Source organism: Arachis hypogaea, chromosome 14, assembly GCF_003086295.3.
Source record: "Arachis hypogaea cultivar Tifrunner chromosome 14, arahy.Tifrunner.gnm2.J5K5, whole genome shotgun sequence".
Lineage (NCBI taxonomy): Eukaryota > Viridiplantae > Streptophyta > Magnoliopsida > Fabales > Fabaceae > Arachis > Arachis hypogaea.
The window spans coordinates 134,470,501-134,530,074 of NC_092049.1; the positions used below are offsets into that span (position 1 = coordinate 134,470,501).

Sequence of the window (59,574 nt, forward strand, 5' to 3'; positions counted from 1 at the left end):
ATATGGAGGTTTGGGGATTAGAGATCCTTATTGTGTAAATATTGCTCTTCTTGGGAAGCTAGTTTGGACTTTTTTCCAGCAGCCAAACAAGCTATGGGTCCAATTATTGGATGCCAAATACCGATCATCTCTATATGACTGTTTTAGTTATCCTAAGAACAAGGACTCTCCCATTTGGAGGTGTCTTTGCAAGGCTTGGAAAGTGTTGAAGGATGGGTTTGCTTGGTGTATTGGAGATTTGAACCAGAATTTTTGGTTTTCTAGCTGGAGGAGAGAAGGACGGTTATCTAATGAGATGGATTATGTCCACATTTCTGATTCGAATCTCCGGATACAGGATATTTGGTCGGTTGGTAGGTGGCATTTGGATACTCTTTATTCTCCTTTATCTCAAAATCTGAAAGATAATATTCTCTCTTACAATCCAGATGAACAAGCAGGTCCGGAAGTGGGTTGGTATTGGAGTGGGTCTGCTGCCAAAGTCTATGACTCACGCAATGGTTACTTGTGGTTGTGTAAGCAGCTGTTTGGTTGGGAGGAGAGGGAGAATTGGCTTTGGCTTTGGCGTCAGCTTGTTCCGGAAAAGCATAAGTTTTTGGCTTGGTTGTGTCTTAAGGAGGCTCTTCCTACTGCAAGTTTTCGCTTTAGAAGAGGGATGTCGTCATCGGATAGGTGTCCAAGATGTCTTTCTAGCCAGGAATCGGTTATACATTGTATTCGGGATTGTCCAAAAGCTCAGCTTGTTTGGCAAAGGTTGGATATTCCTTGTCATCCTTTAGATTTGAAGAACTGGTTCTTGTATCATAGCAGAGAGTACCCGTTCAAGTTTTTTTCGGGACTTTGGTGGATATGGCGAGCAAGGAATAACGACATCTTTAATCCCCACGAAACTTGGCCTCCGGAAAAAGTCATTTGTCTGGCATTAACTTCAGAAAAGGAGCTTAGAAATATTTTTGAATTACAACGTATGTCCATTCCCTCTACTCTAAATGGTTTTTGGAATCCCCCATCCATTGGTACTTTTAAGATTAATTGTGATGCTAGTTATTTTGGTTCGGGTGATAGTGTTGGTTTTGCTTGTGTTATTAGAGATTGTAATGGGAGCTGGCAAAGGGGGTGTTTAGGAATGATTGAGAGTAATAGTATTCTTCAAGGAGAATTGTTTGCTATTTGGAGAGGATATCTCTTAGCTTGGGATGTGGGTCAACGAGATGTTATTTGTGAGACAGATTGTGTGGAAGCATTTAATCTTGTTACTCAAGATGGTTTTGGGTTTATTGATCCACTGGTGCTCAAAATAAGAGATATCATGCATTGGAATTGGCGTGTTGACTTTCGTTTGATTATGAGAGATGCAAACACGGTGGCAGATACTATGGCAAAGATGGCGATGAAGTTACAACTTTCGCATGTGGAGCTTCTTTCACCTTGGGAGGAGTTTAAGAGTAGTCTTAAACGGGACTGTCCCTCTATTTAAGCAGTCCCTTGTTTTGTTTCTTTTGTTTTTCTTTGTTTAATTTATTTTAGTCACCAAAAAAAGGTAATTAATCAACCCTGGCCAAAAAAATTATTAATTGTTTCTAATGCTATGAAAATAAAAAGAAATAAATAAATAATTCTTTTAGTTCCAACATGAAGACAAAGCTAGTCTTTGAGTAACAGCTATCCATATCTACTTTTTTGTAAACAAAATCCATCAAATAATTATTTATATAAGAATATAAGAATATAAGATACAAGATCTTCTACATAGGCATGTTAAATTTAGTAAACTTTTAATTAAAAAGGGTGTGTTATTAGTTGATTTGACGAGTCACTAATCTGAAGTCTGAACAGCTAGATTAAGTTGTAGGAGGCGCTGGAAAAGCATGGATGCATACATGTACTTGAATTAACCAATGTCACATTTGTGTGAATGGAATAAAGACTAAGATTCTGTAACCATTAACTTGCGATGCAAAGTGAAGCCATATTGAAGAAAAGCTAGCAAAATATTTAAATGCTTATAATTGATTGAACATTTGAACTGCAATTATTCTTTAATTTATAACTTGCAAATTGTAAATGATTTAAATAGTATGTACGAGATTCTAATCAAACTTCATTTACCGCTAATGAATTAGAAAAAAAAACCTTACCTCTAAGGATAAAGTATTATTTTAAACTTTCAAGTTTTGATTAAATTCTAGTTTTATTGAGGTAATATTTAAATTGGTCTCTGAAATTATATTGATGTTTTATTTTACTTATTTGATCTTTAATTTTATATTCATGACTTATATTAGCCTATAATTTTGTTTCTATTACAGAATTATTAATGATATGTTGAGATTGATTGATGATTATCACATTAAACTCTCTAATGACTACGTGACAATTAAATTTTTTTATATTAATTTGCTTACTATAAAGCTCTTAAAATCTTTAAGTGAAATTTAGAATTTTAAAGGTTTTATAAAGAACAAATTGAGGTAAAAAATTTTAATTATCACATTATGTAGTTATTAAAGAGTTTAGTGTGACAATTGTCAATCTATCTCAACATGTTATTGACTATTCTATGGTAAAAATAAGAATAAGGACTAATGTGAGTTAGAAATGCCAAATTCAAAAGCCAAGTTGAGTAAATAAAAATTTTAAAAGCACAAGTATAACTTTAGAAGGCGAATATGAGTATTAACTCATTGGTGTCATACTTAACATTTTAATACATTTTATTTTTATTTCAATGTTTATTTTGTTTTATTTTATCTTTTTATCAAAATTAATTTTTTTCTAAAAATATTATTTATTATTATTATTATTATTATTATTATTATTATTATTATTATTATTTCTATTATTCTACTCACACTTTTATTTTCAACTCACTAAAACTATTATACTATGATTTTTGTCATTATTTAAAAGAAAATTACAAAGGAGGAAATGATATTTTTGAAAGAAAAAATTTAATTTTAACCAGAAAAATAAATAAAAATAAATAAGACGTTTGTAATAAAGATAGTAAATTTTACACATTAAAAATAAAATTAGAATTTTATCTAAATATTAAAGATAAAACGGCACATTATCCTGCTTTTAATGAGCTCATACCAACAACTACATATCTAATAACATAATCCAAGCCATTTCATAATGATGTATAATCATAATTCATACCAAGTAGCAAGTGCAATGTAAGAAGGTTAAGGTTAAGGCAGAACACCTTATTATTGAATAACAAAGGCAGAACTAGACCATAGCAAACACACAATCTCATGTCTCACATGAGAGATTTGTATACTCATATTGAAGTGAAGGGCATATTTTTATGATCACCTGAGTCAGAAAAGTGCTTAACGTTTTTCCTGCTTCTCACTTCTTTAAATTCTCTCAATGGCTTCAGTTCGAACTTTTTATTATCTATGATATAGACATTGCTTTTATTGAACATAATAATAATAATAATAGGTAAATATTTCAATGATGATGTCTTCACATAAAGATTACATTGTGAATCATTAGATGGTTCAGTCAAAGCTTTCTTCTTTTGCAGAAGAACTTAATTGGATCTCAGCTGAATTACGATTTCTCCTATTCTCTTCATGACTTTCTTCCCTCTGACCTCTTTCTCATGGAGGGCCTTATCAACACGCTCAGATTCTTCTTCTTCTTTATCCATGTGGCGCTTGTTGAGCCTCTTGTTTTTGGGCTTAGAGAGGTCAAGGATGTCGTGGGGTTGGAGAAGGGGACACTTCATCCATAGAGGTGTTGAAGTTTTGAATTTGATGGTGATGGAGGAAGTATGAGAATGAGAATTGTTGGGGCCTTTGGGGATTGGAATGGAATTGGGATGGTGGTGCTGATTCTGATTGTAAGAGTATGAATGCGTTGATGAGTTGAGAGATAGCAGAGGATGAAGTGAAAGGAAGAACATGATTCAGTAATTTAGAACATAATCTGCATGCCCCTCTTTGAGTTTGTCAACTGAAACCAAGATTCCAGCATTTTCGCAGTGTATATGACCCGACTGATTAGTCTCTGCTTTGTGATGACCTTTACAACTTCTCTGTGCTTCCAGTGCTGGTGTAGGCCTTCCAATACGCCATCAAAGATATTGAAATCTGCTTCCAGTTGAATATTTAAATCTGCATTGCCATTTTTTACATCCTCAAGCTTCGTTTGGATTTCCTCAAATTCTGCTAAACTTTCACTTGTACTTGTTTCTTGTTGTGCATAATCACTTAGATGAAACGACTTCCTCTGCTCTCATCCGTGCAACTTCTTCAACAAGTTGGCAACTTTTAAGTTCCAATTCTCTCTCTTCCACCAAAGATGCAACATTGCTAGGAAGGAAATCGTTTCCCCTGTAGAGAATTATGTAATACTTGTTAAGCAGCAACATAACTCCCCCGGTTAGAAGCTGCATTGCAGATATCAAAGTTATACACATTTGTTTCTGATACAAAACAATTAATATACAAGATGTAAAAGGATAGTCCACTGCCCCTTCCACCACTATCAAATACTAGGCATATATAGAAGCTAATCATGAAATTATTGTTTTTTTTAAGTTGGTGCAAGGGATGATTTTAGCTAAATTGAATTATTACAGCCCTTACCATTATATTGAGCAAGTTCACAAGAGAGAACAACCAAAGTGATCAGTTTTTCCCCAAAAGCAAGTCAGTATAGTCAATAAATAAGATCAAACTCAATGAAGCACAGATAGCCTTATATGCATAACATCAATGACACAAGCTCAACATATACCTATTTAGTCTATGATGTCTTGAAACTTGCATATATTGAACAATAGATTGTCTATCAAACCTGCCTTTAGTTCGTTGGCCATCGATTCATTGTCAGTATTTGGAACTCCAAACTTGATAGCAATTTTTGCAATAAGACTCTTCTCCCACAACTTTAGGATAGCAGCAGTTAAGCCTTGAAGTCTTCTGTTCCTTCCTTCATAGTTCATATTGTTAGGATTTGGTTGAATTAGTCCCACATTGCTTAGGATAGCAAATGGAGTGGGTAGCCTAGGCTATAAATATGAGGCTAAGTTCTCCATTTGTTTTTGCACCAGTCAGAAACACTTTAAGCTTGTATCTGATTTTTTTTTTTCTTTGTACTCTTTGATTAGAGAGTGTTGTGAGGTGTAGTTAGATATTTGCTTTGAGAGAGTGTGGGTGTACTGGGGTGCCGGTATTAGAGAGAAAGAAGTCTATGTGTTGTAACAATTTTCACATAGTGATATTCTCTGGTTGTCATTTGACAACGGCCGTGGTTTTTTCTCCGGTAATTGGAGTTTCCACGTTAAATTCTTGTGTTGTGATTGTATCTATTTTATTTCTCTGTCAAAGGTATTTTCTCAAGGGGGAATGGTGTCTTATTCCCAACAAGTGGTATCAGAGCCGATGGTTTAATCGGTCTGGTTTAAGGAGTATTCAAGGTGAAGCATCGAAAGTCTTCCCGGCAAAGGTGGTCCGGGCGGCGTGTCCCGCGGTGTTTTGCGGCGGTGTGATGGACGAATACTTGTGGTGGTGGAGGAGCTAGAAAGAGGGGGAGTTGATGCTTGATGTGGAGGCTCACACTTGAGGGGGAGATTGTTAGTGTTGCAAGTGTGAGGAGTGTTGAAGTTAGTCCCACATCAAAGAAAGCATGGAAGAGTGAGGAGTTTATAAGATGAGAGACCCATTAACTTGACACCTTAAGGTTTTGAGTTGGATGTGGTGTCTTCTCATCTTATGTTCTCTCACTTGATTCCTCCTCGAATTCTCCCCGGTTGTCGAGAGCTCTCCACGGTTGGCCCAACAAGTGGTATCAGAGCTTCGGTTCGGTGGGATTTATTCTTAGTATGCTCTGTGGTTACAGCCTAGTCTGACCTTCCACATCAGAAAAGAATCCTTGAGGTTGATCTTTGGTTGCTGTTGTTGTTGCTGGAAGAATCAATTTTGGCTTGTGGCAAATACAAGTCAAGGATGTGTTGATACAATCAGGTTTGCACAAGGCGTTGAAGGAGAAGATCTCTGGTATGAAGGATGATGTTCTCTAGAAGACAAGAAGTATCCTCATGGTATTGCCGCACTGCCATGGATAAGGATAAGTTGTGGCAATCGGGTCCACAATTGCACACGGGCATTGGTTGGCGTTGAGATGCAAGGTGTGTGGCGGAGTTAGGTCGATGGCTGAAGAACTTCCAGGAAAAGCCAATTTGGAAGTTGCACCATGAATTTTCAGCAAGGTTTCGATCTGTACCAAGGCGAAATGCTTGGAGTGGTCTAATTCCAAGTGAGTATACTTTCATGGTGGAGTATGATAGTTCTCTGAACTATGATTGTCGGTATAGACAATGGCAGCAAAGAATTGTCGGTGTTGACAATGGAAGCTGAAGATGTGTGACTATTTCAATCAAGGTGGAGATTGTTAGGATTTGGTTGAATTAGTCCCACATTGCTTAGGATAGCAAATGGAGTGGGTGGCCTAGGCTATAAATATGAGGCTAAGTTCTCCATTTGTTTTTGCACCAGTCAGAAACACTTTAAGCTTGTATCTGATTTTTCTTTTCCTCTGTACTCTTTAATTAGAGAGTGTTGTGAGGTGTAGTTAGATATTTGCTTTGAGAGAGTGTGGGTGTACTGGGGTGCCGGTATTAGAGAGAAAGAAGTCTATGTGTGTAACAATTTTCACATAGTGATATTCTCTGGTTGTCATTTGACAACTGCCGTGGTTTTTTCTCCGGTAATTGGAGTTTCCACGTTAAATTCTTGTGTTGTGATTGTATCTATTTTATTTCTCTGTCAAAGGTATTTTCTCAAGGGGGAATGGTGTCTTATTCCCAACACATTAAACACACAAAATGATTTAATTGACTTTATGCATAAAGGGATAACCATGAAAGTATTTTTGAATATAGCTTTAAATTTTTGTTCTGAGAGCTAATATTGGTTGACAGCCAACTAATTATGATTTTCATATACATGTATTGATTCGATTCATCAATCTTCAAGCAATTACTTCTTATTACAGAGACTGCTTTTCTATGTATGATTAGTTAATATAATAGCATCAACTACTAATGTATTTAGGTGGTCTATCAAAATTGACATCAATGTGGTGGCTTGATTAAGAACCTAAGTCATATGATAGAACATAGCTCCTCACACTGTTGAGTAATTTTCATGCACAGCAAAATAAATCATTGACCACAAACCACCAACATCCAGGAGCATACCAAGGACAAAAAGGACTGGCAAAGGCTTAGCAAGCTTCCTGAAGAATGTTAACTCATAATCAGTAATTTTTGCACTTGAATAAGGTGGACACAGCCTAAATGGAGGCTTAAATCCAGGAACCACTTCTGGAAATAGATCAGCATCTATTGGAAGTGGCTTGGGATACCACCAATCAACGAACCGAGGTCCTAAGCCATCCAATAACCTATCAGTCTCCCTCTCATACAATGATCCACTGCAATGCACTTCTTGAATGCAAGTTGATGTGGAAGCATTATTATTACCATTCTGGCTTGGCATGTCACTAGTATTGTTGGATTTAAATGACTCCACCATGTTCGTTTCATAAGGACTTTTAGTTTGTCCATGAATATAGAGAGGATAAACCTTTGGAGAACTTGTAGAAGTCAACTGATAATTGCATCCTCGGTATACAACATGAGTATCCTTCCTACTCCAGACAACCAAACCACCAGTCTTCATCTATCCACACAGAGCAAACACTAATGTAGCCATCAGATAACATGGATGCACAACAATGACAACATGAACCATACACAATACATAATGGAAATAATTATCCAAAAGTCAAAAAAGACTCATTCATACTAGAAGATTCATACAATTACTACACATATAAGAGATATTTCCTGCTTTCATATGGCAATGCTATAGCACATTCCCTTGAAATATCAAAAGTCAGTCATTACTTGTAGGTCAAACTTGCTCACATCAATTTCCGTTCTTGAACATCTATAAGTATACTAGGAAAATCCTTGGTTCAACTCTTCAACTCCCAAATTGGAAGTTCTACTAAACTAAACAATTGCCTAACCAAGAAAAGAAAAAATCTTCAGAAGCAGGGAGCTTAGCCAAGATTACCCATCTTTTCCATCATTATCAGTCAATCAAAGCAAAACATGTTACCACAATGTTTCCAACATCCAGCAATATGATCATTGCAATCAATTTGTCCATTGATCGGCTCCCATAATAAATAACAGCTGGCTAGCATCCACGCTAACCATCAAACCACAGGAGGAAAAGGGTGGTATTGTTGGGTGAAGGGAGCAACACGTCTAGTCTCCACAGTGTTCTACATAGAAATACTCCCATATGAGAAACTACCCTGTCAATCTGAACCTTATGTTTATTTTATTATTAAATCAAACGCTTAATAGACAAGGTATAGCAGTGTTTCCATAAAGTGCAATGGAACATGTGAAAACTTTCCAAAAGTATTATCCTAATATGTCTCTACTTACTAAAATAAGAAAGAAGAGAGAAATTTATGTTTAGTTCGCGTGATGGAGTTTCACTACTAGTTTAGAAAAAAAACAAGGGAGAAATTTATCATTGTTTGCCCCTAAGGAGAAGCATCTTCAGAAACCGCGTCTATCAATCTTTCACCAAGTTTGGGAACAGATCATTTGATTGGGGAAACTGCATTTGTTAGCAGATGGAACAAGCGGTGCAAAGAGACATGGAAGAAGCGGTGCAAGCTCACAAGAAGTCAAGTAAAACGGTAAAACACCATTCCTTGCTTTATTCTTCTTCTGAGTTTTTATCTTGTTGCCTGTCATCACCATGATCAAGGTTTTCAGTAGCGGTTACAGCTTGTGATTACTTTTTTCTTGGTATACACTCAGGGAAGGCGTTCAAGTGTTCTAGAAACATTGGTGCATTATGTTCTGTTTCTTGCTACTTTGGAACTGTTGTGGAATAATAATATGCTTTACTCTTTACTGGTTTAGTATTGCAAATACTATATGTATTAATTCCGAAATGTAGGTCACAACAATTTTTGATACTATATGTATTAATTCGAACCTCCGTTTATTTTTTTCTTCTTCTTTGTTTAGACAAGCACAGACGCTGAAAATGTTGATCCTCTTACAACAAACATCTCATCTGAGAAAGGATTTCTACATTTCCTATGGCCAGGGATGAAAGGAATGGATCCAAATCTCAGTGGCACTCTCTTGTTTGGGGCGGGTGTTGGCATCTTCTTGGTAGCCGGTTTGATGATTTTGGTGGTGGTGTATGGTGCATGGCTATACAATAACAAGAGATGACTGAAAGTGAGGGAAGAGTGATCAGTCCAAATGACATAACACAGACTCTGGAGAATATATAATGACTCATACAGCTTTGTGTTGTGTTTAAATAAGTGAAATTGGACTATGTAAACCTAACAACTTATTCTGTCTTGCTAAAGTTAGCCATGTGTGATACTTGATAAGATAATGGTTTATGGATGGACGTGTTTGATTATTCAATGTTTCACTATTCATTTATTTGGTACTCTCTTCATAGTAGTATCCATTCCTATTCCCTTACCATGGTATTTTCCTATTTCTCCATAAATTGCAATTGGAGAATTCAATCTTCACAAACCAGGGATGCAAAGTTATGATGTACTTATTGTTATTTATCTAGAGTCAAAATATAAGTGAATCACTGTGTCTTTTGCATAGGATGCTTGAGACTTTCACTACGCAAAATTGGGTTGTGGATTTTCGTTCTCTTCTTCTTCCTTTTCGATTGAGGCAGAATTTTTCCATGATTTGGGGAACGCAGGATCGTGAAGAAACGAGACCAAGCGCAACCACATTTGCAGGATTTCATGATGAACTTGGCAACCAAACTCAAAGGTAATTGCTTTCTTAACAAAAATAGCGACCCATTTTCCACTTTTGTCTTTTTCTTTTTTTTTTTCCCACTAAATCTTCAAAATGATCCCTCAGATTGAGTCCCAGCACCAATTTCACCCTGAGTTTCCAATTGCACCATTTTGGTCTTCGAGATTGAACTCCCGGACTCCATAAATAATTTACGTCAGACTCATTGGATTCATTATAAAAGACGATACAGCATTATGTTCTGTTTCTTGTTACTTTAGAACTGTTGTGGAATAATATGGTTTACTCTTTACTGGTTTCTACCACACTATATTACGATTAAATTGTCATTCTAATTAGGCCTTTCCATTTTTCTTGTTCCCAAAACTATATCACTTAGTCTTAAAATTCAGCACCTGAGATATTAAGTCTCCGGTGTACATTTCTTGCTACTTGCATCAAATAATTGAAAGTGGAGATATCACATTTGAGAAAACTAGCAACTTCGTATCACAGCACACGGATATCTATGCTTCTATTCTTCAAAAGGGGCAAATATTTCTATCTCCGATAAACTGAAATGCAGAGGATAAAATCATACGCTCTATGATATATATAAGATATTCCAAGCATTAAATAATCGAGCACAAAGTTTGGTACACAATCCAATTTATAAGAAGTTACCAACAGCAAAACATCATAGTACTGCACCGAGGTCAAAGCAGTACAACTTCAAATTACAAAGACAAGAGTAGAAACAGCAAACACAGCCACATATGCGACATTTATTTTACATTGGAGTTATAGCATGCTTTCTCAGTAAGAGCAAATCTCTCACTTAGTAACAGATATAGTGCATAACTGAGAAGGATGAAGATCATGAGAAATCTCGGGCTCAACTAAGCCGGACAACTTCTGTCCTTGCATTTGGTTGCTGCTTTTCCAGGAGCATACTGCATACCACCCTATGAAAAAAATTCCTACTATTGTAAGGTACAGTGCACTGATCGGATTATACAATTCGGCAATCATGAGGATACTCCAAGAGAATAACATTACAGAGTGCATGCAAGTGAATTTTGCACGAAGAAGAAGAATCGAAGCAACAGCCGAAACAAGCACCATGTAGCTTAACAATTCAAGCATGGGAATAAGTATGGATCCAAAGCCATATTTTTTTAGTGGTTCCTGGGCAAGGAACATGAAGGCCGCCAAATGTTTTCTGAATAGTGGCAGGTGACATAGCAGGACAGATATATGAAGAGCCATAATAGTTGAAATTGCAAATGATGCCACTCGTATTGTAATTTCCTTATTCTTGTGTCGTGGAAATAAAAGGCGCGAAAACACGGTTTCCTTGCTTGCATTTATAGTTTCTTTGATGACACCCAATAAATAAAAAATTTCTAACTTGTTGATTTCCTTCTTCACTTGGTTCAGAGAAGGTGAAAAATCTGGGTTCTTGCTGCACAGATTGCTCCTTCCTGTGAACGATGATTTATAAACCCGTCCATAGCCACCATCACCCTTGAGAATAAAAGAAAGTTAGGAGGAGAATCCAGAAAGACATTTAAACCAAACAAGATTCACAATGATGCCGAAGGCTTATATAACCTTTGTTAGCATATAGCCATGCATCTATATACTTGCATCTTATAAAGACTGTTAGGATGAATATTTTTATGTCATATCTAACTCGAGTTATTAGTAAATATGTATTTCACATCTAGTAAGAATCAGCCACATGACATGTTTGATTTATTTATTTATTTATTTATGATTTTATCTTATCAAGCTCAGGTTACTACAACTGCATCTAAATGCTACTCTAATATAAACTACACAAGGCCTTCACCATATTCTGCTAAAAGAAATTATTCTGAGGTTATTTGTGGAGCTAAGAGAGTCCTCTACTTACCTTTTGTTTTTTGTTTTTTTTTTTTCTTAACACTTGTATTATGTAAGAATAGGACAAGTGAGCTACCAAACATTTTCTGTCTATTATTATTATCATACTGTTAAGAACATGCTGCCTCTGGTTGTTTTATTTCCAAACTTCATTTCTTTCATAGATTTTCTGTTACAAAATCATTACTGATTAGGTGACTATGATGAACATGGTTAAGAATAGTAGCGAGGAACAAAACAAAATCTGAGACAACTTGGCACAGACATCCTCGTAATATAAGGACACAATGAAGAAAGAAAACTACGGAGGAGAAAAAGGAGGATATGACCCTCCTCCTGCAATTTCAGTGAAAAACCTCTAAGAGAGGACAGCATGATCATGGTACAGCAGTTACTAAAATAAAGCTAAAAATGAACACAAAAACAGTAACAAAAAACGCATAAAAGTTTAGCGCACCATCTTCAGAGGATAGGAAAAGGAAGATTTTGCGAAAGATAACAAAACTTGGTCTTCAGCAGTGGGATTCAGGATTGGTTGGGCCATTGAACCAAGCATGGAAGATATTAGGGATGAAGTTGAGAGAGGGAATTCCAGATCAACAAGGACGATGAATTCGTTCATTCATTGAAGAAAAAGTTAAAAAACGCGTTTGCCGGCTTGATCTTGTTTGATTCTGATTAAAAAACAGAGTAAATGAAGAAAAAACACATCGCCATCTGATAAGAATAAGAGAAAGTAGAACACAAACCATAGAAATAACCGCATTCGGGGTCTGATCCTTTTACCTCAATATAAAATCGGTCCTCTTCTGAGTTCTGAATCTTTCAGAGTGTACTCAGTTTTTTGGCTTTCTAAAAAGAATAATGGAGTCAAGATTGATGATAATGAAGTCAGGGCATAATAACGAGGGATCACGTGCCAGTGTAAGCACTAGCCTGTTCTTCTGCTCTTGCTTATTAGTTATTCTCATCGCCATCAAAGTTGTAATTAATTTGCTGGAAATTCGGAGTCGTAGGAAAAAAAATTGCAACCAAGTCTGTAGAGTAGATAGTTGTTTGTTGCACAACTGATTTCATCTGTTCCCTCCCTGGCTCAAATGTTTTCTTTCTTAAACTATATTTCTGTTTAGTTGCTGCAGATTCCCAAGGCAATGTCTCTGGTTCGGCTAAGAGTTACTTTCCGTGCCTCAATTGTTTTAAAAAAGATTTGTTTTTAATTTTTTTTTTTACTTTTTAGTGTATTTGATAAATTTTTAAAAAGTTATAATTTTTTTGTTTTAAAAAATATTTAAAATCAAATTAACTTTATATTTTTAAAAGAATTTAATTTTGATGCACTATGAATGTATAATAATTTTATACGTGGATCTAATTACGTAACATATGAATAGTCATTTAAAAAAATGGATATAATTATGTAATTATGTGTTATATTGTGTATCAAACTCAAATTCTTTTTTAAAATTTTCAAAAAAAAAAAACTTAGAAAAAAAGCTCACCCCAAACAAAACTTAACTAATGCCAATTAATTTTTGGGTTGTTTTTGGTCCTGCTGGTTCATGGAGTTGGAGGTTTATTTTGAGCAATTGGGCGGCTTCGGCCCAGCGTATATCTCTCGGCATTTGCATTTGGATTCTATGCGGATCGGATTGGACAGCTTGACTAATTTGACACACAAAAAGTTTTAGTTTCCAGATACTACGCTTTGCATCCTCTTCTAGTCTGATCACATTCTCATCGTTATTGGATGAGACACAGACCTCATTTCTAGTCATGCAAATACTATATGTATTAATTCGAATCTCCATTTATTTTTTTCTTCTTTGTTAGACAAGCACAGACGCTGAAAATGTTGATCCTCTTACAACAAATATATCATCTGAGAAAGAATTTCTACATGCTCTATGGTCAGGGATGAACGGAATGGATCCTAAACTCCGCAGCGCTTTCTTGTTTGGAGCTGCTGTGTTCCAAGTTCATCAGTTGGCAAACATGATGAGCTCTGCCACCTTAGATTTCCAAGCTAGAAACTTATTTTCCGACACCGATCTGGATTTTGGAAAAGAATTTTTTACATTATTTCCGGAGATGGTACGTATCACGGCCTTCATTTGGTGTATTTTTCTAGAGGTGATCCTGCTCTGGCGTGTGCATCCTGCAGCTCAGTGTGCTCTTATGCTCCTCATGATGTATGCGCCGCTATATTATTTCGCTGATCTAGCACGCAAGGTTTCTGGGATTGGCGTAAATTGCAAGACATTCAAGATGCCGGCCTTATGGTTTGCTGCGGTAGGGGGTGTTGGCATCTCTTTGGTAGCCGGTTTGATGATTTTGGGGGTGGTGTATGGTGCATGGCTATACACACACAAGAGAGGACTGACAGTGAGGGAAGTAGTGATCAGTCCAAATGCCATAACACATACTCTGGACAATATATGATGACTCATACATCTTTGTATTGTGTGTAAACCTAACAACTTATTCTGTCTTGCTATAAGTTACTCATGTGTGATACTTCTTGATAAGATAATGCTTTATTTTTTGGTTCAATAAGTTAATGGTTTGATTATTCAGTGTTCACTATTCATTTATTTGGTACTCTCTTCATAGTAGTACGTATTCAATGGATGGAAGAGCACAAGAAGCTGTGGAATTCTGTTACCTATGGACTATATAGTACTGATATTCAGTCTTTAAAGGTAGGGGTTAATGTCCCTTACCATGGTATTTTCCTATTTCTCCATAAATTGCAATTGGAGAATTCAATCTTCACAAACCAGGGATGCAAAGTTATGGTATACTTATTGTTATTTATCTAGAGTCAAAATATAAGTGAATGACACTGTTTTCCATAGGATGCTCGAGACTTTCACTGTACACAAAAACTTAGCTAAATGAAGAAACATATGGTACTTGGGCTTCCAAGTTGTATTTGTCACATGACTTTACTGTGTCGTGTTGTTTGTGAGTAATGATAGGTGAACATAAAAGATATGGTCATAATCTCAATGAGTCTGAAATTTATGACCTAATTCAAGCTGTAAGTACTAATTCTGAATCATCTTATTTCTTATCTCAACCGAACCTACATTTTCATGAATCATAATTTTAAGAAAAGTATAATAATAGATTGCTTAATATGGTTAAATTATACTTGAAATTTCTATAATTTCACTCAATTTTCAATTAGGATAATATAAAAGCCGTCAATCAAGTCCTTATAATTAAAAAATTTGTAATCAAATTTCATTCACCTATTGATATCTTTGTCATGTTTATTATTATTATTTTTTTATCTCTATCAAAATGAAAGAATAGACTACAATGAATTCGGTACAATGATGTAAAAAGGCAATGCTGATGTGGGTAGAATGGGAAAGAAAAGGTAGTAGTAGTTTTAGCAATGGATTTAGAGAATCGCTACCTGTATGTTAAGAAAATAGTGTATGAGTTTCTTCTTTTTTTGGTAACACAGAAAATAAGATAATACCAACAAAATAATACCAACATTAATAAACGCGTTACCTTTAGCTGCAAGTGTATGTTTAGTAATGGAGAATACAAGTGTATGTTTAGCAATGGAGAATCAAATGCATCACGTCACTTTATACATGTTGAACTTTAGTTAAGTTTGGCTGAATCTATTGAGTCATCATGTCTTTTTATTTTTAACAAATAAAGGATAATTACCCAAATGAAGCCAGCAAACAATTAATTTAGATACTCGCACCCTTCCTGTTGAGTCATCATCTCTTTTTTTTTTTTTTGTCACCAATTATGTTTTTTTCTCTAACAAAGGTGAAATGACTATAATTATGAATCAAAGTTTAGTTTAAACGTTTTTAATGAGAAGATAAAAGGACAAACACATTTAATGTCACTTAAATGTTAAATGATTCATAAGCGTTCACTGGGTCAGTATTAAGCAATTCACACTTCACAACTTCACATTCCCACTCGAACAAATTATTAAGCAGGCACAAGTTTGGGAAGAGACATGGAACAAGCGGTGCAAGCTCACAAGAACTCAAGTAAAACGGTAAAACACCATTCCTTGCTTTATTCTTCTTCTGAGTTTTTATCTTGTTGCTTATCATCACCATGATCAAGGTTTTCAGTAGCAGTTACAGCTTGTGATTACTTTTTTTCTTGGTATACACTCGGGGAAGGCGTTCAAGTGTTCTAGAAACATTGGTGCATTATGTTCTGTTTCTTGCTACTTTGGAACTGTTGTGGAATAATAATAATATGGTTTACTCTTTACTGGTTTCTACCACACTATATTACGACTAAATTGACAAAAATATCACTTAGTCTTAAAATTCAGAAATGTATTAATTCGAACCTCCGTTTATTTTTTTTCTTCTTTGTTTAGACAAGCACAGACGCTGAAAATGTTGATCCTGTTACAACAAACATCTCATCTGGGAAAGGATTTCTACATTCTCTATGGTCAGAGATGAAAGAAATGGTTCCTAATCTCCGTTTTGCTATCTTGTCTTGGGCTGCTCTGACCCAAGGTCTTCACTTGGGACCCGCGAAGAGAGCTGCCACATTGGGTTTCCAAGCTGGAAACATTTCAGACACCGATCGGAATTATGTACAAGCACTTTTCACATTATTTCCGGAGATGGTAGATATGGCCACCTTCATTGGGTGTTTTATTCTAGGGGTGATCCTGTTCTGGCGTGAGCGTCCTGGAGAACGATGTGTTCTTATGCCCATAATCATGTATTCGCTGCTATATTATTTCGCTGATCTAGCAAGCAAGACTTCTGGGATTGCGGTAAATTGCAAGACATTCAAGATGCCGGCCATATGGTTTGTTGCCGTAGGGGGTGTTTGCGTCTCCTTTGTAATCTGTTTGAATAGTTTGGTGGTGGTCTATGCTACATGGCTATACAAATACATTAACAGGAGAATTCAAATGGTAAGTTAGTCTTGCATCTTCCAATCTTCACAAACCAGGGATGCAAAGTTATGATGTACTTATTGTTATTTATCTAGACTCAAAATATAAGTGAATCACTGTGTCTTTTGCATAGGATGCTTGAGACTTTCACTACGCAAAAACATAGCTGAATGAAGAAACATATGGTACTTCGGCTTCCAATTTGTATTTGTCACATGACTTTACTGTCGTGTTGTTTGTGAGTAATGATAGGTGTTAAGTATTTAGAATGAGATTCGAATGTTCAAAAACAAGTTATTTTGGTTTAACATTGAATGTTAATTTTTATAATGAGCTGAATTTTAAAACGAACTCTTCAGCTTATCTACATCTCTAGTGAATCAAGAAATATCCACATAGATACCTACCAAACTAGTTGAAATAAACTCAATTTGATATAAAATCAGCTATAGTTAAACAGGAATAAAATAAACCTTCAGAATAAATGAATGGAACGAAAAACAATCTAACGGTTTCTGCACTATGTGGTAATTCTCCGGAACCGTAATGAAACCGGATTCTCCAAGACAGCAACATGAATGCCATTCCAAACATCTGATTTGGTCGGAAGCTGAGCAATTTTCTCCAAGATTTCCATATCTTCAGATGGTATGGAACCGAAGACAGTGTATGCATTTTTCCATTCATTATGATTAGCCAGGCTGATGAAGAATTCTGGACCTGAACCAACCCATGCTACAGATCCTCTTCTTATGGTCGGACAATACTCTTTTGGGATATCCTTGAATGTAGAACCAATCGATTCAAATGTTCCTTGGATTAGCGCAAAAGGGGGGCCAAATGAAGCCTATATCAACATTCAAATCGATAAACACTGAATATGTTTCCGGTATCCATAAACCTCAAAAATCATCAGAATGATAAAGCACAATTTGTACAATTGTTAACATAATGAAATTTACCTTCTTAATGTGGTTTCCCTCTGAATCCCAAAAGCTACCTCGGCTCTCTGAACGATAAATCTGGCATCCAATGCAGTGAGGCAATGCCAACAACTCAAGAATGTAGGAGGCAGATTGGGGAGCACAGTCGGGAAAAAGCTGTAGCATAGAGAGTTGATAAGAGTCAATTCACTAAATGGAAGACGTGTTCAGCATCCTGAACACAACCAAGGTGAAAGAGTGCAATGAATGTCAGATACATGATGACGTAAACATGTGTAGAATACTCACTTTTATACGTAGAATTCCGTAGTCAGTTTCCAGACCAACAATTCCCTAAAAGTACAAACATACAAGCAACAGATAAATATACAGCTGAAAGACATACATTTAAGACAGTAAGAGCACAAGATACAATATAGTGGAAACAGATTATCAGCATATTTTGTCATAAACATAAGGCGTGGATTATATATCAAAAAGATTTCTAACAGAAATGAGATGTATCATAATAATGTGAAGACTTTAAGATTATGAAAAAGAAACAATTTATACATACTCAGTTATGATAATTAAGTGACTCTTCTCTTCTAGTTCTAGATCACAGAAGAAAACAAATTAAATAAATGTACACTAGCTCCAGTAGGCTCAGAGTACTTATGCTAAGGAGGATTCCTTATCCCCCTTGGCTTTGTAGTCATTTTCACTTTGTTCAGTAAATTTCTTCTTATATAATTTTTTAAACCATGAAAATTTGATAAAGATAGATATCTCAGATTAGTATGCGCAGTACCAACTAATCACATCATATAGCAATCCTACCTCTCCCTTATCAAAGACTAAACCAGAAGTCCACATCACTTTATCTCCCAAGTCTCGTCGTTCAGGGTTTAATGCATCCTTCTGTCTTTTTAACCAACACTGAAACGAGAGTAGGTAACACAAACGTATTAGGAAAAGTGCATTAAAACTCTAAGCCTCAAATACAGGAATATCTCATCCTTAGACCTTAAAGAGTTGTTCATCTGAAGTAATAGTATGCTAAACCTACTAAAATTGTATGTCTTTATAATGAAGCCACTATGATGCCCAATCAAAATTCCAAAATATAAATCATAATCCCTTAATAAGACAGAAAAATAAAATAAAATCATACACATCTTTTTGGTCAACTGGAAGCTACATAACAGCAGCTACTCTATACACCTCATGAATACCAACCCAACCAGTTTCAAATGGGATGCAATTGAAAGAGTCCCAGGCTGGAACCTGGATCTTGATATGGTGCGTAATTCCATTAAGAAATGCTTAATTATGACAAAATAAACATTCTTGATATGATCTAGAAAACTGAAAAAAATATGAATTTTTATATGTAAGACAGTTAAAAAGAGACTATTAAGTATTTGCATCAACCAACCAACTTTGTCAAATGCTACATGATAATAGACAGACAGGTACATTATACTAGCTGTCAGTCAAAGGTTCTCAAAATCATCAGTTCCAGTTACCTAAACAAAATTAACTGACCAATCAAATAAGTGGATCAACCAATGTAGGCCACCAAGTATGATTCTACTAACATGATTGTGCTCATGCATGAGGTATAAAAAAAGGACACTAAACGTAAACCTGGATGCTAGATACATCATATTATTCCATTTTTTTTCCTTTTCATTAGCATATTATCAACATCTATGATAGGTACAGAATTCAATAGTACTAAGCTAACAAAAATGCAGAATTCATAGCAATACCTCACCAAATCTAGGTCCACATGCATCTCTATCACCACAAAACACCCATGAATTACACAAACAAGCTCCACCATCACCTCTACACATCCTCTTACAAGCCATGCAACATTCCTTAGAAGAATTTACCCTAAAATCACTACCCCATTTAACGGCATCACCCCATAGCTCCAAATGCTTAACCCCATCACAACATGGCCTTTCTTCTTCTTCTCCTCCTTCTTCATGGTTCAGCAAATCGTCAACCCCATCAACATGCTCCATTGAAGAAAGAGATGCAGTAGTGTTGTTGGGACTGAAAACCACAGTGAGAAACAGGTATACCGCCAAGCAGGAGATTGCACCCATCAGGAAGAGGGACAAAATGGTAAATTTACCGAAACCTGAGTCGTTTTGCCGACGACCCATTTCAGATTATGGTGCAAACTTTTCAACAACAGAGGAAATTGGGTTGTGGATTTTCGTTCTCTTCTTCTTCCTTTTGGATTGAGGCAGAATTTTTCTATGATTTGGGGAACGGAGGATCGTGAAGAAACGAGAACAAGAGCAACCACATTTGCAGGATTTCATGATGAACTTGGCAACTAAACTCCAAGCTGATTGCTTTCTTAACAAAAATAGCGACCCATTTTCCACTTTTGCCTTTTTTTTTTTCACTTTTTCCCCAAACAGATTAACTAATTCCCCAAAATAGACCCTCAGATTGAACCCCTGCACCAATTTCACCCTGAGTTTCCAATTGTACCATTTTGGTCTTTGAGATTGTACTCCGGACTCTATAAATAATTAACGTCAGACTCATTGGATTCATTATATAAAAGACGATACAGCATTATGTTCTGTTTCTTGTTACTTTAGAACTGTTGTGGAATAATATGGTTTACTCTTTACTGGTTTCTACCACACTATATTACGACTAAATTGTCATTCTAATTAGGCCTTTCCATTTTTCTTGTTCCCAAAACTATATCACTTACTCTTAAAATTCAGCACCTCAGATATTAAGTCTCCGGTGTACATTTCTTGCTACTTGCATCAAATAATTGAAAGTCGAGATATCACATTTGAGAAAACTTAGCAACTTCGTATCACAGCACACGGATATCTATGCTTCTATTCTTCATAAGGGGTAAATATTTCTATCTCCCATCAACTGAAATCAGAGGATAAACTTATACGCTCTATGACAAAGTTTGGTACACAATCCAACTTATAAGAAGTTACCAACAGCAAAACATCATAGTACTGCACCGAGGTCAAAGCAGTACAACTTCAAATTAAGAAGACAAGTGTAGAAACAGCAAACACAGCCACATATGCGACATTTATTTTACATTGGAGGTATAGCATGCTTTCTCAGTAAGAGCAAGTCTCTCACTTAGTAACACATATAGTGCATAATTCAAAGTGAGAAGGATGAAGATCATGAGAAATCTCGGGCTCAACTGAGCCAGACAACTTCTGTCCTTGCATTTGATTGCTGCTTTTTCAGGAGCATACTGCATACCACCCTATGAAAAAATTTCCTAGTATTGTAAGGTACAGTGCACTGATCGGATTATCCAATTCGGCAATCATGAGGATGCTCCAAGAGAAGAACATTACAGAGTGCATGCAAGGGAATTTTGCACGAAGAAGAAGAACTGAAGCAACAGCCGAAACAAGCACCATGTAGCTTAACAATTCAAGCATGGGAATAAGTATGGATCGGAAGCCATATTTTTTTAGTGGTTCCTGGGCAAGGAACATGAAATCTGGCAAATGTTTGCTGAATAGTGGCAGGTGACATAGCAGGAGAGATATATGAAGAGCCATAATAGTCGAAATTGCAAATGATGCCACTCGTATTGTAATTTCCTTATTCTTGTGTCGCGGAAATAAAAGGCGCGAAAACACAGTTTCCTTGCTTGCACATCGGGTTTCTTCGTTGACACCCAATAAATAAAAATATTTTAAGCCGTCGATTTCCAGTATCTTCACTTGGTTCAGAGAAGGTGAAAAATCTGGGTTCTTGCTGCACAGATTACTACTTGCAGTGTGCTGTAATAAAGACTTGTAGACTAATCCATAGCCGCCTTCACCCTTGAGAATAAAAGAAAGTTAGGAGGAGAATCCAGAAAGACATTAAAACCAAACAAGTTTCACGATCCTGCCGAAGGCCTATATATTGTTAGCATGTAGCCATGTAGATACATACTTGCTCTTATAAGGACTATTAGCATAAATATTTTTATGTCATGTCTAACTCGGGTTATTAGCAAATATGCATTTTGCTTCTAGTAAGAATCAGCCACATAACATGTTTGGTTTTTTTTTTTTTTTTTTTTTAATTTTATTTATGATTTTATCTTACAAGCTCAGCTTACTACAACTGCATCTAAATGCTACTCTAATATAAAATAGACAAGGCCTTCACCATATTCTGCTAAAAGAAATTATCTAAGGCTATTTGTGGAGCTAAAAGAGTCCTCTACTTACCTTTTTTTAACACTTGTATTATGTAAGATCAGGACAAGTGAGTTACCAAAGATTTCATCTGTACTATTATTATCATACTTTTCAGAACATGCTATCCTAGTTGTTTTGTTTCCAAACTTCATTTCTTCTTCGAAGATTGTTTAAATCATACGCACACATATATGATTAGGTTTATTCACATGAAGATGAAGATGGTTAGAATGGTAGCATTCAATTTGAGTGAGAGAGGATATCATAATCACCGTACATAAGTTACTAAAAAGCAAAAACTGACCAAGAAAAAGATACTAAAGCCTGGTTTTGTTTCATCATTTATGTTATTATTGATTAATCTTCTCTAGAAGATTCTCCTCCCATCAAGTTAGTTCCTCTATTAGCCTTTTCTTCTATTTTTTTTTAAATTTTATTAGTTCCTTTTGCGTTCTCTCAAGAATTTTAAGTGCAATGGAGTTTTTTTTAATTAAAAAATTTTACATTTTTCTCATATTTTAATTTGTTGATTTTATTTTTATTCCTTCTTTCCCTTAAAAAAGAAGTTTGTGGCATTTGTTGTGGAATGTGGAGGGGATTACCGAATCATTTTTGTGAAAAATAAATAGAATTATTTCAACAAGAGAAGGAGAGTTCTAACTTCTAATGGCGTTGGAATGGTCAAGGAGATCATCTTTCTAAATGTGGTCAAATCCAAAGTCTATGCCCCTCGACAAGGATTCTGACAAAACCGCACAAGAAGAAGATGGCTAGCTAGGATGAGGAAGGTGAAAAGGTTAAATCATGATCAATTAACATAGATTTTATATTAATTTTCAAACTTTTTGTTCTTGGTTTGTTTTCTGAATGGCCGAATTTGGCTTTGGCAGTTGTTGGTCAGAACCTCGCATTTTTTAGTTCAATTAAATGAAGCTAAAAGTTAGGCTTATATAAAACATTTATGGTCGTCTTCTTCCTTTTTTTTAATTTCTTTTTTGTTTAAGTTTGAATTAAATAAATATTAGAGAAATTCATATATATTCGATACCTAACTAGGGGTGTTCATGGATCGGATCGTATCCATAAATTCGCGGTAAATATCAGCATCCGATCCGAAAATTGCGGATACGATCCACATTCTTTACGGATCGGATCGCGGATATCTGTTTTGCATCTGCATATCCGATCCGCGGATCCGCACAATAATAATTAAAAAAAAATAAATATACATATATTTGGTATTATATTTACTTGTTTGCATGTTTTAGTTAGTAGTTATTATTCATATATTGTTTTATTTTATTTTTGTTATTTAGGAAAAGTTTGATTAGGAATAAATAGGTTTAAAAGTGTGAAAGAAATATTTTTATTGAATTTCTTTTATATAGAAATATGATTAAAAAGAAAAGGTTCAATTATACGGATATACCCGATGTCCGATCCGATCCGCAAATATGTGGATCGGATCTAATACTAAAAAACACGGATATTATATCAGATCCGATTCGACCATACCAAATCCGATCCGCGTACAGCACTATACCTGTCACCAAATAAAAATATATATTCGCTACCTTAATATTTTAAATTTTAGATTAAGAAAAGGTGGTTAATCTACTTTGTGAATTCTCACTTAATTTATTAATTTAAAACTCTTACAGTTTTTGAACTCTTAATAATAGCTTTATCCAATAAGTGATATTAAAACTAATAATTTTGTTTCCCGTTTTTGGATTCATGTAGCTAGGTTTATGACTCGCTTGGACCTTTCTTTACTGAAAGCTCTTCAATGGTTAGAAGAGTCAACCCGGAAATAAATAGAGCTATGCTTGGAAGAGACACTTCAATGCTCGAATCGGCAAGTGTATTTTGAATTTATCTGAAATGAAGTAAATCAATCATACCTGCAGGGGTAGTAAATCGACGTTTCTGATAATATTTGGATATAATTTTATAGATGTTGATTAATGCATGGGAGCTTATTGAATTCCTAAATTTCTTTGGGCATAAAATATTAAGACAAGTAAAAACATAATTTCTTTTTGTCAGGTAAGGAACGATAAGTCTGTTTATAATCCTGGAAATATGAATTTGGGAAGCACCTCAATAGAGAAAGGCCAGAGCTGGAAAACATTTCTTGATTATGCATGTTCGAGGATGAGTAATATATTTCCTTTCTTATCAGTTGGAACACATAAGGAGCAAGCAATTTAGTTTCCAACTTAGAGGAACATCACACACTCAGCTAAGTTTTGAGGAAGCATTTCCTCTGTTCCTTCCAGATATCTTAATCATCTTCATGTTCATCATCTGTGTTTTCATAGCTTTCATCCTGCTTTTGCTCGCTGATCTTGTGACTGGCTTGGTATCTGCGGCAGCATATTATTTCATAAAGGTTGCAATTGTAGTCCCCGGCGTTGAAAGTGTTATTGGCTAGTTTGAATTTCAAAGCTGTTTTTGGTTTTAAACCATACACTTCTTGAGAAGGAAGGGTTAGAAAGAAGGGTGTATCGGCAAAGAAATGGTTTCTGTACAGTCGGTGTGTTTAGAACAATAAGATTCCAAGTTTGTAATAGAACCATGCAAATGTTCTAGTGCTTTGAAAATTGCTAAATGATGGTTTATCCTTTCCAGTCTCAATAGGGCTAACGCATGATTCAAACCTGGAAGCATGTTCGTTTTGTTGTGCTTGCTTCAGTATTGATGGTTTATCCTTACATACAGTTGCAGAGGAGTGGTGTGATTGATAGTGTCAACAGTAAAGTTAGATTGTCCAATCATGTAATTGCATCTTCCTGGTCTGAAACAATGTAATAGCACATGCTCTGGAAAATGTATAACTCCGGGAGCTGCATCTTGCTGCTTATTAATCATTGGAGTCGGAATTGGCCCATTAATATCTTATATACAATCTTCCTAGCTGTGGCATGTTTGTGCCATTATTGGAATTTCAATAGTGAAGTTAAATTGAATTAAGCCAAATACTTTGGACGAAACAGTTGAATTTCACTATTTACATAAGTACAAGAGGGTAGGATTAGCTTTCTTTAAAAACCAAAACTTTATCAAACATGTCACGGCCCAAAATGAGCCATGACCGGTGCTCAGGAATATAATCCCCAAGCAAGTCTAACCGACTCAAATATAAGTTGAATAAGAAAATTACAAATATTTTAAATAAATTTACAATGTCTAAAATGAATAATTACGTATTTTTAACAAACAAAAAAAAATAAAATAAATATGGGTGGATCCTGCCTGTGACATATGGAGCAGATGACGTCTAAGAACTCAACAACGAATAGATACCCATTGCAGATCATTACTCTTGGATAGAAAAGCTCACATAATCAAATATTTATTCCTAAAAAATATTTTTAGAAAAACGGAGTGAGTTTTGCAACCCAGAGACTAGGCAGTACATCTATAATTCACATGAGACCATATAAACATAATTTTGGTTAGAAGATAATAATTTATATAAATAAGTGAATCAATAAGGGAGTTCTCATACAGAAATCAAATCAAAAGTCCACACTTGGGCAGCTCCACCTCTATGGGTAGCCCTTTCTTCGTGTGTCCTAACGGAATATCAGATCTAACGTGTGGCCTACACGTTAGGCTAGCAACACCCCTGCTAGCTGGAGTCTGAGTTAGATGCATCTAAGTTAACGTCATAACCGCCGTTAACTACGATTTTCTAATACGAGCCTCCCAAACCAATTCAAAACATATAATTTCAAATACAACAAACTTTGATCTTTCAATTATATAAGGTATCGAATCAAATCAAATCAAATCAGATAATACTTTTTCATCAGAAATATTTTCTCAACTCATAACTTCTTCAATCATAAATAATTTCAAATACATTTCACAATTTCAAAGTCAATAAGTACTAACAAATACTTCAATGTTTCAAAAGCATATTTTCAAGTAAAATCAAATGTTCTAAAATAATATAAAACTTCATCAAATATATATAGTCTCATGTAAAATTTCTAAGATATGAACTTCATAAAAATATTTTTTTCAATTATAATAAATTAATTATTCTAATCAAATCAAAGTTCTTCAACAATAATTTTGTAAATATAATTAAAAACTCAGAATAGCATAAACCAAAAAATATAATGGTTATAAATGTAAAGCCTACTCACAAATTGGTCCCAAGGGAGGAAACCGAACCAGAGTGCGAAGATAAAAGGTGAGGAAGGTTGAAGTAGAATGGAATGAAAGAGCACGAAATTCGGACCGAGGTAGTAGCAACAACTTCGATTTCTCACTGCAGCAACCTCAACAACAGCCCTAGTATCAATAACATAGATCAACCACAGTAACAATGGCAGCGAATCTAATAGCCTACAGTGGTTTAAAAACTGAGCAAAAACAGAAATAAACATCAAGCAGGATAGGACAGAGTCAATAATAGCACTTTATGGAAAGACAAGGCAGAACAAGATTAGTCTTACCAAAGAAAAAGAAAATAAGGGATGGAGCATCAGCAACTCCGGTGACCGCCCGACGTCAACGATGAAGGACACAATGGAACAGCGGTGGCGGCAGTTCCTCTCCTCTGACAGCGACTCCCACAGCAACACCACGAGCTCTGATGAACAGGGAGAGGCAGGGCTCAGCCCCCGGCGGAGCAGAGCAAGGGCAGAACGCGAAGCAGGCAGGCTCAACGGCGAGCTCCGGCGGTGGCAGTTGCTCGACGACGGCGTAAGAGCTCCTCCCTCCTCCACATACCTATTTCTCCTTGGTCGACCCTCACGCTTGCCGCCGGAGCGACGACAATGACGGCAACGGCGTGACTCGACGGCAAAGGTTCCAATTGGCTCCAGAGGCAGGACGGTGCATGACGGTAATGGCGGTATATCTCCATTCTTCTCCGTCGCAATCTCGTGTGCGGGCTCATCTCTCTCTCTCCCCTGTGACAATGACGCGACAGCAATGCGGCGGCATGACCAAGCCTTGCCGTGCGGTCTCTCTTCTCCCTCCTCTCTTCTCTTCTTCCGTCTCCCTCTCCCTCTGTTTATTTCTATCTCTTTTCTTTCCTTCTTTGTGGTTCCAGAGACTGAGAAGCGTTGGTGTTAGCGTGTGTGTGTGTTAGGAGAGGGTTAGGGTTTAGAAAAAGGGGTAAAGGGTAGTTTAGGTATTTTCATAAAAATTAGGGGGTATATGTAAAATGTTTCAAAAAAAAACTTGAGATGTTACAAAACAGGACCATAGTGTTCTAAAGAAATATCAAGACATACTCTATTTAATATGATATCAGCTCTAGTTTGGTGCCTGAACATTTCTGCATTATATTTATTTCTTAAGAATAAATGAATAGAAGTCACTGTTCCAAGTAGGTTCTTCATTTTTTCCTTCTGCCCATTTTCCTCTTTGGTGCCGAAGGATTGAGGTGCCGAATTTGACGAAGAGGATAACCAAAATCCAGATCCAGATTCATTGAATTCTATTGGGTACCATTCTTTGTAGTTCTTAGTTCTGAGCACCGAGATTGATGATTTGTACAGCCATTCAAAAGTGATCAAGTTAGTCAGTTCAGAACTCAATCAACAAAACACGAAATGGACTTGTAATTGAAACTGTCATACCCTTTTTATATCAGACGTGGCTTCCTAGGCCAACGATGAATTCAAAGAAATGAAGTTTCCATGTAAAAGTAAAACTATGGGCATGACATGAAGTGAAATTTGATGTGAGGGGGATCTCTGATTGAAGCACCGCACAAAGTAAATCCGAAAGTCAAATATCAAGACTAACTTTTCAACTTGTACTAAAATCTCCTTAACTTCCTCCTCGAAATACTCTCACTTCATAATCTTCTTGACGTCGCCATGTCCTAAAACTAACGTATTGCTCGCTGTACCTAGAGATTACGCGTTAATCAATAGAATCTCGAGTTTACTCAAAGGAATAAAAAACTTAGGAAGAGAAGAACAAGCATCTCAGATGATGTTCGCAAGAATTCAGAAGGATGTGTAAGATCGCAATTAAACATGGATGTTCAGAAACAACGAAGTGTGCTAGAAAGAGAGTCCAATCACGTCTTAACAATGAAATATGAATCCAGAAATTTCGATAGAAACAATAAAAGAAAGATAGAGTATTAGGTCGAAACAAATTCAAGTTGAATAGGAGTGCATAGCTCACAAGAGATGACCACTAAAGTCGATGGCAATGTTCACAAAGATTTAAGAGAATGATTAAGAACACAATCAGGTAGGATATCCATCTACAACATATACAACTAAGAGAAAATCATTTCACAATCTCGAAAAAAGATATGAGACGAACATTTCAAAAGAAATTATAAAAGCATAAATACTATCACGTCAAACAAATTCAAGTTGAAACAAAAAGATGAAAGGTCCATGAATTGAAGATTAATAGGGGTCATATGCAAATATTTTCCCTCAAAAACCCTAGAGGACACTTAGGTGTACCATCAAGCAAGGATATGCATAAACAAAAAGACAAAATCAACAACAGAGAAAGCAAAGCAAAACACAAATTAAAAATATAACAACACATTCTAGAATAGGCAACTTAACCGTCATAAAAAATCGAAAACGGTAACTATCCCAAAAATTAGTATGCTTCTTTTTCCCTTTTTTTTTTTATAGAAACCTTCAAATAAGTACCTTTGAGATTATTATCATGACTTTGGACATTAAATAATTATGTCAATACAAATTTGATATCTCCTAACTCAAAATAGTAAATAGATTATGTAAAATATGACAAGAAATGCAATTGATCTCCTCGTTGTCCTTTAAGACAAAATTTACATATACATTTAGGTATTTAACTTATTATGGTCACTGTTGGTAAAATACAATAATGTGATTTCCTATAATCATGCAATTAGACTTAGTATTAAGTTACAAATAAATTCACATATCAAATAATGATAATAATAAAACTAAAATTTAAAGTATTGGCAATTAACACACTAAGGTCAGTTACCATAACTTTTTTTTTCTTTGCTTTGACATAACCCAAGCACATAGCAAAAGAATTTCAGAAAATTGGTATGGGATCATATTTCATGTAAAGATAAAACACCAAAAAGAGAATTCACCTTCATAAATAGTTCACTGAACTAAAGACAAACTCATATATATATATATATATATATATATATATATATATATATATATATATATATATATATATTGGATCTAAATATAAAAAAATATATCTCCGAAATTCTTGTCGTATCTTGAAAAATATATCATAAAAAAAAGAACCCCCTTTTTTTTATACAGTGTCTTTGACAAAATTACAACCCGACTAAGAAACACAAAAATAATCACTACATACAAATCAAGAAACTCATAAGTCCAATCAATCACAAAAGAAATTGACTTGTTACTTAGAAAATCCCAATGATCTCTATTAATATTAGTCATATAATCACATTTTGAGTTCAATCATAGTAAGAATTCACTCATCACTCTTCTCTTCATATACATTGTCCTGAGTTTCCATATATACAAATTGTAGGCTTGTAGCTTTTTAAAGAACATTTAGCTCATGCTGGATTTTATTATCTTGTTATCAGAATATAAAAAAATCAGTCAAAATGGCAAAATTAACATTAAGAATATTGTAATAAAATTGAGGTAAAAGTATCACTTAGATTATCAAAATCAAGGTACAAAACCTGGCAAGACAAATTGGGAAGGATGTAATTTCAATGTATTAGAAAGTATAGCAGATTTATTGGTGAATCTCTATTTTAAGTCAAAAGTTCTTGTCTTCTCTATGCCAAAAAAATTCACAAGAATAACATTTAAATATATACACAAAATACAAAAAGCAAAAAGCAACTGTATCACATGAATGACATGAGACATGATAAGTGTGGTTCGTCTCAATATTTTTGTTGTAAGAATTAATAACAAGAAAAGAAAAAAAGTTTTTTTTTCTTTTTTTTTTTTTGAATCGTAAATTTGGAACAAGAAAACAACCGAAAATCAGTAAACGAATTAGGAACTTGTGAGTAAAGGGTCTTCAGTGAAAATCCAAGCAAGCAAAGCATTGTAGGAGCACAAGGGTAAAACTTGCATTGATTAAAACAAAGGTCTATAAAGGAAGGAAGCTTGAACATTCAAAGCACTTTTCCATAAAATAAATAATGTTATAGTATTCAAAAATCAAACAAATAAAATGCATAAAAAGAGAGAACTAACTAACAAGTATAAGTTCAAAACTTTTGAAAGGTATTCAAAACAATGCTCAACTCGGGTGTTGAAAAACAACAAAAAATCTTAGATTTCAGAACATGATTGAAAAACAAATGAAAGAGGAAAGAAAGAACTTTTTCAGAATTCAATACAATATTCAGTACACAATAAACTAAACTGGTTTGAGTTATTTTTCACAGCAAGGTAAGAGTATTAATCCAAAGCAGCATCAACCAGTAGAAAAACGAAAAAGGAAAAGAAAAAATTTCTATGCACAAAATTCATGCCCCATAATTTGCATGCTATTTTGAGTTTTCTTACCATGAAAAATATGAAGCACTGTCAGTACAGAGCATAAGCAAAATGAGTCAAAGTTGAAATCCAAAAATTTTAGAATTAAAGGAATCATAAGATTGAAAAGGGAAGAACTTGAAGGTTCCCAGAAGAAATAGTGCCCTTGAAAGAAAAGCCACGTTCAACAAAGAAAACCATAGCAGAACAAATTATCAAATAAAAAGCTCAATCAAACTTTCAGATCGAAAAAGATCTTCAAATCAGCTAACACTTTATAAAAAAATTTGCCACACCTAAACAGAGAAAATTATAATTCCAATCTAGCAAACAAGAATAACACTCCATGCATATGTTTGTCACGTAGTTCTTCTACCTGAGCAACCGAATAACAGTTTTTTTTTTTAAATTTATTGATTCGAAAGAAAAAATCACGAGTGATTCAAAATTATGTTAACTTCAAAGATCATCAACATAAGAAGAACAAACTTGTTTTATCAAAATCCAGAAACAAGCGTCTCAATCAGTAGCTAAGTAAATCCATAATCCACAAATCTAAATACAATTCTATAACAGGAATAAGATAATAATTCACAGCAAAAACATATTGAATCTTCTAGATAATGGATGAAATCTTGAAATCAGAAACCATAGAAAACAACATGAATATGAAGAAGATTAAAGCAAATATTCACATAAACGAGGAATATTAGAACTTGCTACAAGGCAGGAATCGTGAACCAAAACCGAAACTAAAGTCATTGCAAAAGCAAGTTCAAGAAAAGCTACAAAATAATAACTCAAGGTTGGGTATAAAGAAGAGGAAAGAGGTGTCAAGAATCGACAGATGACTCGTGATGACAAGAACCAGAAGACAAGGATGACAAAAAGACAAGGATGACATTCCTATAGGCCTCTGATAGTGCCACAATTTGTACAAATAGGCGCGCTTTTATTTATACAATTGTGATCCTACCATAGGACACTTGCTCCATATTACACAGATTAAACCTAAGCTCTGATACCACTTTGTCACGGCCCAAAATGAGCCATGATCGGCGCTCAGGAATATAATCCCCAAGCAAGCCTAACCGACTCAAATATAAGTTGAATAAGAAAATTACAAATATTTTAAATAAATTTACAATGTCTAAAATGAATAATTACGTATTTTTAACAAACAAAAAAAAAATAAAATAAATATGGGTGGATCCTGCCTGTGACATATGGAGCAGATGACGTCTAAGAACTCAACAACGAATAGATACCCATTGCAGATCATTACTCTTGGATAGAAAAGCTCACATAATCAAATATTTATTCCTGAAAAATATTTTTAGAAAAACGGAGTGAGTTTTGCAACCCAGTGACTAGGCAGTACATCTATAATTCACATGAGACCATATAAACATAATTTTGGTTAGAAGATAATAATTTATATAAATAAGTGAATCAATAAGGGAGTTCTCATACAGAAATCAAATCAAAAGTCCACACTTGGGCAGCTCCATCTCTATGGGTAGCCCTTTCCTCGTGTGTCCTAACGGAATATCAGATCTAACGTGTGGCCTACACGTTAGGCTAGCAACACCCCTGCTAGCTGGAGTCTGAGTTAGATGCATCTAAGTTAACGTCATAACCGCCGTTAACTACGGTTTTCTAATACGAGCCTCCCAAACCAATTCAAAACATATAATTTCAAATACAACAAACTTTGATCTTTCAATTATATAAGGTATCGAATCAAATCAAATCAAATCAGATAATACTTTTTCATCAGAAATATTTTCTCAACTCATAACTTCTTCAATCATAAATAATTTCAAACACATTTCACAATTTCAAAGTCAATAAGTACAAACAAATACTTCAATGTTTCAAAAGTATATTTTCAAGTAAAATCAAATGTTCTAAAATAATATAAAACTTCATCAAATATATATAGTCTCATGTAAAATTTCTAAGATATGAACTTCATAAAAATATTTTTTTCAATTATAATAAATTAATTATTCTAATCAAATCAAAGTTCTTCAACAATAGTTTTGTAAATATAATTAAAAACTCAGAATAGCATAAACCAAAAAATATAACGGTTATAAATGTAAAGCCTACTCACAAATTGGTCCCAAGGGAGGAAACCAAACCAGAGTGCGAAGATAAAAGGTAAGGAAGGTTGAAGTAGAATGGAATGAAAGAGCACGAAATTCGGACCGAGGTAGTAGCAACAACTTCGATTTCTCACTGCAGCAACCTCAACAACAGCCCTAGTATCAATAACATAGATCAACCACAGTAACAATGGCAGCGAATCTAATAGCCTACAGTGGTTTAAAAACTGAGCAAAAACAGAAATAAACATCAAGCAGGATAGGACAGAGTCAATAATAGCGCTTTATGGCAAGACAAGGCAGAACAAGATTAGTCTTACCAAAGAAAAAGAAAATAAGGGATGGAGCATCAGCAACTCCGGTGACCGCCCGACGTTGACGATGAAGGACACAATGGAACAGCGGTGGCGACAGTTCCTCTCCTCTGACAGCGACTCCCACAGCAACACCACGAGCTCTGATGAACAGGGAGAGGAAGGGCTCAGCCCCCGGCGGAGCAGAGCAAGGGCAGAACGCGAAGCAGGCAGGCTCAACGGCGAGCTCCGGCGGTGGCAGTTGCTCGACGACGGCGTAACAGCTCCTCCCTCCTCCACATACCTATTTCTCCTTGGTCGACCCTCACGCTTGCCACCGGAGCGACGACAATGACGGCAACGGCGTGACTCGACGGCAAAGGTTCCAATTGGCTCCAGAGGCAGGACGGTGCATGACGGTAATGGCGGTATATCTCCATTCTTCTCCGTCGCAATCTCGTGTGCGGGCTCATCTCTCTCTCTCCCCTGTGACAATGACGCGACAGCAATGCGGCGGCATGACCAAGCCTTGCCGTGCGGTCTCTCTTCTCCCTCCTCTCTTCTCGTCTTCCGTCTCCCTCTCCCTCTGTTTATTTCTATCTCTTTTCTTTCCTTCTTTGTGGTTCCAGAGACTGAGAAGCGTTGGTGTTAGCGTGTGTGTGTGTTAGGAGAGGGTTAGGGTTTAGAAAAAGGGGTAAAGGGTAGTTTAGGTATTTTCATAAAAATTAGGGGGTATATGTAAAATGTTTCAAAAAAAAACTTGAGATGTTACAAAACAGGACCATAGTGTTCTAAAGAAATATCAAGACATACTCTATTTAATATGATATCAGCTCTAGTTTGGTGCCTGAACATTTCTGCATTATATTTATTTCTTAAGAATAAATGAATAGAAGTCACTGTTCCAAGTAGGTTCTTCATTTTTTCCTTCTGCCCATTTTCCTCTTTGGTGCCGAAGGATTGAGGTGCCGAATTTGACGAAGAGGATAACCAAAATCCAGATCCAGATTCATTGAATTCTATTGGGTACCATTCTTTGTAGTTCTTAGTTCTGAGCACCGAGATTGATGATTTGTACAGCCATTCAAAAGTGATCAAGTTAGTCAGTTCAGAACTCAATCAACAAAACACGAAACGAACTTGTAATTGAAACTGTCATACCCTTTTTATATCAGACGTGGCTTCCTAGGCCAACGATGAATTCAAAGAAATGAAGTTTCCATGTAAAAGTAAAACTATGGGCATGACATGAAGTGAAATTTGATGTGAGGGGGATCTCTGATTGAAGCACCGCACAAAATGGAGAAGAAATTAAACTGAACCAACCATCTCAGAAATTTAAGTGGTGATGATGACTTCATCATCTAGGTTTTTGATAGGGTGATAGATGTTCTAAACAAAAACAGTGAAATGGTATGTATATTGAATAGAGTAATTACGCCAGAAGTACAAGTTTAGAGTTCAAAAATAACTAAGAACAATCAGAAGGAAATCAAGCTCATCAGTGACTTGAGCTCTAAGAACAGAAACAAGATAGAGTTCTTCAGTGTAACAGTAATTGTGTCAAAATTGAAGGAAATAGGGAAATCAGAATCCACTGAATCTGATTGCAGCAGTAGGAAGAATCCATAACTTGAGAGATGGAAGTGGGAATCAGCACAGGAAAGGGAAGATAACATAATAGGAAAATAGAAGGGAAATTCTATGTAGCAGCTGAATGAGAGTGACCAAAGAAAGAGGGTTGAGAGAGAAGAAAGAAGAAAATACCACAATACGCCTAGTGCTTGAAATCCCTCAACAGCTTGCTATTTGATCGCTTTCTCACGCTTCTTCTGAGGCCCTGAATTTGAGGATCTGCTGCCATCTGTCCCGAGTTAGTTGCAACCTCTTTTGCTGACGTTGCAAGCCTCTCACTTCCTTCCTTGCATTTAGCTATACTCGTATCATTACTCTCCCCATCAAGACCAACCTTGTCCTCAAGGTTGAATTCTGGAAATAACTTGATGAATTGGACAGTATCCTCCCAAGAGTTATCTGTCAAACCATCCTGGCCCCATTGTACCAAGATTTGAGACACAACTTGATCACCCCTTTTAATTGAAAGAGTCTGCAGTATTTTGCAAGGTTCTAAAATCGGCCTTGCATCTGTAGTAGTTAACGGTAGAGGAAAATATGGTGAGGTTCCTTCACCCCGAAATGGTTTTAAGGCTGAGATATGAAACACATTATGAATACGTGCTTCCGGTGGCAACTCCAAACGGTATGCCACATTACTCAACTTCTTTGCTATAGGGAATGGTCCAAAATATCTTAATCCAATCTTTTGATGCTTTTTTAAAGCCACTGACTGCTGGCGATAGGGCTGCAGCTTAACCAGCACTAAATCTCCTTCACTAAATTCATAATGTCTTCTACTCTTGTCAGCAACCTGCTTCATATACTGTTGTGATCTTTCCAAATTAAACTTTAATGTATCCAGCAGTTGATCACGGTCCTCCAACAGCTCTTGTAGGGAGGAATCATCTTGAGCTGAAAACTCATAGCGAGCTAACGTAGGAGGTTCTCGGCCATACAATGCCTTAAATGGAGTCATTTTGATGCTGCTGTGCCAAGAAGTATTATACCAATATTCTGCCCATGGAAGAAGAGTAACCCAACGCTTTGGATTATCAGAACAAAAGCAACGTAGATACATCTCCAATGTCCTATTACAGACCCCATTCTGCTCATCCGTTTGTGGATGATAAGCGGAACTCATTGCTAATGTAGTTCCTTGACTTCGAAATAGATGCTGCCAGAATTTGCTGATGAAAACCCGGTCTCGATCAGAAACAATAGAACTTGGAAAACCATGAAGCTTAACCACATTGTTGATGAATATATCTGCCACTGATTTGCTATTGAAATCATGTTTTAAAGGGATAAAATGAGCGTATTTGGTTAGTCTATCAACTACCATCATAATTACTGAATTCCCTGCTGCCAGTGGTAATGCAGTGATAAAATCCATTGCAATATCCTCCCAAACCTGTGAGGGAATTGGTAATGGTTTGAGTAACCCCGCCGGGGCCTTGGTGTCCACCTTAGCTTGCTGACAAACACAACAGTTTAGAACATAACGCCTAATGTCTCGCTGCATGTTGGGCCAATAGAAGATTGCACAAATTCGCTCCACGGTCTTTGCTATGTCAGCATGACCTCCAATAACACTATCATGGTACTCATGCAAAATTTTAGGTATCAAAGAGCTATTTGTAGGTATCACCAATCTGTTCCTCCACAAAAGAAGGTCATTATGGACTGAGTAATTTAAATCTCCCAAAGTGTGATTACTACACTTTTCTATCAGTACTTGAAGATCAGGATTTTGAGCTAAATCCTCCTTCAACTGCCTCAGCCAATCAGCTCGTGGTGCAGACCAAGCCCCAAGGAAACTCCTCGAAAGGGCATCTGCAGCCACATTCTCCGCACCAGATTTGTAGTGAATCTCGAAGTCATATCCCAATAGCTTGTGCATCCATTTGTGTTGTTATGGAGTGTGTAGGTCCTGCTCAAGCAGCGCCTTAAGGCTCTGATGATCTGTACGCAATACAAATTTCTTTCCTAGTAAATAATGTCGAAATTTCGCCAATGCTTCAGTGATGGCATAAAATTCCCGAACATAAGCTAACTGTTTCTGCAGAGTTGGGGGAAGCTTCTTGGAAAAGAATGCTATTGGGTGTTTTTACTGCAATAGAACTGCACCTATTCCCGAACCCGAGGCATCAGTTTCAACCTCAAATGGTAGATCAAAATTGGGCAATTGCAGCACAGGTTTTGAGCATATAGCCTTTTGAAGTTGAGTGAAAGCCTTAGAAGCTTCTGTACTCCATACAAAAGCATCCTTCTTTAGCAGATCTGTTAAAGGGGAAGCCAAGGAAGCGTAGCCTTTAATGAATCTTCTGTAGTATCCAGTAAGGCCAAGGAACCCTCTAAGTTGTTTAACATTGGTGGGCTGTGGCCAATCCATAACAGCCTGCACTTTAGCCATTTCCATATGTACTCCACCTCCCCTTATCGTATGTCCCAAGTAATCCACTTCGGATGAGCCAAAAATACACTTGGATAGTTTGGCAAAGAGAGACTCCTGTTGCAACAGCTTTAAGACCACTTCCAAGTGCTCAATATGCTTAGTAAAGCCATCACTATAGATTAGTATATCATCAAAGAAGACAAGCACAAATTTTCGAAGGTAAGGCTTAAACACCTCATTCATTAAGCTCTGAAATGTAGCAGGAGCATTGGTGAGGCCGAATGGCATAACCAACCATTCATATAATCCTTGATGAGTCCGAAAAGCAGTCTTGAATCTGTCATCAGGGTTGACTAGTATTTGGTGATAGCCAGAACGCAAATCCAATTTGGAAAAGATATTAGCCCCAAATAATTAATCTAAGAGTTCATCTACAGTAGGAATTGGAAATCCATCCTTTACAGTGATGGCATTTAAAGCTCTATAGTCTGTGCAAAATCTCCACGTGCCATCCTTTTTCTTAACCAAGAGAATTGGTGAAGAGAACGGACTCTTACTAGGCTGTATTATACTCTCTTGCAACATCTCATTCACCATGGACTCTATCTGAGACTTCAAATGATGAGGGTAACGGTAAGGGCGAGCCTTCACTGGTTCAGTACCCTTAATTAAAGGAATTGCATGATCTTGTGACCTCTGAGGGGGTAAACCCGAAGGCACATTGAATACACCCGCATATTGCTGAAGCAATTTGCCCAAAGCTGGGTTAAGTGAATCGGGTAATTGCAATAGTGGAGTTGCAGGCACCGTCGAATGCTGGACCTCTAAGGTAAACATCTCAGCTAGTGCATCAGTAGAGAGCATTCGTCTAATATGATGGAACTGAGCCTGTGACGAAGGAGCTGTTTTGTACCCTTGAATTGTGATAAATTTTCCATCATGCATAAACCTCAAAAAAGAATAATCATAGTCAGCAATGTGAGCTTTAAGAGATTCTAACCAATTGGATCCAATGACCAACTCACCCCCTGCAACATGAAGAACAAAGACCTCAGGGATGCTGATAGTATTGCCCGATATAGTGATGTCCAAACTGGGGATCACGCCTTCCACTGGCAGAATTTGAAAATTACCAACCATGACCTTAATGCCAGGAGCAGGTTCAATTGGTAAGTTCAGAAACTTGGCAATACGGGGTTGGATAAAGCAATCCGAGCTCCCCCCATCCAATAACGTGTGCACCTCATGTCCATTAATAACAGCAGTGAATCTGATCATAGCAGGTCCCCTAGTGCCATGCATGGCATTGTAAGAGAATTGATGGGCAGCAACCTCCTGTTCTAGAGCCTCCAAAGTAAGATCAACATTAGTGTCATCTGTAGTTTCAGGGTCAGCATCAATAGAATCATCCAATTCAAGGTGAAGTTGCAGGTATTGTTTATTGGCGCAGCGATGAGTAGCTGAAAATTTCTCATCACACCAATAACACAAACCCTTATCCCTCTTGTCCTGTATCTCGGCAGGGGAAAGCCTCCGAACCGAATTCTTCGATGGTGGTAAAGCTGAGCAAGGCGCAGGAGTAGGAAGAAGAGGTGGAAGAGAACTCTTCGGTAGACTGCGATTCTGCTAGGAACCCGAGTAAGAAGGATTCGCCGAGCGAGGTTGGGACGTATTATAGGTGGTTCTTGGAATCGAAGCAAACTTCTCCTCCTGCATTCTAGCCAAAGTCAAGGCGCGCATCAACGAAGGAGGGCACTGAGCCTTCACCTCTCTGCGAATATCAGCTCGTAACCCACCAATGAAACAATCCTTCAAAGCCTCAGGAGGTTCAATATGAGATCGACTAGCCAAGGCAACAAAAGTAGCGTAATATTCACCTACAGTACCTTGCTGCTGCAATTTGAAAAGGAGTTCTCTAGGCGATTCGAAAAGAGAAGGGCCAAACTCCAATTCGATTGCTCTCTTCAACTGTGTCCAAGAACGAAATTGGGCCGATCGTTGAGACATTTGAAACCACGGAATCGTAGGCCCGACCATGTGGATTGCAGTGATCCCAAGTTGTTCATCGTCTGGCATTTTGAAAAACTCAAAGTATTGATCCATGGAGAATATCCACCCCAGAGCATCTGAGCCATCAAACTTGGGCAAATCAAACTTCACTCGGCTATGCTGAGCCAATCGAGTCACATTATCCACCCCATGACCAGAGTTCGAACCATGGGAGAAACCCCTCGATGGAGAGCGAGATCGAGATTGTTCCTGCATGATTTGCGTCAACGAGGATTGAATGGCGTCAAACTTCAAACTCGTAGCCTCTGTGGCTCTCGCACGTTCAGCACGAGTCTCATCGGAGACCTCCTCGATGCGCTGACCCAAGCGTTTCAGCTCCGCCTCCAAAGTTTTGAGCCTCGTGTTTTCTGCCATGGCAGATGAAAGCACCAAATGATAGGGTATGTATATTTTCATTAATTATATATGGCTATTTTCAGTTTTTACACAATTCTGAGCTGAACACAGCAAATATGCAATGTCATCTGCAAATGGCTAAAAATCAAAATGCAACTTCGGGTTGAAAATAATTCTTGCTACTATATATTCTACTATTGCATATCATAATGGATTAGCATAAATAGATTATTAGAAGTTTTAATTTAACGGTATTGTTTTGGCAAAACTGCAAAAATTTGTTGAACAGCCTTCAGTACTTGGCAACTGCAGCTGTCTACTGGTCAATCACATGAACAGTCTTCTTTCAATGAAACAGAGGAGATACAGAACACTGATTTGAAGTAATACAAAAAAAATATCCTTGTAAGTTGTAAATCTAAACTCATTATTTGTCATTTGTAGTTTGAACCGCAATATATAAATAACAACTATGTAATGTACCATGCAGTATGCTATGCTTTTCTTGTGCTGCTAGATATTTTAGAGAAACTAAAGCAAATGACAAGTACTCGTGAGGGCACCAATGTGGTGAGTTAGTTATTTTTGTCGTGTCTAATTTGGATTTTCCACCATATTCATGTTAATAATTCTTGTACTTATTTTTTGTTCTACAGAAAAGGGGGCATCATATATATTTGATTCATGTTATATGCTGCAAAGTGCAAAAAAGAAAGAAGGTTCTAGCATATATGATTGTTTTCTTCTAGTGCTTGAGGTTGCACAATGCACTAGTCATGAAACTATATTGATTTGGATTTCATGCTTTTGATCAGAATATAACTGAAGGTCATCTTCCTACTTAAACCAATCCCTCATCAAACCAACTCTAGCAACCCATTTGAACTCCTCAGTCCTAACTCTAAAAGAAGCATTTCCAATGTTCCTTAAGTTCATATTATGTTACTCTGTAGCAACCCAATCCAAGCACTACCGAATAGGAAGAAGTACCAACTACAATATACATTTGGGAAGAACACCACCATCAAAGACAACAGGCCTACTTACAAACACAAGACTATAACAGCAACACTCTCCCAGAAGAGGACTCGTTTATTTGATTTTTTCTTTCATATATGGCCTCTTTCTTACATGGTTTATAGTGAATTAGAGAAATACTCAATAATAATAATAAATCTCTTACTCATCACTAACGTACAGCACTATTTCTATTATATATTATATTATATAATATATTTTGTAAAAACAAATAAAAATAAATATTAGCAGATAATATAATTTATATGTTGCTTTTTTATTCATCAATTTTCTTATTGTACCACAGTTACATGTACCAGAATAAATACCTAATATTTTTTATTAATTATAAAATAGTTTACTCACATTTATGTAGAAGTGTAGAATACGTACGTAACCCATAATTGATAATGAAACAAGAGTAAAGAATGGAGTGAAGACAAAGGCTCTACTTCTAAATTACGAACACAAGACTAGAGCAGCAAAGTATTCACTCATAACGAGAAATTTGTTTTATGCATATTAAAGCCCGTATTTCTCTACTTGTAAATTGTAATATATATATATATATATATATATATATATATATATATATAAGTTTAGTAGGTCCGTGGTTGGAGATTATGTATGTCTAATGTGTTATATGTCACTAACGTGACATATAATGCTTAGAACTCATGAGTAGCATGTAATGGCTTGCAGATCAAGAGAGGCCTCCGGTTTTATGTGGTGTTGGATTTGGTTATTGTTGTGTGTAATGAAGGAGGTAAGTGCATGAGAGGCTCCGAAGAAGAGAGCGAGTATGGCGAGGAATAGCAAACTGATTGAATGATCAACTCCGACGTGCATAAGAACGGCCCATGAGATGAAGATAGCGCCGTGGATGTGACTGAATCTTTCTCCAAACAGAATCGTTAAAGCCGCGCCCGAAACAAACACCATAAAACTCAGCATTTCAACCACCGAGCCTCCTATTGTTATTGTTTCCCGCCGACCCGTCAGCAGCCAGGCCCAAACACTTATCATTAACAGCATTACAAAAAACGGAACTTCTTTTGAGTAGCTTTCAACCTCTTCATCATTTTCTTCACACACCACAACGGGCACTTTCTGCTTGTGTGGATTCTGATAAATGCGGTAGCAAACTATTTTATTTTCATCTGAACCTAACTGTTGTTCAATTATGTCTTCCAAGCATATCCTGGTCCAGCTAGAATTTACACGTGTTGAACGGTCCAGTTCCCATAGGGCAGAATCAGAATTTGAACGTTTCAGGTGCTGCAACTGTTTAGGCCCAAATCAATTATAATAAGATTGGTTGTATACAGTAAGGGCGAGCACGAGTCGATTTGGTTTGTATTTATGTTAAAATTAGAATCGAACCGATTAAAATATAACTGGTTTGATTTGGTTCGAATCTACATTTTTTTTGTATATGTACTCGAACCAAACTAAATTGATTAAGAACGAATTGGTTCGGTTCGGGTAAATGGGTATCCGATGACTTCAAAATTCATAAAAAAAAATCAAATTTTTATCTTAAAAATTCAATAAATATAATAAACATGTAGCATTAATAGAAATAATTCAAATATGATAAACACCAAATACATTAAAAACTAAACTCATTAAAATTCAAACATATTAATAGTGAATAATCATTGTCTAATAAAAAAGTCATATATTTTTTTTTATTCGGGTTTGCGGATTGATTCGGATTCCGCACTCCAAGAACCGATATCCGAACCAATACTAACAAAAGTCATTGGTTTAGTTTGAACTGGATCCAATTATCCGTCGATTCCATTCCAGAACCAATTTAATTGGTTCGATTCGGATTCGGACAGATAATAGAATACTTGCTACTCGTGTTCACCCTAGTATACACATACAAGTACGTAAGAAATAAAATATAAAATAAAATATTTATTAAATAAAAAATAAAATATTTAAAATTTATTAAATATTATTTCTTTATTTTTTTTAGTAAGTTAAGCAACATATCTCAGTCACTATAGTATTCACCTATATAATAATCCAACTATAATGAATAGAAAATCTGTGTTGGCTCGCGTACCGGTGTAAACACATAAGAAATCGTTCTGGACGCAAGAATGATTCTTTTTCTGAGCACGAGTATAATTGTTGCTCCAAAGGTTGGACGACGTGAATAAAGTTCCACATGACACGGCGGGTATCCGTCAGGTCTTTGATCAGAAACACGGTCTTCACTAATAGTTGGATCTGGAATTTGTTGAGCCATCATGCAACAAATTAAACTAAAATGAAGAATGCACACGATGGTCTATCTGTGCATATCATCAAAATATATATAGTAATCGAGTATAAGATAAGCCATGAACACAAGAGGCAGCATAGATGATATCGAAGATTCCGGGGTCCTGATCAAACCTGTTTCAAAATTTATTCCTTAATTGGGGTCCCACTTCACGTTCATTCTATTTACGAGTAACGCGTTGTCCTGCACTGAAATTTGGAGGAAACTTCTGGGAAAATTCTCTCTCGCTCATTCTCTCATCTCTTTTTCCTTTTCCCTCACAGCTACATGATTGATGATTATTTGCAATGTGGTGGTGCACACTGCACAGGGACAAGTTCTCTTCCAAAACTTACGTGCATTTTTTTTTTGCACAAATAAATAATGTTTGTACTTAGTAATATAGAAATATGTATAGTATACCCAGCAAAATAATGCCACACTTTTTTATTGTTAGTTTAATCTTTAATTTTATAATATTTTTTACATATTGTCAAAGTTTTATAACTAAAACAGACACTATAAAGTATAAACATAATTATTATAAAATTTAACCTAAAAAAATAATTTAACTATCATTTTCCCATTTTAAAATGTTTGAACTATATAAAAGATACACTTGCACTACAAGATACACGGAGGGTGGCGGCAAAAATTACCAGCCTTTCACCTTGTCACTGCAAAACAAGTCTGCGGAAGAGGATTTCAACGTGTGCCGCAACATTAACAATATTAGAAGTTATGCAAGCAAACGGGATAGTGTTACGGACCGCCTTAGGTCTAGTCCGCCTATCGCCGGGTCGGAGCGCCTCCGGCCCAAACCCAGAACGATAAAGAAACCCTACGGGTCGACCTTCGGATACCCGACCCGTAGGGTCATACCACCACGCTCATCGTACGAGCCAAACCGCCTAGCCGAAACAAGCGGGTCGGAGTCATCGGGGTCTTACCCGACCCCCCGACCCGATGGATAGGACCACCAACGCTCCCCCACGTGAGCAGGAGCAACGCAAGACATTCTAGGCAGTGGGCTAGGTCACCTTTAGGCCCACCCAGTACGGTATATAAGGGGAGAGGTCAGCGCTCCCCCCAAGGTACGTCACAACCCTGACCTAATTCTGCCACCCTCAGTACGGACACTGACTTGAGCATTGGAGTGTCCTAGCAGGTGGCCACCCCCTCCGCCCCGTTCGACCTCTGACGTCACCAGCATACAGCTTCCCTCGCTCTGCGCATCGTCCGGCACTTCCCTCTCACCAGATCATCACCCTCCGACAACCCGAGATAACCAGGAGACGAATATTGGCGCCGTCTGTGGGGACCCAGACGCGAACATGGAGTGACCCATCACTTCGGAGGAGCTCCGCGAAGGAGGCGGAGCCCGTTTGAGCAGAGCAAGCTCGACAGCCCGCGCTGCCGAGCACCCGAGACCATCCATTCAACCCAACCAAATGTACACCCAAACCCCCGAAAGGCGCCCGTTCGGGGGACTGGAGCTGACAGCGCCAAGATCATGCAGGAACTCAGGCACATAGTACAAAACTTCGAGCGGGAGCTGGCAGCGAGGGACCAGTCCCATGAAAAAGCCAGCCACTCACGCGGCGGCGCAAGCTGATCCCACACCCGCACCCGCAAGCAACGTCCAAACCCACTCGGAGCAGGTCGGAAGGCCGGGGGAGGTCCCAAAAGAGAGAGACCGGGAGACAAGAAGACCCTGTCATCATGGGCGCAACCCATTTTCACCCGGCAATCCTCAAGGTCCGGCTTCCGAGAAACTTCGACAAGCTGACGGACATGAGGTATGACGGGACCAAGGACCCCCAGGAGCATGTCACAGCCTTCGAAGCAAGGATGAATTTGGAAGGAGTAGGCGACGCAGTCAGATGCCGGACATTCCCTGTAACGCTGGTCGGACCTGCGATCCGATGGTTCAACACGCTCCCACAAGGGTCCATCACAACTTTCGCAGACATATCCCAGAAGTTCCTAACCCGGTTCACGACACGTATAGCTAAAGCGAAACACCCAATCAACCTATTGAGGGTCACCCAAAAACCAGGGGAGCCGACTAGGAAATTCCTAGACAGGTTTAACAACGAGTGCTTGGAGATCGACGGCCTCACGGATTCAGTTGCTAGCCTATGCCTAACAAACGGCCTACTAAACGAAGACTTTAGGAAGCACCTCACAACCAAACCCGTGTGGACCATGCAGGAAATTCAAAGCGTCACCAAAGAATACATCAACGATGAAGAAGTCAGCCAGGTACTAGCAGCCAATAAACGGCAGCCTCCTAGCTCGTCAGCACGATAGGCCCCCTAAACCGACAGGTACAAAGAAGCTCCCAGAGATAGCAGCCTAAACAAACCACTCAAGCACCCACGAATAGGGAGGTTCACGAACTACACGTCACTTACGGCGCCCATAGTAGAAGTCTACTAACAAATTACAGATAAGGGGATTCTGTCAAGGCCTAGACCACTAAAAGAGAGAACAGGAGGCAACAAAAACCTTTACTGTGACTATCACATAGGATATGGGCACAAGACCCAAGATTGCTTCGATCTCAAAGATTCCTTGGAACAGGCCATCAGAGAAGGAAAACTAAGCGAATTTTCCCGGCTCCTAAGGGAGCGCTCTGAGGAAGAATGGAGCCAAGCTGTCAAGCCAAGGCAAGAACCCCCAGGAGATGCCGGCAACCCCCAACGTTCGTAGTTAACGTTGTGGTCGGACAAGACAACCCCCTCAAATCCAAGTCGGCAGCAAGAAAGGACACTCGGGTACTCTCCATTTCAACGGATAACCCCGCCACCGGCAAAGGGCACCCTACAATCTCCTTTGGTCCAGAAGATAAATGGTTCAACGACCTGCCCGTAAACCCCCCCCCTCCCATGGTGGTTACAGCAATGGTCGGTACAGGACTAGTCAAACGCATCCTCGTCGACACAGGAGCTGACTCTAACATCCTGTTCAAAAACGTATTCGACGCCATGGGACTCAAGGAATCCGACCTCAAGAACCACCAACATGGAGTCATGGAACTAGGTGACAACTACATTAGGCTCGACGGGACGATCTCCCTCCCAATCAGCCTTGGAACTGGTAACACTAGGAAATCGGTTATGGCAGATTTCGTAGTCCTCAGAGACTCCACTACCTACATCATCCTGGGAAGAAAAACCATCAATGAGTTCTCAGCTGTAATATGCACCAAGTTCCTAACGATGAAGTTCATAACGGACAAGGGAACAGTCGGTTCCATAAGAGGAGACCTAGAAACGGCGGTCGTCTGCGACAGCGCCAGCCTCTCCTTAAGGAAAGAATCTAAAAAAGCAGCCGGCGTGTTCCTAGCAGATCTAGACGTCAGGATGGAGGACAAACCAAGGCCCGAACCAGAAGGGGACATGGAAAAATTCCAAATAGGGAAGATGGCAGACCAATTTACCTTCATCAACAGAAACCTACCCCACGAACTTAAAGGCCCCCTCATGGAAGTTGTTAGGGCAAATAGCGACCTCTTCGCATGGACCCCATCAGACATGCCGGGGTTGGATCCCGAGGTCATGTCTCACTGGCTAGCCATCAAACCCGAGGCCAAACCGGTAGCTCAACGGCGAAGAAAGATGTCACAAGAAAGAGCTGGAGAAGTCGCCAGGCAAACAACGGGGCTGTTAGAAGCAGGGTTCATCAAAGAACTCGAATACTCAACATGGCTATCCAACGTTGTCTTAGTCAAGAAGGCCAGTGGGAAATGGAGAATGTGCGTAGATTACTCCGACTTGAACAAGGCATGCCCAAAAGACTCTTTTCCCCTCCCCAACATTGACACCCTAGTGAACGCGGCAGCGGGATATCGTTTTCTCAGTTTCATGGATGCCTACTCTGGCTACAATCAGATCTCGATGCACCAACCCGATGAAGACAAGACAGCCTTCATAACGCCGGGAGGCACCTATTGCTACAAGGTAATGCCTTTCGGATTGAAAAATGCAGGGGCCACCTACCAAAGGATGATGAGCAGAGTCTTCCACGATCTTATCGGCAAGACAGTAGAGGTGTATGTCGATGACATCTTGGTAAAAACAGCAGAGCCGAGCAAACTGATAAGCGATCTCCAGGCCGTCTTCGAGGCATTGAGAAAATTCAAAATGAGGCTCAACCCACTTAAATGTGCATTCGCCATGGAGGTTGGAAAATTCCTAGGGTTCGTGATAACACAAAGAGGGGTAGAAGCCAACCCGGACAAATGCGAAGCTGTTCTCAAAATGACAAGCCCTGGAAGTATCAAAGATGTACAACGGCTCACCGGGAAGCTCACGGCCCTATCCCGGTTCCTCGGAGCCTCGGCTGAGAGAGCCATCCCATTCTTCAACTTAATGAAGAAAGGAATCACCTTTAAGTGGACCTAGGAGTGTGAAGAGGCGTTTAACCACTTTAAAAAGATACTCTCGGAACCTCCCATACTCAGCAAGCCCAGAGAGGGCGAGCCCTTATACTTGTACTTGGCCGTGACCATGCAAGCAATGGCAGCAGTCCTAGTCAGGGAGGAGGACAAAACCTAACGCCCAATATACTTCATCAGCAAGATACTTCAAGGGGCCGAGACGAGGTACACCAAATTGAAAAAGCTAGCCTATGCCCTACTAATTTCATCAAGGAGATTAAAACAATACTTCCAAGGGCATACAATCATCTTGAGAACCGACCAAGCCATCCGACAGGTCCTCCAAAAACCCGACCTAGCGGGAAGAATGATGGCATGGGCAGTAGAGCTATCCCAATACGATCTGCAATATGAACCAAGGCAAGCGATCAAAGCCCAAGCCATGGCAGACTTCCTTGTAGAAGTCACAGGAGAAGCCCCTGACCTACCAAACACACGGTGGAAACTCCATGTGGACGGAACATCCAACCAAACGTTCGGTGGAGCCGGAATTATCCTCGAGAACCCGGCAGGAGTGGCCTTCGAACAATCCATCAAGTTCGAATTCCCAGTTTTAAACAATCAGGCTGAGTATGAAGCCCTGATAGGGGGACTAATACTAGCTAAAGAAGTCGGAGCATCAAGGGTGGAAGTTAGCAGCGATTCCAAGTCGTCACCTCCCAAGTAAACGGCAGCTACCAAGTCAGGGATGTGCTGCTACAAAAGTACTTGGAAAAAGTGAAAATGCTATGCAAAAGCTTCGAAGAAGTCACAATCCAGCACGTTTCCAGAGAGAGAAACGCCTGAGCCGACCTCCTCTCCAAGCTCGCAAGCACCAAACCCAGCACGGGAAACAGATCCCTGATCCAAGGATTAGCCATGGAACTCGCAATTATCATGTATGCAAATGAGGCGCCAAGCCCCCCTCATGGATAGACCCCATCTCCCGATATCTGGAGCACGCAGAAACACCTGACAAATGAATTTTTTTTGCCGGTATAGAAATTATCAAATGATCAATCGTAGTATAGTCTAAACCGACGCAAAATCCTTCATCAAACAAATCTACAATCTATATCCGAGAGTACTAGTCTCCCGAGTCGTTCTCCCTTGGAATTGCCAAAGTGTGCATCTTATTGATTTAGTAAGCCTTGTTGGAATTCTTTGAAGGTTTTAGCAAAGTAATGAGAAACAAACAATCAATTATCAAAAGACTTGGCTTAGGGTTGGCATTAGAAATTCTATCCTTATAGTCCATTCAATGTTGACAACAATTAGGCCTTGCTTCATTTAGTTATCCCCTAGGTATAGAGGGAGGTCAAATGAAAGCAATCAACTTGAGTCACAAGTCCTAGCTTCACCTTATGGGAATCTAGCTTTAGTGCACTCCAAGCCAACTAGCAATCCCTAATTCCAAATCAACTATTGATACAACTATTCAACTTCTTCCAAGGACCAAACCCTATGCCAAGTGTGAAAATTCTACTCCATAGCTAGTGTTGTCATTTTATCAAACATGTGATGAGCAAGAAGGAAAGTCATAGTAAAATGAGAAGAAAAGTCGAATTGAAAGTATTGCAACACAAAGATCTAACAACAAGTCTCAAAGAGTAACAATGAAAATCAAATTCTCAAAATAGGGACGAAATCCAAAATTACAAAGTTGAATTCTAGATCTATGAGAATTGATCAATTACATCTACTACTTGAAATTGGAGAAGAAAATCTATGACATGAACAAAGTGGAGCGAGAATTGTAATGGATCTCACCAAAAAGTCATTGAAAATTCAGAGATTAGATGAGGATGAACCCTAGTGAAAAGCTTGGAATCTCCCTCTTCTTCTCCCAAAAGTGTAACTAACTCTCCTCTCAAAAAATATCTCCATCTAGAAAATGAACTAAAAATTGTCCTTAACCCTTGCTCCTTTGGTCTTCTTAAGCTTTTCCCGCCAAGGCGTTTCCCCAAAAGTGGGATTCTTAACTACCTCCACGCCTAAGTCACGTGACTTCTTAAAAATCATATTCGTAAATCGGCGCGCACGCGCAAGATACGCGCACGCACCGTCGAGACGTCTTGTAATGTGCGCGGAGGCGTGATATACGCGTGCGCACCCATGAAGATCCTGGCTTAGCCGCTTCTCAAGCCGGCTCGTGACTTGGCTCTTGGCTTTGGCTTCACGTTGCCCTATCCGCGCGGGCGCGCCAGGTGCGCGCACGCGCCCATGCGGAAATTTCCAAAGGTTAATCCTCATGCTTCCTTCCTTTGTGCCCGTTTTCCTTCTCTCTTTCGGTCCATTCCTACTCTATATCCTGAAACCACTTAACACACAAGTCACGGCATCGAATGGCATCAAGAGAAGATTAGAAATGTATCTATTTTAGTGCAAAATAAGCATGTTTTCATTCATGAGGCAAAACTAGGAAAGGAATGCAAAATCTTGTATTTTCATATAGAAAGTGTGTGGAATCATTGATAAAACCCCTGAAATCAGCACAAGATAAACCCTCAAATTGGGGTTTGTCAACACCCCCAACGAAAAAGAAGCACAAGCCGTCAAGAGGGAAGCTCCTAAGTACAAAATCATACAAGGGCAGCTGTACAGGCGAGGGCTCCACCAACCCCTACTCAAGTGTCTTCACCCTGACCAAACGGACTACGTCCTAAGGGAGGTACATGAAGGGTGTTGTGGCCACCACATCGGGGGAAGATCTCTAGCAAGGAAAATCATCCGGGCAGGATACTATTGGCACACAATGATGTCGGACGCCTGGAAATTTGTGAAAAAATGTAAAAAATGCCAGGAAATGCCAGCTTCCACAAGGCACCTCCCGAGGAGCTCAGTCTCATGATGGCCCCCCGACCTTTCGCCCAATGGGGAGTCGACCTCCTGGGGCCATTCCCACCAGGACCCGGACAAGTGAAATACCTAATAGTGGCCATAGATTATTACATCAAATGGGTAGAAGCAGAGCCACTAGCCAGTATAACCGCAGTAAATTGCCAAAAATTCATGTGGAAGCAAGTGGTTACGAGGTTTGGGATCCCAGAAGCTGTCGTATCAGACAACGGGACACAATTTACTGACAAAAAGTTCAGAGGGTTCCTAGAGGGACTAAGTATCAAACAGAAGTTCTCGTCAGAAGAGCACCCCCAGACAAACGGACAAGTCGAGGCGGCCAACAAGGTCATCCTAAAAGGGCTAAAGAAGCGACTTGAAGGGAAGAAAGGCTCATGGGTAGACGAGCTCGCCTCAGTCCTATTGTCATATAGAACCACCCCCCAATCATCTACTGGCAAAACCCCCTACCGACTCACATACGGGGTCGACGCCGTCATCCCAGTCAAAATCGGAGAGCCAAGCCCGAGGTTACTCCTCGGAGGAGGAAATGAGGCAATCGAAAAAGACCTGGCCGACGAAACAAGGGAGATGGCCCACCTGATGGAAGCGGCGATAAAACAAAGAATAGCCATTAGGTACAACGACAAAGTAGTGAAAAGGAGTTTAGCAGAAGGCGACCTAGTCTTACGGCGTAACGACATAGGGCCACCAACCCCAGGAGAAGGCAAGCTGGCCGCAAACTGGGAAGGACCTTACAGAGTAAGAGAAGTCCTCGGCAGAGGGGGTTACAAGCTGGAAAAGCTGGACGGAAACGAGGTGCCGAGAACATGGAACATAAAAAATCTCAGGAGATTCTACTCGTAGTAAGGGGCGACCACATGACCTCAACCCCCCCCCCCTTTTATGTTCCATTTTACTCCCTCTTTTTATGTCTTATGCAAATCACACCTACTATCTTTTTCACTCAATTATGCATTATTATTATCTGCTCATCTAACAAAGCAATAAGTGTACCTTTTTGCAAATCTCAAGTAAAAATAAAGAACATAGCGAAAAAGGCAAACGGTCGAACCGACGGAAACCCGGGACTGATCACCCCGGGAACCATAAGGGACCAAAGGAGAACAAATCAGCTCAAACAAAATACCACGATAAACGGTAAAATAAAAGGCCGCGACGGCCCGAACAAACAAAAAGTAAAAGCGAGGCCACGACGGCCCAAATAAAATCAGCATTATCCAATACGACAACGAAAAGCAAAAAGGAAAATGTTCATTACAAGCAAAGGGGCCTACACAGGCCCAAAACACACAAAACAACAAAGAAACAGGAGGGACCTCCACCTCAAGGCTTCAAGAGATCAACAATCTTCCCGTCCTCAACAGTCTTGAGGGCACTCTGGTGCGGTATTTTACAACCACACTTACTGACCGGCAAGTGCACCGGGTCGTACCAAGTAATACCTTACGTGAGTAAGGGTCGATCCCACGAGGATTGATGGATTAAGCAACAATAGCGTTTGATAGGATTAGTTAGACAGACAGAAAATAGTGTTAAGATACAATATAAAATACATTAAACAATATCAAAAATATTGAAGAAAGGCAAGTAATTAAGATGGGAATAATATATGGAGAAGATAGTTAAGGTTTTAGAGTTATCTATTTTTCCGGATTAACTTTTCTTACTAACTAATTTAATTATGCAGGATTTAATTTATGGCAAACTGTATGTGACTAGACCCTAATTCCTTAGACCTTCCTAGTCTCCCCTAAAATTCATTAACTGCCAATTTCTTGGTCAATTAATTCCAATTAGAGGGTGATAATCAATTTCTAGTTTATATGCCACAAAAACTCTAACTATCCAAGAGGTAAAAGGATTATATGTCACGTATCCTATTAAATTCAGATAATTAAAATTTAGGAGAAATAGTTTTCAAGCTGTTGTTCAGGTAAAGAGCTTTTTCAAGTTTTACAAGAACTCAAATAGAAAGAGGGTCATACTTCCGTTCCACCCAAATTCATAAAATAAAGAGCGAAAATAATTCTTCAATTATAAATTCACACATAAATTAAAATAGTAAAGGCAATAAAATTAATCCATAGAAATAGACAGAGCTCCTAACCTTAACAGTGGAGGTTTAGTTGCTCATGGAAAAGAGAAAATAAGGATTCAGGTAAAAATGTACCGAGTTCCAATCTGATGGCATCAGATTCCTTTTTATAACTAATCCTAATAAATTTAAAATCTAATATTTAAATTTAAACTTAAAATAATATCTTTTTCTAATTTAAGATTTGAATTTAAATTTGAATTAATTAACAAGTCTTCAGCTGATGGGTGGGGACCACTTGATTTGTCCAATCTGCAGCTTCTAATCTGTGATTTCTGGGCTAAGAACTGGGTCACAACGGCCCAAAAATCGCCCCCAGCGTTTTCTGTCAATTGTCCAGATCGCTCATGTGACGTGTCCGCGTCGTCCACGCGTTCGCGTCATTTATGCAGATTCCAGTCCACGCGATCGCGTGAGCCATGCGTCCGCATCGATATTCGCTGGTCATCTCCTTGGCTTCTTCTCTTTCTCTGTAGAAACTCCATCAAATTCCGCCAAATGCTACCTAAAATAAAAAGTATTGCACAAAACTCAAAAATAGCATCCATAGTGGCTAAAATATAATTAATTCTTAATTAAACTCAACAAATTAGATGCAAATTCACTAGAAAAAGATAGACAAGATGCTCACACATCACAACACCAAACTTAAACTGTTGCTTGTCCTCAAGCAACCAAAAACTAATATAATCTTAGGATGTGAATTTGCATGAGAAGGAGAGTTCGATTAAGCCCATGTCTTCTCTTATAGTGGGGTTTACAACTGCAATCCTGAACAGTTTTGGCATCTCACTTTATCCTTTGAAGTTCAGAATGATTGGCATCCATAGGAACTCAGAATTCAGATAGTGTTATTGACTCTCCTAGTTCAGTATGTTGATTCTTGAACACAACTACTTTATGAGTCTTGGTTGTGACCCTAAGCATTTTGTTTTCCAGTATTACCACCGGATACATAAATGCCACAGACACATAACTGGGTGAACCTTTTCAGATTGTGACTCAGCTTTGCTAGAGTCTCCAGTTAGAGGTGCCCAGAGTTCTTAAGCACACTCTTTTTGCTTTGGATCACGACTTTAACCGTTCAGTCTCAAGCTTTTCACTTGACACCTTCACGCCACAAGCACATGGTTAGGGACAGCTTGATTTAGCCGCTTAGGCCAGGATTTCATTCCTTAGGGCCCTCCTATCCATTAATGCTCAAAGTCTTGGATCCTTTTTACCCTTTGCCTTTTAGTTTAAAGGGTTATTGGCTTTTTCTGCTTGCTTTTTCTTTTTCTTGTTTTTTTTTATAAATTTTTTTTTTCGCAAGCCTTGTGTTTTCACTGCTTTTTCTTGCTTCAAGAATCAATTTTATGATTTTTCAGATTATCAATAACATTTTTCTTTTTCATCATTCTTTCAAGAGCCAACAATTTTAACATTCATAAGCTTCACTATCAAAATTATACACTGTTCAAGCATGCGTTCAGAATCACAGAAAAAAATACCACCACATCTCAATAAATCAGACTATTCTTAAAATTAACTCAATTTCTCATGCAACACATCACTTCTTTTTCTTTTCTTTTTAGATTCAAGTTCAGTGAGTGGTACATGAAACATCTTTTCAGTCATTAAAGCAATTAAAAGAAAACTAAACTAGTCCTAGGATTCTAACTAATAAAGGATCATGCAACAAACAAAGCAAAATAATAGGAAACCGGAACATAACATAGATAAAGAGGGGAGGAATAAAAATTGAAAGGAACTCAACCACCTTAATTATCCTAGCGGTCGCTTTATTCTTTAGGTTGTGCTCCTTCGCGAAGATGATTCACCTCTCTTTTGTACTAGAAAACCTATAAGCGCAGCGTCAACACCAAACTTAAAGGTTTGCTTGTCCTCAAGCAAATAAGAACTGAAAATAGAGGAGACAAATATTAAAATGAAAGAAAAAAAATAAAAGGATAAGAAAATAAGAGAGAATTAGGATTGGGAGAGAGAGAGAAAGAAAACTGGGCGGCGCAAGCGACGCGTTCGCGTGCAGCACGCGATCGCGTACGTCGCGCATTCTTCATAATGACGCGATAGCGTCAGGCACGCGTTCGCGTGGATGGCCATATATGCTACTGACGCGAATGCGTCAGTCACGCGTCCGCGTGACCAAATTTGTGCTTTTAGCACACTTTTTGCCCCAAGCTGGCACAACTCTCTGCCCAAACGCTCTTTTACGTCGAATTTGCAGGTCACGCGATCGCGTCGGTGAAGCGACCGTGTGAATGACAAAAATCACAAATGACGCGAGCGCGTGAGGTACGCGATCGCGTGGGATCGTTTGTGCGAAAGGCTCCATTCTGGCGTCACTCCCGCGCAACTCTCTGTAACTTTTTATTTCTTTCTTGCACCCCTAGATGATGCGTTCGCGTCAGCGACGCTGGCGCGTCGGGTGCTTTCTTTTTTATTTTATTTTTTTTAATTATAGCTTGAGGTGTTCGGTTCCTGGAAGAACATAGCTGCATGATCAGAAAATTAGTAAGAACTCAAAAATAAAATAAAATAAAATAAAATAAAATAAAATAACTAAGAAAACTACTACTACGAAAAATAGCTAAGGATACGAATTTATCGGGTTGCCTCCCGACAAGCGCTTCTTTATCGTCACTAGCTTGACGGTCAGCTCCTCTAAGGAGGAGGATCATAGGGGCTCAGCTCTTCACCCCTTGCTTTGAACTTCTTTCCTGTGTCTCCATAACGTAGCTCAATATGCTCCAGAGAGAGGATTTTGATTACTGTATAAACCCATGCTGGATTGCTGGTCAACACCACCTTCATTCCTGGAGAGAAACCTTCAGTGGGGATCTTTTTGTTTCTCCATCCTCTGGGTATTTTTTTCTTTTTGGGGACCTCCTCTTTGGTGGATGATGCAGTTTCAACACCAAACTTAGGTTTGATGTCAGGCGGAATTTTATCGGTTGTCACCACAGGAGGTTTGAGTTGCAAGTTCTGCTGTGCATCATCAAGGGGTTCTTGAAGGTTTGGATCAATAAGCTCAGCCTGCATGCACCTCTCTTCTTCACCTGTTGAATGTACATCTTTGAAGACATGAAAGACCAGTTGCTCATTATGCACTCTAAGCACTAATTCACCCACTTCTACATCAATCAGAGCTCTTCCAGTGGCTAGGAATGGTCTTCCTAGAATTATAGAGGCATTCTCATCCTCCCCTGTATCAAGAATCACAAAATCTGCTGGGAGGAAGAACTTACGCACTTTGACCAAGATATTCTCCACTAATCCGTATGCCGGCTTCATAGATTTGTCCGCCATCTGTAATGCTATCTTTGTGGGTTGTGCCTCTTAGATCTGCAGCTTCTTCATCACAGACAAGGGCATTAGATTGATGCTTGCTCCCAGATCACATAAAGCTTTCTCAAAGGTTGTGCTCCCAATAGTGCATGGAATTTGAAAGCTCCCTGGATCTGGCATCTTTCTTGGCAAGTTATTCTGAATTACAGCACTACATTCCTTAGTCAGGACTACTGTTTCATCTCCCTTTAAATGCTTTTTCTTTGACAACAGCTCCTTCATGAACTTGACATAGATAGGCATTTGCTCCAAAACCTCAGCAAAAGGAATATTGATTTGTAACTTTCTGAAGATTTCCAAGAACTTTGAGAACTGTTTGTCCTTGGTCTCCTTTTGAAGTCTCTGAGGATATGGCATTTTAGGCTTGTATTCAGGAGCCTTTGGCAAAGTAGGATAAGTGTCAAGAGAGTATGGGAATGGGTTGTCCGCACGCTTTGGAGGGTCGTGTTCTACTTCTTCCTTCTTCTCCTCTGGAGCTTCCTTTTCAACTAGCTCTTCATTGGCCTTGGTCTCAGAGCCAGCTACTTTACCACTTCTTAATTGAATACCCTTGCAATCTTCTCCTGGGTTCACCACTGTATCACCTTGAACTGTACTTGCAGACCTCTCAAGTATTTGCTTGCTCAGTTGGCCCACTAGCACCTCTAAGTTTCTAATGGAGGCCTTGGTTTCCTGCATAAATTGTGCTTTCACACTTGCCACTTGTTCACTTATTATGGTGATAGCCTTGCATTCTTCTCTTAGATTTGGAATTGTGTTACCAGAAAGGCTATTAGTGGTCCTCTGATCAATTTCATTGACCTTTGTGGCTAATTGACCCATTTGAATTTCCAGGTTCTTGATGGATGCTCTGGTTTCCTGTCTAAAACCTGTCAATATTGCTTCCAAATTATTGTTCTGCTGGAAACCGCCCTGAGAACTATTGTTGACGTTCTGAGGTCTCTGAGGTTGGTCCCTCCACCCAAAGTTTGGGTGATTTCTCCATCCCTGGTTGTATGTCTTAGAATATGGATCATTGTTGGGATTCCTAGGGCCACTCCCCATGTAATTCACCTGTTCATAAGAAGGTTTAGCATAATCATGATTATCATTTTGAACAAAATTACCTGCTATGTCATAGGAGATTTCTTGGGGTGGATTTTGAGTGTTGATAGATGAGACTTGCATGCCACCCATCTGTTGAGTAAGTAGATTTATCTGCTGAGACATCAGCTTGGTCTGAGCAAGAAGAGCATTAACATCTTCTACCTCCAACACGCCTCTCTTCTGAGGAGTCTCAGAGTTCACAGGATTCCTGTTAGATGAGTACAGATATTGGTTGTTTGCAACCAATTCAATAAGCTCAATAGTCTCCTCTGGTGTCTTCTTCTTGTGCAATGAGCCGCCTGTAGAGGTATCTAAGCTCATCTTGGACATCTCACCCAAGCCTTCATAAAAGATATCTAGTTGAGTCCACTTGGAGAACATGTCCGGAGGGCATTGCCTAGTTAGTAGCTTGTACCTCTCCCAAGCTTCATAAAGTGTTTCACCCTCTTTCTGTCTGAAGGTCTGAACCTCTAACCTAAGCTTAGTCAGCTTCTTTGGTGGGAAAAATTTAGTGAGAAACTCTGTAACAACCTTGTCCCAAGTATTCAGACTCTCCTTTGGTTGTGAATCTAGCCATAGCTTTGCTTTATCCCTCAGAGCAAACGGGAAAAGCATGAGTTTGTACACCTCTGGGTTCACTCCATTTGTCTTCACAGTATCACATATCTGTAGAAAATTAGATATAAATTGATTCGGGTCTTCATGAGGAAGACCATGATACTGGCAATTTTGTTGCACCAGGGTGACCAATTGTGGCTTCAACTCAAAGTTGTTTGCAGTTATAGGAGGCACCACAATGCTTTTTCCATAAAGATATGCAGTAGGAGCAGAATAAGAGCCAAGCACTCTCCTCTGTTGATCATCCCCATTCGGATTTACCACATTGGCATTAGCGTTATTATTTGCCATAGTGGATTCTGCAGTCTTGCAAAGTCTTGCTTGTTGTAAACGTCGCCTGAAAGTTCTTTCAGGTTCAGTATCAAAGTCTAAGAGATGTTCTTTGTCTCTGTTCCTGCGCATACACAAGCAGAAAACAAGAAAAAATGGGACTCTCTACGTCAGAGTGCAGAGAAGTCCCTGTGAGGTAACCTATGTAAAATAATAAAAAAAAAATACTAAAAAAAATTCAAAAATTTAAAAAGAAAAATAAACAGGAAAATTAAAATAAAATTAATCGGGTAACACCAAACTTAATTTCAGAAATTAAAGAAAAATATTAGTGCCATTATAATTTTTTTTTAAAAAAATAAATAATAAAAAAATAAAATAAAATAAGACTAATAAAATATAAAAAGAAAAAAAATTAATGGAAGAAACAAAACAAAAATAAAATAAGAATAAAACGGAACAATAAATCAGGAACGAAAGTTTTGAAAAAAATTAAAATAAAATAAAAATAAAAGATAAAAGGAAGTAAGTAAAAGAATTTCACGGGGCAGGGAAAAGAAAACGAAAAAAAATAAAGGAAAATTAATTTTTTTTAAAAATAATAAAATAATATTTAATTAAATTTAAAATTAAAAAGCCTAATCTAAACAATCAAACAACTAATAGTTGTTAATTACAGTCAATCCCCGGCAACGGCGCCAAAAACTTGGTACGGTATTTTACAACCACACTTACTGACCGGCAAGTGCACCGGGTCGTACCAAGTAATACCTTACGTGAGTAAGGGTCGATCCCACGAGGATTGATGGATTAAGCAACAATAGCGTTTGATAGGATTAGTTAGACAGACAGAAAATAGTGTTGAGATGCAATATAAAATACATTAAACAATATCAAAAATATTGAAGAAAGGCAAGTAATTAAGATGGGAATAATATATGGAGAAGATAGTTAAGGTTTCAGAGTTATCTATTTTTCCGGATTAACTTTTCTTACTAACTAATTTAATTATGCAGGATTTAATTTATGGCAAACTGTATGTGACTAGACCCTAATTCCTTAGACCTTCCTAGTCTCCCCTAAAATTCATTAACTGCCAATTTCTTGGTCAATTAATTCCAATTAGAGGGTGATAATCAATTTCTAGTTTATATGCCACAAAAACTCTAACTATCCAAGAGGTAAAAGGATTATATGTCACGTATCCTATTAAATTCAGATAATTAAAATTTAGGAGAAATAGTTTTCAAGCTGTTGTTCAGGTAAAGAGCTTTTTCAAGTTTTACAAGAACTCAAATAGAAAGAGGGTCATACTTCCGTTCCACCCAAATTCATAAAATAAAGAGCGAAAATAATTCTTCAATTATAAATTCACACATAAATTAAAATAGTAAAGGCAATAAAATTAATCCATAGAAATAGACAGAGCTCCTAACCTTAACAGTGGAGGTTTAGTTGCTCATGGAAAAGAGAAAATAAGGATTCAGGTAAAAATGTACCGAGTTCCAATCTGATGGCATCAGATTCCTTTTTATAACTAATCCTAATAAATTTAAAATCTAATATTTAAATTTAAACTTAAAATAATATCTTTTCCTAATTTAAGATTTGAATTTAAATTTGAATTAATTAACAAGTCTTCAGCTGATGGGTGGGGATCACTTGATTTGTCCAATCTGCAGTTTCTAATCTGTGATTTCTGGGCTAAGAACTGGGTCACAACGGCCCAAAAATTGCCCCCAGCGTTTTCTGTCAATTGTCCAGATCGCTCATGTGACGCGTCCGCGTCGTCCACGCGTTCGCGTCATTTGTGCAGATTCCAGTCCACGCAATCGCGTCAGGCACGCGATCGCGTCATTGCGATTTCCTCCATTCCGCGCGGTCGCGTGAGCCATGCGTCTACGTCGGTATTCGCTGGTCATCTCCTTGGCTTCTTCTCTTTCTCTGCAGAAACTCCATCAAATTCCGCCAAATGCTACCTAAAATAAACAGTATTGCACAAAACTCAAAAATAGCATCCATAGTGGCTAAAATATAATTAATTCTTAATTAAACTCAATAAATTGGATGCAAATTCACTAGGAAAAGATAGACAAGATGCTCACGCATCACACTCACCTGAGTAAGATCAAGGTCGGGAGCAAGCACAGCCACTTGAAGCTTAATCCCCTCTTCAGTAAGCTTCACGGCCTCCTGAGCCCCTTGAGCAAGCTCCTTATTCTTTTTCTTCAGAGCAACCACCTCCTTGCGAGCGGCCTCCGCCGAGCTCTCCGACAGCTTAAGCTTTTCCTCCAACTCTTTCACTTTCTTCTTAGTCGTCTCAGCTTCACCACGGGAAGTGTTCAAGTCCTTCATCAAGGCAACATCCCGCTCCATCAATCTACTCGCCTCTTCGGCATACTCTTTAGATTTTCCCTCCAACTCAGATATTTTCTTTTTCAAAGACTCCTCCCGGG

The 59,574-nt window shown here is 38.2% G+C and overlaps 4 protein-coding genes and 4 long non-coding RNA genes across 8 annotated transcripts; 3 read left to right on the top strand and 5 right to left on the bottom strand.

Moving 5' to 3' along the window:
• Positions 1–8,605: 8,605 nt before the first annotated feature.
• On the top strand, positions 8,606–9,494 carry LOC112744341 (uncharacterized). Its single transcript, XR_003172743.3, has 2 exons — positions 8,606–8,745; positions 9,083–9,494. It is a non-coding gene; the product is annotated as an uncharacterized lncRNA (long non-coding RNA).
• A 934-nt stretch (positions 9,495–10,428) lies between these two features.
• On the bottom strand, positions 10,429–12,675 carry LOC112744343 (uncharacterized). The gene is made up of 3 exons (XR_011871436.1): positions 12,536–12,675; positions 12,207–12,423; positions 10,429–11,368 (listed from the first exon to the last, which is right to left on the bottom strand). It is a non-coding gene; the product is annotated as an uncharacterized lncRNA (long non-coding RNA).
• Positions 12,676–15,403: 2,728 nt separating this feature from the next.
• LOC112744345 (uncharacterized) lies at positions 15,404–16,933 on the top strand. Its single transcript, XR_011871437.1, has 2 exons — positions 15,404–15,788; positions 16,125–16,933. It is a non-coding gene; the product is annotated as an uncharacterized lncRNA (long non-coding RNA).
• Positions 16,934–16,941: 8 nt separating this feature from the next.
• On the bottom strand, positions 16,942–20,111 carry LOC112744344 (uncharacterized). The gene is made up of 5 exons (XM_025793939.3): positions 19,360–20,111; positions 18,425–18,523; positions 17,894–17,938; positions 17,624–17,761; positions 16,942–17,508 (listed from the first exon to the last, which is right to left on the bottom strand). The coding sequence occupies exons 1-5, from the start codon at positions 19,762–19,764 to the stop codon at positions 17,182–17,184; spliced, it is 1,014 nt and encodes a 337-aa protein (XP_025649724.1). The 5' UTR covers positions 19,765–20,111; the 3' UTR covers positions 16,942–17,181.
• Positions 20,112–36,427: 16,316 nt separating this feature from the next.
• Positions 36,428–37,003, bottom strand: LOC140178755 (uncharacterized mitochondrial protein AtMg00860-like). The gene has a single exon (XM_072215995.1). It carries the CDS (start codon positions 37,001–37,003, stop codon positions 36,428–36,430), a length of 576 nt encoding a protein of 191 aa, XP_072072096.1.
• A 126-nt stretch (positions 37,004–37,129) lies between these two features.
• On the bottom strand, positions 37,130–38,791 carry LOC140178756 (uncharacterized). Its single transcript, XM_072215997.1, has 2 exons — positions 38,350–38,791; positions 37,130–38,277 (listed from the first exon to the last, which is right to left on the bottom strand). The coding sequence occupies exons 1-2, from the start codon at positions 38,789–38,791 to the stop codon at positions 37,130–37,132; spliced, it is 1,590 nt and encodes a 529-aa protein (XP_072072098.1).
• Positions 38,792–40,391: 1,600 nt separating this feature from the next.
• Positions 40,392–42,688, bottom strand: LOC112744346 (uncharacterized). Its single transcript, XR_011871438.1, has 2 exons — positions 42,216–42,688; positions 40,392–41,422 (listed from the first exon to the last, which is right to left on the bottom strand). It is a non-coding gene; the product is annotated as an uncharacterized lncRNA (long non-coding RNA).
• Positions 42,689–44,210: 1,522 nt separating this feature from the next.
• LOC112743264 (uncharacterized) lies at positions 44,211–44,729 on the top strand. Its single transcript, XM_025792481.1, has one exon. It carries the CDS (start codon positions 44,211–44,213, stop codon positions 44,727–44,729), a length of 519 nt encoding a protein of 172 aa, XP_025648266.1.
• Positions 44,730–59,574: the final 14,845 nt, after the last annotated feature.

Coding starts and splice junctions, on each gene's coding strand:
- LOC140178756 (XM_072215997.1), bottom strand. CDS start 38,791: ATGCCAGACGATGAACAACTTGGGATCACTGCAATCCACATGGTCGGG. Junction 38,278..38,349: donor GGCGAATCCTTCTTACTCGG/GTTCCTAGCAGA, acceptor CGCCTTGCTCAG/CTTTACCACCATCGAAGAAT.
- LOC140178755 (XM_072215995.1), bottom strand. CDS start 37,003: ATGCCATTCGGCCTCACCAATGCTCCTGCTACATTTCAGAGCTTAATG.
- LOC112744344 (XM_025793939.3), bottom strand. CDS start 19,764: ATGGGTCGTCGGCAAAACGACTCAGGTTTCGGTAAATTTACCATTTTG. Junction 17,762..17,893: donor ACGGAATTCTACGTATAAAA/GTGAGTATTCTA, acceptor TCTATGCTACAG/CTTTTTCCCGACTGTGCTCC. Junction 17,509..17,623: donor AGGGAAACCACATTAAGAAG/GTAAATTTCATT, acceptor ATGTTGATATAG/GCTTCATTTGGCCCCCCTTT.
- LOC112743264 (XM_025792481.1), top strand. CDS start 44,211: ATGAGGTATGACGGGACCAAGGACCCCCAGGAGCATGTCACAGCCTTC.